This window comes from Cornus florida, unplaced genomic scaffold (genome assembly GCF_030987335.1).
Source record: "Cornus florida cultivar Cherokee Brave unplaced genomic scaffold, ASM3098733v1 CherokeeBrave_3.0.0_Hap2_Chr10, whole genome shotgun sequence".
NCBI classification, from domain to species: Eukaryota; Viridiplantae; Streptophyta; class Magnoliopsida; order Cornales; family Cornaceae; genus Cornus; species Cornus florida.
In genome coordinates this window covers 7,984,735-8,056,823 of record NW_026775580.1, presented here as the reverse complement: position 1 = coordinate 8,056,823, position 72,089 = coordinate 7,984,735, and the positions used below count along the sequence as shown (strand labels likewise).

The following is a 72,089-nucleotide window of genomic DNA, read 5'->3' as shown; positions in this document are numbered from 1 at the left end:
TCATGTCACCTAACGTCTATGTCAAAGATTAGACTCAAGAATCATCATAAGCTATCTTAGATCATTTCTAGCATAAATCACATCATTTATGCAATTCAAACAATATGGAAGCACGTTATACAAAGCAACAAGATAAAGGTTCTTAAAGGTATCAACTTGCAATCTAGAATACAGATATAACTAAAGTGATCATGCCACCTAACGTCTATGTTCTAAATAAGTCTAAGGAATCATCCTAGACCATGTTGAACAATCAAAACACAAATTACAATTTCAATGCAATCTAGCCACATAAAAGCATGTTATACAAGGCAACAAAATACAAATTCTTAAAGCTATTAGCTTAAAATCTAAAGCACGAAAACAACAGAAATGGGTCATGCCACCTAACGTCTATGTTCCAATTGAATCTATAGGATCATTCCTAAACTACATTAGAACATCAAAACACAAATCACAATATCGATGTCATCTAACCAACATTAGAACTTCTAATACAATGTGTAAAGCATGGTTTCTCAAAGTAAACATCCTGAAACTTAAAACGAGAAAACAAGTAAGAAACAACAAGTCATAACATCATCTAGTTATCAACTTGAAATGAAATGCGAAATCAAATAAAGTGGATACTTGGACGTCATGCTGGATCAGACCGACAACATAGTTACTTTAGGGTTACTAGCCCATGGGTAACCTCCCTATGTGCGCACTAGACAATATAGAGGGACAATCTCCCGTACTAGAACCACGTCTTAGCCGTAGCCAAACAACGACACGCCAAGTTTCCAAAATCAACAAGCTGTGCAACAACGTATATATCAGCACGTATATACAAGATAATCCACTATCTACTATGCACAACCAAATTTGGAAACCTATACAATACATGCTCTAAGTCCACAACTAATATGATATGATGAATGTCAAATCTTTAGTGTGCGATTCGTTACACGCTATGCATGAAAGATGTTAAATACGAAATGTACAAATCATTACACAAGGCAATAATATATTCGATAAGGAAAACATATTCTCATGAGCATGAACATAACAACTATGTTATCAAATGCTCAAAACATAACCAAATGAATATACAACAAGTCCATGTCCAGGATTTTGATATAGAAACGACTTTCAAACACAATTAAATCCATGGCTCAATTAGATAGAATTTAATTAAATAAAAATAATTAAATTCCCTAGATTCTAATTCAATTCCAAATAACCTCAAATTAATACATATTAAAGAACATGGCATGGTCATCACCTATATCCATTCTAAAACTCAATTAGGTTATTAGAACAACAAAGTAGAACTCTAATTAAATCATGCTAATTTAATTACCAAGGCTCTAAAGCAACTTCAAATGGTCCATAATTAATATATATTAGTAAACAAGTCATGGCCAATACAAATATCAAGTTAAAATCTTAATTAAGCTAATGGGACCACAAAATAGATTTTAATTAATTCTTTTAATTAAAATCTCCAGATTTTCAAACTTAACCAAATGCTCTCAATTTAACATATCTTAGAGAACATACCAAGGACTAATGTAATATCACACTACAAGTTAATTTCATTCAATTTATGACCATGTGAATTAAACTTTCACTAAAGTTAAATATAAAATAAAAGTTACAATTCTCATGCAATTAATCCCAATTTAATATATGTAAACAACCATACCAAAGCCTAATTTCTAGCATGCTACAATTTAATTCCAAGTTGTATATCACCATGAGTATTAAATCTTAAATAAAGAATTAATTAAGTGAAAGGTTTCAAAACCTCACCGAATATTCTAAATCAAATATATGTGAAGCTATATGGCATGTAGATCAAGAATATCAAGTCAGAATTCAAATGGAGTGAATAGTGCACTCGGGACAAATTAATTAATCAAGTTAATTAATAATTACTAATTTTCAAAACACCTCCAATTACTTTCAAATTCAACCATGTTGAAGAGTATGCTAAGGCCAAATATAATATGCTATCACATATTGATTTCAAGGTAGTTAAGGCCACATGAATTAATATTTTATTCAAGATAAATATTAAAAAAAATCTTCATTTGTACACCCGGTCATTTGCCTCCCTTTCCTTTTTCTTGAAATTTTACGAATGAATTTTTTTTCGTTTAATTTTCTTTTCTGAGCTCTGTTTCGTGTCGCTTAGTGTCATCTCGAGTGCTTGAAATTGGTTCCTGAGACTCTTTTCCATGGATTGACAACTTCCTTTGAGGACCGAGTCATTTTCACATTTTTCGTTTTTCGACACTATGCGCTATTTCATCCTTTTCCCTATTTCGTCTTATCTCCGTTTATCAGTTTTTGGCACAACCTCACTTTTCAAGCTCGGAGTTGGTTTTTGACTACACGTATCCTTATCATGAGTGGTTTCCATGAAATACGTATCTTTACTTTTGCAAGAAAGTACTCTGGTTGCTCCCGGTACCCATAGGGGCATGGATGCATAAATCTTTGGAATTAATATCATTTCTTGGGGTGTTTTTCAAAAATATCTTTTGAAGATATTTTATTTTAGGGGCATCTAAGAAAATATCTTTTGGAAGATATTTTTATTCTGGAGCAGTTTCGTAGTTAACCCTTTTTGTAGGGGCCATTGTGCAATTAACGAAAGTTATTGCAAAATGTCTTGTTTGGAGCCTGGATCCTCGTACAGGATTCATTTTCACTTTTTGTTGACTTGTAAATTCGTAGAATTTCCTCTTGGTCGATGTTTTCTAGTTTCGGGGTTTCTGACCCCGGTTTTTACCAAACTTGTTTTGGGCATAACTTTCTGCTCGGGACTCAGTTTTTGACGCCGTTTCTTTCGTTGTTCATATTTTATTATTTTAAATCTTTTTTAATCACAAAGTTTTTCCATTTGAGTACGTCTGCTCAAATTTTACTTTTTCAGACCCGGCGATGCCGTTCGGAGCACTTTTTGAGATTTCTATAAAAGGGGGGTGAGATATTTCATTTTTCATCTTCTCCCCTCTTCATGCACGACCTGGAGCTCCCATGGCAGCCCAAGTGGTGCTGCCATCTTCTCTCTCCTCTTTTGGTTCACTTTTCCTTGATGGAAAGTTTTCGGCCTTAACGTTTGTTGTTCCCCTCGCCGTGCTCTACCTTTCCCCCTTATTAGAATTCAGTTTTGACCATTTCTTAAGTTTGGTTTTGAGGTCAAGTTATGATTTTGATGGGGCTTTCATGGGGGTTATGTTCACGGCGTTGTCCCCGACAAAACCTAGTAGTTTCGTCGGATTCGGAGCCGTTCCATTTTGATGGCATTTTAGATTTTCATCTCAAATTGAGGTAGGAGATGTTTTAGGTTTAAATTCTTGTTATATAGCATGCTTGTGATGCTTATACTACTTATTCGCATGATTAAATATAAAATCTAGAGATTTTATTATTTATTTTTCTTGTACGGGATCTAATTTTCCCGGTTGCTCATGACTTGGTTTAAACATGTAGCATGATTTTTTATTGCCCCTTGATATGCTCATTGTCGTGTATTAAAATTGGAACATTTGAATAAGTATTAAAGATTTTATTTAATATTTATCTTAGGTGAAAGATTAATTCACATGGCCTTAACTAGCTTAAAATCAATATGTGTTAGCATATTAAATTAGGCCTTTGCATGCTCTCCAACATAGTTGAATTTGAAAGTAATTGGAGGTGCTTTGAAAATTAGTAATTATTAATTAATTTGATTAATTAATTTGCTCCGAGTGCACTATTCACTCCATTTAAATTCTGACTTGATATTCTTGACTTACATGCCATATAGCTTCACATATGTTTGATTTAGAATATTCGGTTAGGTTTTCAAACCTTTCATTTAATTAAATTCCTTGTTTAAGATTTAATCCTCATGGTGATATACAACTTGGAATTGAATTGTGGCATGCTAGAAAATTAAGCTTTGGTGTAGTTGTTCACATATATTAAATTGGGATTAATTGCATGAGAATTGCAACTTTTAATTTATATTTAACTTTAGTGAAAGGTTAAGTCACATGGTCTTAAATTGAATGAAATAAACTTGTAATGTGATATTACATTAGTCCTTGGCATATTCTCTAAGATATGTTAAATTAAGAGCATTTGGTTAAGTTTGAAAATCTAGAGATTTTAATTAAAAGAATTAATTAAAATCTATTTTGTGGTCCCATTAGCTTAATTAAGATTTTAACTTGATATTTGTATTGGCCATGACTTGTTTACTAGTATATATTAATTGTGGACCATTTGAAGTTGTTTTAGAACCTTGGTAATTAAATTAGCATGATTTAATTAGAGTTCTACTTTGTTGTTCCAATAACCTAATTGAGTTTTAGAATGGATATAAGTGATGACCATGCCATGTTCTTTAATATGTATTAATTTGAGGTTATTTGGAATTGAATTAGAATCTAGGGGATTTAATTATTTTTATTTAATTAAATTATATCGAATTAAGCCATGGATTTAATTGTGTTTGAAAGTCGTTTCTATATCAAAATCATGGACTTGGACTTGTTGTATATTCATTTGGTTATGTTTTAAACATTGGATAACGTAGTTGCTATGTTTGTATTCATGAGAATATGTTTTCCTTATTGAATATATTGTTGCCTTGTGTAATGATTTGCACACTTGGTGTTTAACATCTTTCATGCATAGCGTGTAACGAATCGCACACTAAAGATTTGACATTCATCATATCATATTAGTTGTGGATTTAGAGCATGTATTGTATAGGTTTCCAAATTTGGTTGTGCTTAGTAGATAGTTGATTAACTTGCATATTCTTGTTGATATATGCGTTGTTGCACAACTTGTTGATTTTGGAAACTTGGGGATGTCGTTGTTTGACTATGGCTAGGACGTGATTCTAGTACGGGGGATAGTCCCTCTATATATAGTCTAGTGCGCACATAGGGAGGTTACCCATGGGCTAGTAACCCTAAAGTAACTATGTTGTCGATCTGATCCGACGTGATGTCCGAGTATCCACTTTGTTTGATTTCGCATTTCATTTTTAAGTTGATAACTAGATGATGTTGTAACTTGTTGTTTCTTATTTATCATTCCATTTTAAGTTACAGGATGTTAATTTTGCGAAATTATGCTTTATACGTTGTATTGGAAGTTCCAATGTTGGTTAAATTGCATCGATATTGAAAATCGTGTTTTGACGTTCTAATAAAGCTTAGGATTAATCCTATTGATTCTTTTAAAACATAGACGTTTGGTGGCATGAACCACTACTGTTATTTTGTGCTTTAGATTCTAAGTTGATGGCTTTGAGAACTTAAACCTTGTTGCATTGTATAACATGCTCTTTTGTTGTTGAATTGAATGGATAATGTGATTCTTGTTAACTTGTATTCAACTATGCTTTGGTTATGTTGTATGGATTACTCTAGACCTAGTTCAATTGTATTGAAAATGCAATTCATGTTAATATATGCTCAAGCATTCTTCTTTTCGTGTTTTTTAGATTATCCCAACCATGATTCGTTTCATACACGTATGTATATCATGATTCTTGTTGCTTAGACTCTAAGGTAGCTTAGGATGCTCCCCGAGTCTCACTTGGACATAGACGTTAGGTGGCATGAGCCCCTTGAACATGTTTCACCTTAAGGTGATAAATTTGTAAAATGCTAGGTCGATGCATGCTCATCTCCTACGAGTAGCTTTATGTTACTTACCCCTACGATACTGGGGTATATTTCAGGTACGAAGACTTGGTTCGTGAAGCCTAGCATTCCTTGGATGTCGAGTAGCTTTCAAGTTTCCATTTCATGCAAATGTTAGAATGAAATGTCATTTTGTAGACTTATATGTCAAAATATGTATATTTGATTCCATGTATGTAATGTGTACTTAAGTGCACTCCTTTCAATGTATTTGATATATATGAGATGAGGACGGAGGCCAATGACATGTATATTGTATTTTATGCAACTTTTTAACTTCATGAAATATTGTGAAAATCTTGAAAAATCACAAGTCATTCCTTCACCACGGTTGCATCGGGTGTGGGAATTCCATTTTCATTCTTTTATAGGGTCTTATTAATCTTGTATGAAGTGTGGCCAAGGGCCAAACGGTCATTTGATCCCGTTTTACATTTTTAGATTCCATGTTTTCCATTCCAAGTCCATTTTTGCCTTTTTGCCCGTTGGGGGGTTGGATTTTGCATCAGCTATATTTTTAAGCCATGGACCATTGTAGCACGTCTAAATAGGTAAGTTACATTTGCGTGCATAGTCGATTCCGGGCAAAACCTCATCGTTTGTGTTTTGAGCCTCTTGTGAATTCATTTCGCATTTTTTTTTTGCATATTCTGATCTAGGGGAATTATGGACCTTTCGCCTCAGTTTTATTTTCTTCTTTCGACATGGTCACTTAGAAAACGTGATTTTAAGGGGGGGTTTCTTTTTCGTGTTTTTCCAAAAAAGGTCGTCTTGGTACCGGAAATCCCTCGTGAAGTTTCAGCTTCTAGTTTTCATTTAGCAGCTTTATGACCTTCTTGTTTAGTTCTGATCTAGGGGCATTTTGGGGATTTCACAGTGAGTTTTTTCCGATTCCGTTTGCGAAGTCGGGTAGAAAATTCGATTTTAGGGGGGGTTTCTTCTTCGTGTTTTTCCAGAAAAACTTGTCTTGACCTCCTTTTCAAGTCTCAGTTCTGGGCAGATCAAAAAAAATGTAGCAGCAGCCAAGGGCTGCCACAAGCCATGTCCTTAGGCGCCGGCATGCACGCCGGTGGGCCCCTCGTCGGGCCGCCGCGACGTCAATTCTTCTTTTGGGCTTTTCTCCTTCGTCCGGACTCCGATTCAAGTGAATTTTTTTTTGAACTTGACTAATTTTTTGCTGTCTTTCTAACAGTGTACTCGGTTGCACCAGGTTCTTCCTGGATAATTACCAGTTTACCCTTTTGCTTTAAGTGCTCATTTTTCTTCTTCATGCCGTTTCTCCTTCGTTCGGACTCCGAATCATGCGATTCTTGAGTCCATCTTGATTAGTTTTTCGTTGTCCTTCCGGCGGTGTTCTCGGAAGCACCCGAATCTATAGTTTTCAGAAATGACTACTTTGCCCCTGGGGGCTTATTTGTCATATTTTTGATCTTTTGCTTCCGCATCAGTTCTTGTTGAGTTCCACGACCTCATGGAAGGTCACTTTGACTTCTTAGAGTTTTGTTTTCTATTTTTGCTTCCGCATTCGAATCCGTTATCGGATCATCCTTATGGTTCATCACAAGACACGCTGGCCAAAAAACCAGGGTCGTCACATCATTTCTTATCCAAATGCTCCAATTTTAAAATGTATGTTAACCAACATATCAAGGTCTAATATAATGTCAAGCCACAGGTTTAAAACATGCTATAACTCACCGGGAAAATTAAATTTCATACTAGAAAATAAATAATCAAAAATTCTAGATTTAATATCCAAGCATGCAATTGAGTTGAATAAGCATCACAAGCGTGTAATAGAGTAAGAAAGTAAATTATAACACCCCTACCTCAATTTGAGATGAAAACCTCAAAGGCCCACCGAAAAAAAAGTGTTCCGAATCCGCCGAAACCGAAGGGTTTTGTCGGGGATAACACGAACTACATGAATCCGAAGGAAGCCCCATGAAAATCACAACTTGACCTCAAACCCAAACTCAAGAAATGGTCAAAAATGAATTCTAATAAGGGGGAATGGTATAACACGTCGAGGGAAACAAAAAACGTGAAAGCCGAAGACTTTTCACTTAGGAAAAGTAAATCAAAGGAGGAGAGAGAAGGTGGCAGCTCCATGGGCATCCATGGTTGCTTCAGGTCATGCAAGAGGAGTGGGGAAGATGAAAAATGAAATATCTCATCCCCCTTTTATAGAAATCTCAGAAAGTGCCCCGAACAGGCCCCGCCGGGTCTGGAAAATTGGATTTTGAGAAAACGCGCTCAAACGGCAAAACTCCATGAACAAAAAAGTTTCAAAATGAGAAAATATGAACAATGGAAGAAACGGTATAAAAAACTGAGTCCCGAGCAGAAATTTTTGCCCCGAACAAGTTCAGAGGCAACTAGGTCCAGAAACTTTGAAAATGGAGAAAAACGACCAAAACGGAATTCTAAGAGTCCACAACTCAATGAAATGTGAAAATGAATCTGGTATGAGGATCCAGGCTCCAGATGAGATATTTTGCAATAAATTTCGTTAATTGCACAATGGCCCCTACAAAATGGGTTAACTGCGAAACTGCCCCAGAATGAAAGTATCTTCCAAAAGATATTTTCTTAGATACCCCTGAAATAAAATATCTTCAAAGATATTTGTGAAAAGCACCCCATGAAATGAAAAAGATTCTGAAGAATTGTGCATCCATGCCCCTATGGGCACCGGGAGCAACCAGAGTACTTTCTTGCAAAAGTAAAGATAAGTATTTCGAGAAAACCACTCAAGATGAAGGCACGTGAAGTCAAAAACCAACTCTGAGCATGAGAAGTGAGGTTGTGCCAACAATGTGACAAATGGGGAAAAGACATAATAAGGAAAATGATGAAATAGGGAAAAGGACAAAAGACGCATAGTGTCCGAAAAGTGAAAATGCGAAAATGACTCGGTCCTCAAAGGAAGTTGTCAATTCAGATGAAAGAGTCTCAGAAACCAATTTCGAGCACTCGAGATGACATTAAACGAAAAAAATTTATTTGTAAAATTTCAAGAAAAAGGAAAGGAAGGCAAATGACCGGGTCGTTACAAGCAAGGCTGACACTTGGCTTAGGTTGGCTTCTTTCTTCTCTTCTACAGTGCTGAATACATCCATTGAATATTTGGGCCATCTTTTCTTGAAAATTACTTGATATTTAGGCCTGATATGACTTGTTCTTCAAATACTTTTAAAACCTTATTTTTATTTCTTTTCAGTAAATAAACCTGTAAAAAAAAAAAAAAAAAAAAACACACAAAAATGAAGATAATCAATATACAAAGATCAAATAATGGGCTTAACTAATGCACTTAAGGGCGCTTAAATATGCAATATTCGGCGCTTATCACAACCCAAACTTACATTTTGCTAGTCCCATAGAAAAAATAAAATGAAACACACAATTATTTATCCATATTTCTCCTCTTCCGTGGGAATGACGAATGCATTTAGCATATACAACAAGCCTTTTAAACCCCTAGGTATCCCTAAAGGACGAGTGAAGTCTCGTGAGGGTTTACCAAAAATGATACCCACAAACATTAAGCAGCAAGTCTTATTGGTGTCAGTCGTCGCGGTGTGAACCTAAGTTGCAATTGAGGTGTAGCTCGGCCAAATTTAAATTTAAAGATTGCCACTACCACTTTTAACTATAAATATAGTTAGGGAGAGTAGGGATTGACCCAAGAAAAATAGAGTGCATTTAGCTTGGAAATCAAGGCCGGTTTAGTAGGTCGAGTGATCAAAGTGGTTTGTTAGTTGGATTAAACTAGAATTTAAACTAAATAAAGGCAATGTAAAACAATTGAAGCAGAATGAAATGCAAAGAATATAAGAGAAGGAACTTGGGACTTAGAGGTCACCACTAAGCACCACCTTCCTAGACACTCAATGTTTAATGGATAAGGGGGATTATATGTTGCAATACAAGTGTGTGTCATTAATTGATTCAACAAGCATGGATAACTAAATAAGTATACATTGTCTAGCCAAACTAGTGAATAGTACAACATATCAAATTAAGCCATTATTCCTTCCTTTAAATCCACAATCAATGCACATCATCATATGAGAGAAATATACTACTTGCATTCATAAGTATGGACCATTAAACAATAAGAATGGATTGTCCACCTATCTAAGAAAGTAAGACAACTACACTACAACTAAGCTAGTGATATGAAAATTAAACTAATTAAACTAAGATTGTGGCACAATCCATCAAGAAATAAGTATGAATCATCAAAGTAACTACAAGAGTATTCCATTTAAGCACCATGTTTTGACCATCACTAGATTCATAATATCAACACACATAGACATGCATCAAAGTCACAAAATCTAGAGATAAACACATGAACATCCATTATAGCATACATAGACATATGAATAGAATTAAATGATCAATTGGAAGTATTAAACTAAACAAATCATTGTAGAAACAAGATTTATATAAATATCAAAGGTCAAGACAAACATTACAACACTAATCCCTATTAATTATAAAATATCAAAGTCTAGAAGGCATGCTTAGGGCTATCTCTAGCCCCAAGAGATGGTTTAGCCACTCATTGATATTGTCATCCAACCCTCAAGGGCTATCTTCATAGTAGAGCTCATCTTTCTCCTTGGTAAAAACCCTAGATAACATGAAGAACTTTCCCAATTTGTGTATTTCTCTCTCTAATCAAAAGCCAAATCTCTCTCTCTAACCAACCTCTCTTACTCAAAATAACCAAAATCCTTATATAGATAGCTCTAAGGTTACACCCAAGGGCCCTCATGCACTAGGACCTCCAAATGATTGCACCACAACCACGCATTTAATTTGGCTTGAAATCAACTTTTCACGGAACTTGAAGCAGTTCGATCGATCACGAGGTTGCTTCGATCGATCGAACTAAGGCGGTGCCTTTTTGGAACAAAGACAAGGCTGAGATATTTTTGGGATATCTTGAAAAAAGGACAAAAGTGGTAGGTGGGGATAAGATCAAAGGAGTTCGATCAATCGAAGGAAATGATGGATCGATCGAAGAAGATATTTTGTTGAGGACAAAGACAACAGGCTCGATCCATCATGGCATGGTTGGAATAATCACTGTGTGATCGATCAGAGCCTGGTTCGATCGATCGAAGAATGCTGTTTTCCACCACTTTGCCTCTATTTTGCTCATTTCTTCCTCTAAGCTTGAGATTGCATCTTTTATGCTATAATTCAACTGAATTAACTTATTTTGGGAATAAGTGCCTGAAAAGGGAAATAACATGAAATTAGACTGAAACGGTAAAACAAGATAAATTAAGGTCCTAAAATACTCAAGCTTAAGGGGTTTAAATGCGCACTTTTCAGCGCTTATCACACCCCCAAACTTAAATATCTCTAGTCCCAAGCAATGAACTACAAAGGAAACAAAGAAATGAACAACTATACAACTATGAAGTAAAATGCAATAAATGGATAACGCCACTTTCGTAGTGAACACGATTGCATTTAGCATATTCAACAAGCCTTTTATACCCCTAGGTTACCCCTAGTGGACGAGTGAAGTCTCGTGAGTGTTTCTAGAAATGATACCCACAAACATTAATCTCATTCTCACAAAAGTGGCACCAATATTCTAAACAAGTATTGGAAAAAAACTACCTTATGTATATAATTTTTCAACTATTTCCAAGCAATCTCCCAAAATTTCAACATCAAGCAAATAAATATGGTCCTCCACACATCAAGAAAATGATCATGCAAATCAAAACAACTTTAGAATCCTTTTTAAGTGGACCAGCATCAAATATATTACTATCTAAGCCAACTAAAGAAATAATCACATCCTTTCCCTGAAACTAGCACACAAATTTAGTACCAATCATCAAGACAAAGAGTGGACCTTTTATTAAAGTTTTATTGTTCTAGGTGCACTTATTCTTTTCACTCAAAATAATTTATTTATTTATTTATTTATTTTTCTATCCTTAAGGATCAAAGATGGAAGTATAGTGTAATGTGTTGATCTATTAAGTTTTTTAGCGATCCATGAGGTCGAGCGTTAGGTCAATGGCTCTCAAACCAGACGGCTTTAGGGCATTAGGTGTTTAAACACCCCTAAGGACTTATAAGCTCAAATCAACTAGGCTACAAATCAAAACAAACTCCATTTAATCATTTTCCACTTCTCACCTTTTGGGAGAACTCCTCACTTTTTTATTTGCTTTTGCAACAACATCTTTTCTTTTTATTTATTTATTTATTTTTTCATTTTTTCTAACCTAGAGTTTGGGCCCTCCACCTTTTAGTGCGAGAAATTCAGTACTTGATGAGGCTAGAATCCCGGTTACTTAGTGAAAAGGGTTTGTTATCCACCTTTATCAAGAATGAAAGCTTTCAATGCACTACTAGCTTAATTGGGATATAACCAAAGCAATAGTCAACAAAGCATATACGTCACAAATGATTGCTAATGTGCGCCTATGCTAGTGTAGAATCCTAAAGTGAATCTCAAAATAATCACAAAATAAGGATGATGTGGACCACAAGTACAAGCAAGATATCAATTTTTCAAAAAATTTACTCCTAAATGGCATCCACAAGGCATACAAGGAGTATTGGACTCTCAAGTCAAGCAAATTTTAAATTCAAAGCAATATAGTCCTCCAAAGATTAAAATCATAGCTAGTCATGGACCAATCATAGAAAATCCCTCAAATACACAAGTCATGCTCAAAATTTTGAATTGAATGCAAGTAAAGAACACACATTACCCCCAAACTTAAATGGCACAGTGTCCTCAACGTGCAAAGAAAACAAAAGAAAGAGGAAAGAGTATACCAGTGCAACTATGGCGATGAATGGTCGGGACACAAGTATCAGAAGTGAGTGGTATAACCCCCCCCCCCCCCCCCCCCCAAACTTGGGATTAACTGTGGGCCTGAAAAGATGGCACTGGGATGAAACCTCATCAGATAACAAATGGGATAATAATGGTGCACAGTGGACAAGCTAGTGCAACTGGTTTTGTACCGAGTTATGGCCTGCAAAAAAAAAAAAAAAAAAAAACAACACTTGTAAATATAGTCAATAACAGGAAATTGAAGTGAAAGCACACAGATAGAAACATGTTTGTCAAATAAAGATAGACAACTCAAAGTAAAATACATGAATCTATGCAAGTGATAATGCAACCAAGTATAAACAGTGAATGTTCAAATATGTGAAACATGCTAGACATGATAAGTATGGAATGCATCCAATGTGAAAAACATAGGCATTGGGCAATAACATAATAACATGAACACAAATGAGGGGGCAAGGGCTCTATATGCAAAAGTGGTGAAGTTCGATCGATCATGAAAAAGATGGGATCGATCCAAGCTGGATCGATCATGACATGAGTTGGATTGATCGTACCATGATCGATCATGGTACTGGTGTGATCGATCGAACCTGTGGAAAAATTTGAACAGTCACAAATCTGTGACGTGGAGAGCACGGGGGCATCCGAATATACTCATGACCCCATACACACCTTAACAAAGCAAAAATGGTCACTTAAATCGGCACGTGACCCTCGGATCTAAATTTAGAAATTAAAATATATATACAAAAATATATACATATATATATACATGCTTGGAAGCTTCAAAAATGGCAACAAATCAACATGGAAGCTTTAGATCTAAACATGGTAACATGTGAATTAACTTCGAAAATGGAAAGAGAAAACCAAAAACTTACCAAAGTTGATGAGAGAAGTGAACCGAGAGAGAGAGAATGAGATTGGGTTTGAGAAGGAATCTTTGAAGCTTCTGAGATGTCGCCAGAGTTTCGCCGGAGGTGGGGAGGATGAAGTGGTGACGCCGGGAGAGATGAAGGGCTTCGGATTGATGTGGAAATCGATCCAAATGACCCTTGGGTCACATTTTTAAAAATGGTTTCTGGAATGTCAGATCGATCACATGGGTGATCAGATCGATCGAACACATCGATCACGAAGGTACTCAGATCGATCAAACCCACAAAACGTCAAAGTACTTTTGAAATTTTTGATTTTTTGGAAATTTAAAATATTTTTGGATTTTTGTAAGGTTTTTTTTTTTTTTTTCTTGAAAAATATTTTTGAATATTTTGGAATTAAAATTTGAAATTCAAAAAGTCAAAGTCAAATGGAAGCACACAGATCGATCGAGTATTGATCGATCATACTTCGATCGATCCAACAGTAAAAACCTGTAGAAATCTTTTAACGATACACAGAGAGGTGATTTTTCAGAGGTTCAAAAATTTTTCTAAATATAGAATTGAGAGGTGATTTTTTAGAAGTTCAAAATTTTTTCTAAATATAGAATTGAGATCAATTCAAGGGAAAACTGGGTCGATCGAGGAAAACTTGGATCGATTGAGGAAAACTTGGATCGATCTAATGAAAAGTTTGAATGATACACAAAGAAGTGAAGTATGTAGAGATTTTTCGCACGATGGAACTGAGTGGTGGGAATATGCAAAGATGGTGTTCAATCGATCGAATTTGCTTTTGTGATCAATGAAACAAGCACTAGATGCCTAATTAAAAGATGAAAGTGCATGCTTTCCCTATCAAAATCCCAAACAATGTATATGATCCCAGAATATATCTAGACGACGCAAGAAATGAAAGTAAAATAGAAATGAGGGAGGAATAGGGTTGAAAACCCTATGAACCACTAGTGTTTAACGTCTCTAGCAAGACGTTGGACTCTTTTAGCCTGGGTTAAAAATCTTGTTGTGCATCCCCTCCTTAACGTGGTGAATTGATCCTTGAACCCCACCCAACAAATTATTCCCTAGGGAACTCATTGGATTTGATTCAAAAGGAATTGATAATCCTTGATCAAAGCAATTCTTGGGCTTCCATGCCCTTACAACACTCAATTTGAAAACATTTTTCCTTGAAGTCTTTTTAGATAGCAAACCATTGGAAGTTTCAACATCACACAAAGACTCATTTTTGGCAAACTCATTTTCAAGGCATTTCTCAACAACACAAACTTCTTCATACTTCTTAATTGAACTCAAGGTTGGATTAAAAATGTTCAACTTCACTTTCATGTGGCCAAATAAATTTTCATTATCCCCGTCCTACAATAAATGTTGGCATTAGCAGTTGCCAAGAAAGGACGGCCAAGGATAACAGGAATTTGGCTCTTGGGATTGGGAACCAATTCCGTGTCTATAACTACGAAATCAACCAGAAAGAAGAATTTATCAATTTTGATCAACACATCCTTAATGATACCCCGGGGCTTTTTGATGGATCAGTCGGCTAGTTGCAAAACTACAGATGTCGGTTTTAAGTCTTCTAAGCCCAATTGAACATACACCGAATATGGAAGAAGGTTCACACTTGCTCCGAAATCAAGAAGAGCCTAGTCAATGACATGGTCACCAATGATATAAGAAGTAGTAGGTGAACCGAGGTCCTTAAATTTTGGAAGAGTGTTGTCTTACAAAATGGAGCTTACTTACTCTGTTAAGATAACTTTCTTCGGTGCTTGGCTCTTGTTATTCCTCTTTTGGGTGCAAAGATCTTTCAAGAATTTGGCATACGCCAGAATTTGTCTAATTGCATCCAAGAGCAGAAGATTAATCTTCACTTTCCTAAATACTTCAATGATCTCATTCACTTTGCCTTATTATTTTTCAAGAGAATTGGATCCTTTTAAGGCATCCGGAAATGGAGCCTTTGGCTCAAAAACTTTTTCAAAATTTTTTTCAACACATTGTCAACACAAAAAATTTTCAAATCATTTCTTAAATCATTCTCAACAAAAGGTTCTTTCACATGTAATGAAGGAGGAATAGGATGCAAGACGGGACAGGTATCAACTTTTGGTTACACCAGTTCACTTTCTTCATTGGGAATACCTACTTGATTATCCACAATTTTTCCACTTCTCAAGGTTGTCACCGCATTGACATGCTCGATTGTGTGACCTTCCGGTGAGGAATTGGTCTCCACAACAAATTGTTGCTTGGGTGGTGGATTCAATGGCATCTTCCCCTTTTCCCTAGCATTCAAGGTACTAGCTATTTGTCCAACTTGCGTTTCTAGCTTCGCAATGGATTGGGAATGAGAATGAAGTAATTGGTTATTTACCTCCAAAGTACCTAAAGCAGTCAAAACTTTTTCCTCAAATGTGGGACTCCTTGAATTCCCTTGAGAATATGAAGATTGGTTTGGAAAATGAGAGTTAGAAAATTGGTTCCCATGTGATAATTTGTATGATAAATGGAAACCTTGGCCTTGCATTGGTGGCGGAACATATTTTCCTTGAAAACCACTTTGGGGAGGGTTTAAGCCTTCCCCTTAGCTTTTACAAGAGAAGTTTGGATGGTTCCTCGACCCGGGATTGTAATGTGTGCCATATGGATTATTCCTTTGGTTGATATATGTAGCATTCACTTGTTCATGGTTCTCACCTTGCACATGTCCATATGGACAATTGGAAGTAGAATGTAAGACACTAGAACAAGTCATGCATGATTCAATAGATGGATGATGAACATGATTAGGGGAGGAAGACACTTGATTCACCGAATTTTGGTTAATAAAAAATTGATCAAACCTTTGAGATAAAGACTTGACTTCAGCGGTTATATCATTAGAATTGTCAACTTGATACAAGCCGACGTTCTTCCGTCCACCTATGTTTCTAACATTTTTGGAAGATAAGGATTGATGCATTGAATTTTCACTCATGCTCTCATATAGTTGCCAAACATTATTTTCATGCTTATCAAAATAAGAACCACCCATGGATGCATCAACCATACCCTTGTGATTATCCGGCAAACTTTCAAAGAAGTATTGAAGTAATTGCCATTTAGGAATGTCATGGTGTGGACACTTCTAAGCAAGTCATTAAATCTTTCCCATGCCTCATGAAACATCTCCCCATCCCTTTGAAAAAATTCTCGAATTGAAGTTCTCATAGCATTGGTCTTTGAAACTAGATAGTACTTTTTCAAGAACTCTTGTTGCATTTCCGCCTAAGAAGTTATTGAAAAAGGTCTAGGATTGTTAAACCAATATTTTGCCGTATCTTTAAGGGTGAAAGAGAAGAATTTTAGTCGCAAAACCTCTTCCGGCGTATCTGTGTATTTCACGGTGGAACATACTTCAAGAAACTCATCCAAATGCTTGTAAGGTTCTTCATTTGGAAGTCCATGATAATTAGGAAGCATTTGGATTGTTTGCGGTTTAATCTCATAGTGATGTGCTCTAAAAGAGGGTAGTTGAATGCATGTTGGTGCATTATACTCATTAGGCACATAATGATCACGCAAAGCAAGAGGAGGATTCACAACTATTAGTGCTACACGAGCACCTTGATTGCCTTGAATGATGGGAGGTTGTGGTGGAACAAAATTTGGCCGAGGCATTCCCAATGGAACATGGCCTTGTTGTCATGGAAGGAAGGGTCTTGGCATACCTAATGGTACTTGAATATTGTCATGATGCACATTAGGGTGGAGGATACCTTGTTGGTCGATGTGACCAAGGTTTTCCACATGGTCCTTATTAATGTCCTCCATTGATGAAATAGAGTGATGAGAGCTACCCCTTCCCCTTGGATTGCGAACAATTGATTCAAGGTAAAAATTAAGTGGGAAAAGAGTAGGATTCAATGACCTGCGACCATGCATGCACAAACAAAACAGCAACTAACAACAAGCATAAAAAAAAAATAATAATAAAAATAAGAAAAAAATCTCCTTCGCAACAAATCAATCAATGAAACTCCATATACATTCTTCCCATACTCCCATGCTTTGAACAATATGCAAGAAAAGTAAATTGCCTCCACGCGGGCTCACAATCTATTTAGAAATTTAAAAACTTGCCTCTACGCGGGCCGACGATTTAACTAATGAGAGAATTAGAAAAGCTCACAAAGGGTCCTTAAGCAACTTCAAATGATTTTTCAATTTTTGTTTTGCCTTGCTTTGCTTTAGAATTTTTTTTATTATTATTTTTAGCTTTTTATGCTTAGCTTAGCTTGGCTTCTTCACTTTTGAATTTCCCTTTGCTTCACTTCCCATGGCTCAATTCACCTAGGCAATCAAGAACAAACACAATAAGTAACCAAAATAAAATGAAAATAAAGACAAGATCAAAAGAGTAGTAATTCCTAATTAATTTCCAAAATACGATGTTGCCAAAGTCCCCAGCAACGGCACCAAAACTTGGTGTTGGTCGTTGCGGTGTGCACCAAAGTTGCAATTGAGGTGTAGTGTGGTCAAGTTTAAATTTAGAGATTGCCACTACCACTTCTAACTATAAATATAGCTAGAGTAAATAGGGATCGTCCCAAGGGAAATAGAGTGTATTTAGCTTGGAAATCAAGATCGGATTAGTAGGTTGAGTGATCAAAGATGGTTTGTTGGTTGGATTAAACTACAATTTAAACTAAATAGAGGCAATGTAAAACAATTGAAGTAGAATGAAATGTAGAGAATATAAGAGAAGGATCTTGGGACTTAGAGGTCACCACTAAGCACCACCTTCCTAGACACTTAATGTTTAATGGATAAGGGGGAGTATATGTTGCAATACAAGTGTGTGTGATTAATTGATTCAACAAGCATGGATAACTAAATAAGTATACATTATCTAGCCAAACTAGTGAATAGCACAACATATCAAATTAAGCCATTATTCCTTTCTTTAAATCCACAATCAATGCACATCATTAAATTAGAGAAATATACTACTTGCATTCATAAGTATGGAACATCAACCAACAAGAATGGATTGTCCACATATCTAAGAAAGTAAGGCAACTACACTACAACTAAGCTAGTGACATGAAAATTAAACTAATTAAACTAAGATTGTGGCACAATCCAACAAGAAATAAGTATGAACCATCAAATTAACTACAAGAGTATTCCATTTAAGCACCATGCCTTGACCATCACTATACGGAGCTGGCTCCAAGGGCTAGGGAGCCGGCTCAAAGATGCTTGGAGCTTGTTCCATCTTCTTGAGAGTAGGCTGTATGGTTTTAATACGTATTGGGTAATTTTGATGTGTTCTAGAGTGATTTTGGGCACTGTTTGGACTCGTGGGTTTCTCGAACTATGTTGGAATGTTAGTGAGGGTTCTAAATATTAATTTAGAGTATATTAAAAGCCTTGGATGCATAGTCTTTAGTAGTATGCTAATAATTTGAACTGTATCGAAAATTAAACGATTTTGCATGTAGTTAATGGATAAGAAGGATTAGATTGTTAAATTTTGTTTTAATAATTTAATGGACTATAGCATAGACTCCAAACATTATATTATACTGTTTTAGAGCCAATTTGCATAATTAATGTCTTTGTGCTCATGGATTAAACAATAGGAAAGTTTAACCGATCTTGCATACTGTTAATGGATAGACAGGATTAAATTATTTAGTTTTGTTTTAACAATTTAATGGGTTGTAGAATGATTTATAAATCATGTTCTGGATGCATAATAGAGTCATTTAATTATCAGTCTTGTTTTATGCTTACTTTGGATTATAATTGCTGAGGTATTATACTTTGATCTGTAATTACATATATTATGGTTTTGGAATTTTAATTGTTGAGATATTAAAATTCTGTTCTGCAATGACGTGGATAAAATGCTTTGGATTCTCTTTGCTAAACTATTAAATAATGTTCTAGCAATTTACAAGGATGTTAGTTTGGATTTTGGTTGATGAACTGTTTAAATTCTGTTTTATCAGCTATATGGATTATGTGGATTGTATTTGGTGTACTGTATGAGGTGTTGCATCATTTACGGATCCTTTGCATGATATGCACCGGTTTGGGACGGTGGCATATGGAGGGACGGATTAGATCAAAACACTAATTCTTACCTCTTCATATATACGGGATGGATTAACTAAATCAGTTAAATCCTACATGGTTTCATGTCCTGTAAACTAAAATAATTGAATGACATATTGCTTGGTTGTTTATATTTCTGTATTAGGAATGATAGGGATTTAATTAAAACATTTAAATCCTAATTTTATTTAAGTCAGATCGACTAAGTAAGTTGAGTGACTATCTGGATTAAGTGTTGTTTGTGGTTAAGTCAGATCGACTGCGTAAGTTAAATGACTACCTGGATTTATTGTTATTATTGGTTAAGTCTGATCGATTGAGTGAGTTGAGTGGCTAACTAGATTAGGAGTCTTATGTCAGATCAACAATGAATTGAATGACATACTCTGGTTTTAGACAGACTTTATATATATATATAATTTATGATACCGCGATATGAGGTTGAGTCTTAGGGTTGTTGGCTAGGGAGCGTATATGCAGTAGGATGCATAGCTGGCTGTGTTGGTTGTGGTATACCCTGTTAGGCTTAGGTAGTCATGCCCACTTAGGTGCGTTTTGCATATTGCCTTTTAATCAGGTTGAGACCCTCATCATAGTTCAGCGAGAGTCCTGTAGCATGGATATATATATATATATATATATATATATATATATATATATATATATATATATGGACTAGATAGATATGGTTGAGACATCTAGGGTGTTTTTACGTATCGGGTCTTTATTTGGATTGTAGTTAGGATAGAACTTGCTCATGGGCCTGACCCACTATTATTTTTCAGGTAACGGACGGTTCCAAGTCTTAGAGCTTGTTCGGGCTGAGCAGAGACGGCTACTCATTTTTCTAACGACGTAGAAGTTTTCTTCATGATTTTGCATTGGAGTTCTTCAATTGTTGTTTTCAGTGTTGGAGTTTTACTAGGGGTCCACCAGATGGATTCCCGAGTTGTATTGGAAATGGAGAAATTTAATGTATCAGAACAGTTTCTTATTTATAAAAATTTATTCTGAGGTTTCAGTTTCTGGATTATCAATTTATTTTCTTTTCAATATTTTTATTTATTTTTATTTATCTTAATTTTATTTTGTGTTCATTTATTACTAATTGGTTTGATATCCTTAGGTTTTCGGGCGTGGGCCCGACCAACCCGCATCCGGAAATCTGGGGGTATCGCATTTGGTATCAGAGCACTCCAGGTTCTAGTATTCTTAGGTGAGTCTTTTGTTATAGGACTTCCACGTTGCGTCTCTTAAAAACTTAGAGTCATATTAGGATTCATTGTACTCTATTTACGGTTCATTAGGAAGAGCTGATGTCAATTATATTCTGTAGTTACAGAATGGTTGACACGGGGAGGAGTATTGCGTTTAAGGCGAAAGCAATAAGTCCCAAAGGAGTAAAGGAGTACGTTATCGACTTCTTTGCCAGAAGCAGAACTTGGGATCGAAGGTTTAGTTTCAGGGATTGCATAACTTAGAAAGTATACACCATGGAATGATTAAGGTATATGTGTTAGGTCACCCCATATCGGGGCCAACACAATTTTAGTTGTTCTCAAAAGGGAGACAAACGAAGAATAGGTGTCCGAAGAGGATCCTAAGGGAGGAGATTTTAGTGTATCCAAGAAAGAGGATACTAAAAAGATAAAGGATCACACAAGAGTGATCTTGTTAGCTAGTAGTGTAGTGAATGATACTAGTAGAGTTGGTGTGAACCAATCTACGTATTGTTAAATTTTCGTATCATCTCTACTAGAGATAGATAAAAAGGTACTCTTTAGGAGTTCGGGAATCGGATGGAGTTCATATCAGAATGAAGCAATGATTTTATATCATGTTTCAGAGATTATGGGGATTAGGTTATGACGTTCTAAGTTACTTTATAAAGCCATGATAGACGGTTTGCGTTCCGCGTATAAGGAGGATGAGGGTTAAGCCCTTTGGTATTTCCTTAAGCAAATGAATGTTGCTTTTAAGCTATGTTTAAGGATATGTTTCAAGGTTGGATGATTACCTACGAAACTATAAAAGGAGATTTATGTAAAACAATTTTACAAATTGTTTTCAAAGGAGGATTTCTTTTCTGGAAAAGACAATGTCTTAAGTAGAATTATATTTTATGTTTTTATGTTTTGTCATACGTGTTTCATTTTTGTTAGTTATTCAGGATTTGGAATATGGATTGGTTGGGGACACAAGTATATGCTCAGCCAACTATTGTTTTAATAACATGGTGTAATAGCACTATATTACACTAGGATTGTGAACATATGGTTATAGGATTTGGTAGAAATATATAATTCTAGCCAATCTGTTGGACCTGGACATGCATCAATATGGTATGCTATTTAGGATGGGATAGTTAAACTATCAGTACGAGTCAAATAATCTAAAATGATTAGTTTGATATACTCTATGCTAGGTAGGGATTCATTTTTACATCGCTATAATAATGGTGGTTGTTAATATTTTAGGGATTCGTGAGGTTGTGGCAGGTTAAGATCACTGTAATGTTAGTATGGTTCGTAAGAGGGATTTTGTGTTGGTAGGTACTTTTTAGAATGACACCGAGAGAGGATAGTGGACTAATTAAATCTTCATCAGTCTATTCGTAATCAAGACATTATTTTACGAGGGTGTCATTTGGAGGAGTTGCTGGTATGCACTTGGAGGAGGAATCAAAGTTTCTACACCATATAAAATGTGGAATTTATTTTTTATTCGGGTCATAATTCGCAACAATTAGCTATTGTTAGGGAATTGATGACTATATGGAAGATGAAAAAAAGTTCCATATTCATTTGAAGCGAGACAAGGAGTCAGATTGACACTTACTTATATTAAAAACAATAGGGTGTGTCAAGGACAGGAAGGAGAGATCGAACACCTCTATAAGGAAGAGGTGCATGGTGTGTGTGCAAAACTCACAGTTAGTTGACTTTTGATATATTGAATTACTGAGTGACTTTCCATATCGGTCGGTTTATCACGAATCAGTATGTAACAAGTTAGTTACAGAGTTAGCTTTTGTAGATGCTCCAATTTAAACAATGGGTGCAGGCGAAAGCTGATGGTACCAGACTAACGGTACTTTCTGTAGACAAATTAGGGAGATAATGTAAGGACTGAGGTTCACAAGTCTAAGTTCTTTAATTATTTTCTGATGAAAACATGATGCTTCACGGTATGAAGCAGACATTTGGAGGATAGGCCGGAGGAGGGACATAATGATTTGGTATCCCAAGTCTAATATATTATAGCTAAACGAGATAGACCATCAGAGATCACTCGATCCTTGCTGACATTTTCTATACTCAGGTGAAAATGATAGAGCCTTTCACGGATTTAGTTGAGGGGTTGCTGACTTTTCAAAAGGGTTAGGATTTTGGTTGGGATGTTTGTTATTTTCTTTATTAAATCAGCTCAATTCTAGTTTATTTCGAACTGGTGGGATATCCGTTCGTTTGAATAAAGTGGATTTCGAGATGACTTAGATGCATCGAAGTGGTGATTCACACTGGGAATGTGCAAGTGGACGCTCTCAACAACCGATAGGGGATTCATACCTTTTGATTAATTGTTCAGTTCGCAGTTGGAGTTTTAGCGTATCTAATAATGACATGGGCTATTATCACGGAAATTAAGGAAATCAACTACAAATATTGGGGTTGATCTTCGGGGAGGTGTTACTTTACTTAATTAGAGCTTAAGGTACTGACAGAGGATTGGTAGTTTTGTTAGTGTTGTCAGAATGAATGTGATTTAAAATCGGCACTTCTTCTTAATGCACTCGGACGATTACAAGGTACATCAGGACATCGAATGTCTGGTGAAGTGAACCGGATGATGTAAGACATGTTTAATTTGTCTATCTAGATTGATTGGTTTTAAATTAATGTTATGCGTATGATTGGTATGCAATGCCTATGTGTGAATTAGGCCATCGTTACGTTTAAAATCAGAATATGGTTGAACTATGGCATGGTTGATTTGCCAAACAAGTATAATTAAATATACTTGAGGAGGCATGGTTGAGTTGCCAAGATATGAATAACTATATTCATATTGACATGGTTGAATTGCTAAATATAGGAACCTTGTTTATTGTGGGATGTATTGGAATTCGGTGGAGCCTATACACAGAGGCTGAGTCCACACAAGAATGGAAATAAATTTTAAAAAATAAATAATTTAGAATTTCGTGAATTCTGAGGACGGAATTCCTTTTGTTAGGGGGGAAGAATGTAATACCCCAAATTTTAAAAAGGACTTAATTGGAATTTAGTTATTGTATTTGACGTGCATATGTGGATATGTGTTTATGTTGAATTGATTAATTGTTTTATTTACGTGGATTGGTTGTTTAATTGATTATTTTGTTTGCCTATTTATTTGCATTAATTGACTAATTGTTATTAACTTAATTGTGTGAATTGATTTGTTGGTTTTAACTTAATTATATGTTTAATTTTATTTAATTGTTTAATTGTATTTTTTTAGATAGATTAAATGTGTATTTTGTTTTATTTTTTTTATTTTTTAGTTTAGATGGATAGGCTTGGATAGTAGTGATGGACCAACTATTTGGGTCTCATGGACTACTCGAATAGGAGGGTAATTGGTACAGTTAAAACCCATGAATGGTTATATATATATTTTTGGGTATATGTGTATATACGGTAAATCTAATTAATATAATTTTTGGGTTTTATATAAATATGAAATCTGTAACTGACTTATATATTATATATTATATATATTTTATTTTATTTTATTTTCTTTTGTTTTTCTGTTTCCTCTTAGAATTAGAATTAGGTTTTTACACTAAGTTTATATAAGTATAATATTATGTCTGCTTAGGGTTTAGAATCAACAAAACATTTTCACGAACAGTGAAGTTTGAGAGAAAAACTGAGAGAGGAAACTAGGGTTTTGGCCAAGGGTTCAAAGATCAAACCAAGGAAGAATGTAGAGGGTCTATTTGTGGAAGAGAGCCGAAGCAGTGGAGTTCTTGACGGGAGTCACGATCGCTGGAAAAACTTAGGAAGACGGCGACGAGGTTTTTATTCAAAAACCACAGAGGCAAGTTCTATTCTGTCTCTTTCCCTTTACCCTGTGTTCTGTGCATACCTAGATGATCTCTAGGATTTTAATCGGTTATTAATTAAATCCATGTTTATACATATTGAATTGCTAGTCTCTGTATGTTTAAATTTACTCTAGAATTGTTTGCAAATTTTTCAGTTTTGAATTTAAAATATATTAAAACGGTAATTGATTTTAGAGTTCTTTTTAATACAAACTGATTTAAATAAAGAACTGGGATGCTTCTGGATATTCTTTAGACTCTTAAGAACAGTATTCATGAAGAGCAGAGTGGTTGAAAATGGCCGGAAACGCAGCAGACGAAACGACGAATTGCAGAAATCTGAGAGAGAGAGAGAGAGCTGGCTCTATAGGAGTGGGAGCCGGATCCCCTCTTTAAAGCGCCAGCTCTAAGAGCTAGGGAGCCGGCTCTGAGATGCTTGGAGCCTGCTCCATCTTCTTGAGAGCAGGCTCTATGGTTTTAATACGTACAGGGTAATTTTGATGTGTTCTGGAGTGGTTTTGGGCGCTGTTTGGACTCCTGGGTTTCTCGAACTATGTTGGAATGTTAATGGGGGTTCTAATTATTAATCCAGAGTATATTAAAAGCCTTGGATGCATAGTCTTTAGTAGTATGCTAATAATTTGAACTGTATCGAAAATTAAACGATTTTGCACGTAGTTAACGGATAGGAAGTATTAGATTGTTAAATTTTGTTTTAATAATTTAATGGACTATAGCATAGACTCCAAACATTATATTATGCTATTTTAGAGCCAATTTGCATAATTAATGGCTTTGTGCTCATGGATTTAGCAGCAGGAAAGTTTAACCGATCTTGCATACTCTTAATGGATAGACAGGATTAAATTGTTTAGTTTAGTTTTAATAATTTAATGGCTTGTAGAATGATTTATAAATCATGTTCTGGATATATAATAGAGTCATTTAATTATCAGTCTTGTTTTATGCTTACTTTGGATTATAATTGCTGAGGTATTATACTTTAATCTGTAATTACATAGATTACGGTTTTGGAATTTTAATTGCTGAGATATTAAAATTCTGTTATGCAATTACGTGGATAAAATGCTTTGGATTCTCTTTACTAAACTATTAAATAATGTTCTAGCAATTTACAAGGATGTTAGCTTGGATTTTGGTTGATGAACTGTTTAAATTCTGTTTTATCAGCTATATGGATTATGTGGATTGTATTTGGTGTACTGTATAAGGTGTTGCATCATTTATGGATCATTTGCATTATATGCACCGGAATGGGATGGTGGCATATGGTGGGACGGATTAGATCAAAACGCTAATTCCTACCCATTCATACATACGGGATGGATTAACTAAAACAGTTAAATCCTACATGGTTTCATGTTTTGTCAACTAAAACAATTGAACGACATATTGGATGGTTGTTTATATTTCTGTATTAGGAAGGATAGGGATTTAATTAAAACATGTAAATCCTAATTTTATTTAAGTCAGATCGACTGAGTAAGTTGAGTGACTATCTGGATTAAGTGTTGTTTGTGGTTAAGTCAGATCGAATGAGTAAGTTGAATGACTACCTGGATTTATTGTTATTCGCGGTTAAGTCAGATCAACTAAGTAAGTTGAGTGGCTAACCGGATTAGGAGTCTTATGTCAGATCGACAAAGAATTGAATGACATACTCTTGTTTTAGACAGACTTTATATATATATAATTTATGATACTGTGATATGAGCTTGAGTCTCAGGGTTGTTAGTTAGGGAGCGTATATGCAATAGGATGCGTAGTTGGCTGTGTTTGTTGAGGTGTACCCTGTTAGGCTTAGGTAGTCATACCCACTCAGGTGCGTTTTGCTTGTTGCCTTCTAATCAGGTTGAGACCCTTATCATTGTTCAGTGAGAGTTCTGTAGTGTGGATATATATATATATATATATATTTATGGACTATACAGATATTGTTGAGACATCTAGGGTGTATCTGCGTATCGGGTCTCTGTTTGGATTGTAGTTAGGATAGAACTTGTTCGTGGGCCTGACCCACTATTATTTTTCAGGTAACAGACGGTTCCAGGTCTTAAAGCTTGTTCGTGCTGAGCAGAGACGGCTTCTCATTCTTCTGATGATGTAGGAGTTCTCTTTATGATTTAGCATTGGAGTTCTTCAGTTGTTGTTTTCAGTGTTGGAGTTTTATTAGGGGTCCACCAGATGGATTCCCGAGTTGTATTGGAAATAGAGAAATTTAATGTATCAGAATAGTTTCTTATTTATAAAAATTTATTCTTAGGTTTCAGCTTCTAGATTATTATTTTAGTTTCTTTTCAGCAATTTTATTTATTCCTGTTTATTTTAATTGTATTCTGTGTTCGTTTATTGCTAATTGGTTTGAAATCCTCGGGTGTTGTGGCGTAGGCCTGGCCAACCCGCATCTGAAAATCTGGGGGTATCACAGTTGCACACTAAGTGTTTGATAGAATTCCTAAGAGAAGTTCAAAGCTTCAAAGTGACAAATTTTGTGAAGAATATCGCTCCAAAATTGTCTAAAGAAGCTAAAGGTAAAGGCGTTGCACAACCTAAGCCTCCCAAAAGGTCCCGAACTAGCATAACCATTCAAGAACCTCAAGGATGATGGTTGAGATTTGAGATCTCAAACTATAGATGAATCATATGAGAGGATAGCAGCCAGAGGTTCCCGATGAAGATTTGTATAGGCCTACACCTCCATATCCGTCTATGAGAGCTGAGGATGAAGATGATGATGGGGATGACTTTTTAGATGGGGATAAAGATGAAGATGCTGAGGAGGACAATGGTGGAGATTAGAGTTGATGGATTTTCTTACTGTTTATTAGATAATGATGCTGTCTTTTTGTTCTTTTATTCATGCATCATGACATCATACTCTTGTTAACATGGTCATTATTTTTGGATATTTTCGTATATGTTTTAATGATATGTTTGGATGTTTTAATTGTTTACCTTATTTGTCTCTATTTTTAAGTCTCTATGCTTTGTCAATTTGTTACAAAAAGAGGGAGAACAAATGTGATATTCAGGGGGAGATAATTTTTTTTTTTTTTGGATATTTACATAAGGGGGATTTTTTATAAATTTTTATTTATTAAACTTCACTGGTAGTTATTGCTTGATATTGTGCAGGAATTTAGGTCAAGCCGTATATCCAAGAATAGAAAAGAACAGTGATAATATTCCATGTTTCACCTTTAAACAAAAATGTAATTTACTTTTCTGCTTTGGGTAGATTGCGAAAATTGTTTAGGGTTTTGTCACGAAATTGCTAAAAGGGGAGATTGTGAGACATTATTTTGTAATTGGAAATTATCGGAAACAAAACAAATCCTTGTCGAGTTGTAATTCGAAGTTACTGTATCGGGATTGACAGCAACTGCGGAATGGGAAGGTTGTTCAAAGTTACCATAATGTAGATCATTTGAAATAAGGTAAGAATAACACATTAGGAAGGATTTTAAACAAGGTAGGACACATTCAACATTTTCCATATTTTTCAGAACTTACCATAGAATGTTTTTAGGCTGAACGAACCAATGATTTGAAGTTTGCTAAACTTGAACCGGTTTAGCCCCTCTGAATCAGTTCAAGATGCTTAAGATTGGCTTTGAAAAACTTCTGCCAATCTTGAACCGGTTCAACCCCTCTGAACCGGTTCAACCCCTCTGAACCGGTTCAAGTTATCCTAAATAGTTTCTAACTTTTAGTTTCCTGTTTCAGAATTATTTCCTAGTTGGTCTAGAATTGTACCAAGTCATATGCACAAATTTTTCCATATTTTCAGAGGGACTAGGACATTCTAAACTCTATATAAACCTTGTCATACACATAGGTTTATTCAATACTTTTGCATTATCAATTTATTATTCTTTAAAGCCTTAGAAAGTTTTTTTTTTCGGAAAATCTTAGAGATTTTTCTGTTAGTCTGGATAGAACACACACAAATTCACATAGTGATTTTAGAGTTGTGTTATTCAAATCCTGATCGTGATCATACAATTGCATCTACATTGATCAGGCAAAAGCAAATCTACTTCTACATCGAATTCAGACGATTGAAGAACAGAATTAAAAGCGATCACCATTTGAAAGGGTTGGAGCATTCGAGGAGTGTTGTCTGATTTACCTGCTACTCTTCTATAAAGATCAAGCATAAGCCTGGGGTCAAGTTACTATTGGATGGGGAGTTGCAAAGCCAGAGGATTGTCAGCAATTGGTGTTTGGTAGAATGATAGCATGTGAGCCAGAGTCAAAGTTCAGTATACTTTGTTTCAAAGATAGGTTTACTTTGGATTGCAGAGTCCGCGAGATTTTTCCCACACAAACAGTTGATGTTTTATTAACTGGGGTTTCCTCGCTAAAATCCTGGTGTCATCTCTAACTTTTACTTTGACTTATTCTATCTGCATGTGATTAATTGTTTAATTACTAAAATAAAGAAACTTAGAAAAACATAAGATTTGTTTTCAAAATAATCAAAACTTTCTAAAACATTCCATTGTGTACAACTCACAGCATTTTCCGATCATGCCGCTCTTAGGCATCTCTTGATGAAAAATGAAACCAAACCGCTCTTAATAAGGTGGATTCTTTTCCTCCAAGAATTTGACTTTGAAAATGAGGATAAGAATTAAAGGCTCCGACAATGTCGTAGTCGACCACCTCTTTAGGTTAATGGTTGAATCTTCCCCTAGTCTTCTAATTCGTGATTCCTTCTTAGATGAGCAACTTTTTCACATTTCCAATGAAAAGTTGCCTTAGTTTGCTGACATTGTGAATTACCTTTCAATTGGAAAACTTCCCACTACTTAGTCAAGACAAGAAAATGATATTGATTTATATATATACAATGTGCCCCCTCTAAAAAAATTTTTTTGGCTCTATCCGTGGCTACGCTTCCGGTAAAAACGTTGCACCGAAAGCTTTAAATGTTGGTGGGACTGAACGGTGGCCATAGAAAGTTCAATTCAGATCAGACCAGCATAGATAAGAACACTTTGCTTGTTGCCATTTTGACCCACTGCACTTTGTCCTCTCCAACTTCGTCGATGAAGTTAAGTAGTCGTTGGCCATTAATAGAATAGTCACTAGTCACTACAATCGAAGAACACTTTTCTGGCCGCCGTTCAGACCGCTGCCTGTCGGTAAGAATAGATCACCACCATCATTCGTTCTCACTGCAGTTTAGTCACGCCATTCTAATGTCGAAACTGCGTTTCTCTTTAAGTTGCTGGTACAGTTCCTCTTTGCCGCTGCTAGACTCCTTGCTCGAAGTTTAGTTCGTCGCCAGCCTTGTCATAGTTCAATAGTGCCATTTTAGTCCACTACGGCCACCAAAAAATATGTGAAGAAAGAGAGGGGAGGTTTTGCAGAGGAGTGAAAAGGAAGGGTTGTAAGCAGAGGAAGAGAGAGAGAGATTGTTGTACGCAAGTCGTTTCTTACCACATGGAAGTCAGTTTTTTGTCAGTATATACTTGTTATCAGAAATAACATTTTTCTATTTATAAATATATAGAAATGGAGCTGCAAGGTATTATTTTGTAGTGCAAATAAGGAGTACTCCCTAATTAAATGGAGTGCTAATTAAGGATGGTCACCCTTTTACCTTCCTTGTTGTAAATCAATCACAACAGCTGTAATTAATAGGTTATTCCTATTTGTATGGAACATTAAGAACCTAAATATTTTAAACTAAAATACTCTTTTAATAACATCATAACATCTCTCTAAATCGTTTGTATATTTGATATATATATGACTTACCAAACCAAATATTATTTTTCATACAATCCAATCTCTCTCTCCACCACCAAATAACCAAGATCTTCTTTTATAATTTAACAGTCTATAACTTCCCATTCCAATATTCAAGTTCTGTTTTTTGTAAAACTAATTGTACCTCATTGTTCCTTATCTTATTATTTAAACGCCTAGGAATATTGGAGTAGATTCTTTCTGGGTTCATCAACCCTACTGGTTACCATTTCTTCTTTTTTAAGCAATGTAACAAACAATTGACAAAAAAAAAAAAAAGTTAGGAAAGAATCTAATCACACAAGGTTAAAATAAAGGCAAAGAATCCATTCATATTAGTAATATATATATATATATATATATATATATATATATATATATATAGGACAATGCTCAGCTACTCACCAGTGAGTAACTTCACCTTACTCACTCATTATGTGTTTCAATAACAAAATAACCTTCATTTTTATTGGGTAATTACCCTTTCTCTTTTCTCTCCCTTTCATCGATTTCCAAACCCATGCCCTCCTCTCTCCACTGTTCTTCTTCCAAAATAACTTTTGTTTGATTACTGCTAGCTATCTTCTCATATAGGATTTAGAATGAGGCTTCAGCCTTTTGGTACATTGGTATTGTTGACTAACATGGATTGGGCATCATAGTTGTTAAGAAGCTGCACATACAACACAACCAAAATAGATTGACCCTCTAATGGACTAAGGCTGGCTATCTGGAGCAGCTTGTGTAATAAAAGAACCAACAAGGAAGACTGCTACAATTGATTCATTCTTCTCAAACTTGCTTCAACATTGACTTGATTAATGGCATGTCTTGATCAGCAGAACAAGCCCCTACCTAAGCCAGACATGTATGTGTTGGCATTCCTATCCGAGTCTACTTATCCCATTCATTGCTGAATCCTCTTTTGTGTTAGCAATTATTTTTATCGGGAGATGGACCAAAAGAAGGTCATCAAGCGGCGATTTACACGTCAAAAGAAAGTGCTACAAGAAGGCATGCATGGCAAAAAAGACCCTTTAATGCCTGCCCTCGAGTTCACCTTCTGTCATTTTTGCTAGGGTTTGTACCCCATTCAACTAAGAAATGGGTCTAATTTTCCCTATTTATTTGGGCTAGCAGCACCTTCGCCACTCAATTTTTTGTACTTTGTGCTCGGCTGCTGATTACTGGCTGCAGAGCTTGGTGAGATGGTATAATGATTTAATTTAATTAGCAGTGAGATTCTGCTCGTTCTACCGCATTTTAGGTTGTAGTTTTGGGCGACTTTTGGTGCTTTCGGTCCCTAATTTTAGGTTGTAATTTTATGGTAGTTTGCTGGTTTGAGGGTTTGATGGTTGCGGTTAATTGTTTTGTTTGGCAGTGGAAAGGTGTTGTGCTACAATGCTAGGTTCAGGTTCATGCTTCTGGTGTTCATTTTCTTGGTGCTTGATTGGTCTGTGTTGTTTGCTTGCCTTTCTCTGAGTCTTTTTTTTTTTTTTTTTTTTCTTTCAATATTGTGTTTTTCTTTATTTTGAGATGTTTCTTCCAAGGGCATGCCCTTTTGGCTTTCTGTACTATAATATTCATATCAATATATTTAATTTCTACTCTATCTAAGAAAAAAAAATGTGAATTTTCTCTATTCTATTCTGCTCTCAAATTCTGAACTCACTAGTGGTACACTTCACTTCATTTCAAGTCCTTATGAGTATTCAAGTTTAGTTTGGTGATTATTGTATTGAACCTATTACTTTTGCTGTTTGTTGCATTCATAAAATGTATTCATTACAATTGACCTAAAACTTTAAGATTATACCGATCATTAGAAACATTCAAACTGAGGATGGCCTGGGTCGGGTACGGCCCAGATCACTAGAAATGGGTTTGGAAAAACACAAGGTTCAACCAAATCATCACCGATCAGGCCTAGGGCCAGAAGATCAACCTGAAAGCCCAATCTTAGAGCAAAGGAAATGGACCCATATCTTAGATGAGCCAAAAGGATCGGCCCAGCATGAAGAGTTAGTTGGGAAGCTTCTAGTACAATTGTAAAGTTTATAAGTAGAGGGAAAAGAGAGGGAAAAACTATTTTGGAGAGGTGGAAGATATTTTAAAGTGTAATAACAAACTTTTCTTGAGAGAGAGCTTTTATTGCATCTTCAATGACGCCATCTGTAGGAAGCGAGATTGATTTGTAAGACTAAAGTTTGATTTTCTGGAAGTCCGATCCTGATCTAGAAGATTGAGTACTGTTTTGAAGAAATTGGATCTCAATTTGCAAAATTGTAGTTTGTTTTGAGCAAATTTGATCTTGATTGACAAGGACCAGAGCCGACGAGTTTTCGGTAGCAAAGATTTAGATCTAGCTGATGGAGATCGAGATTTGGCCATTCCGAGGCCAAATCTGGTGCGATCATATCGTTACGGTATGGATCTGGTTAAGATGTTCTTGGTTGATGACTCTGCTTCTCTCAGGAATGATGATACGAAATGAAAGTTCTTGTCCACAGGAGAATGAGCAACACTAGCTCGACAAATTGATGAGTATGATTAAAGTTCTAAGAAGAGAAAATGCGGAATTGAGAGCCGGAATGGAACGTCACGACGCTTCAGTAATTCCACGACTACCTCCGATTAGGGAAAGAGTTCCGCAACCAAACGTTGCTCACCAGTATGATCAAGAAGGAGGTGTTCGCCTAGATCTTCACCGCGATGAGATCAAGCCAAAGGATTTACTACCAAGTGTCCATCATATGGAAGATCGAGAAGGATCTATTCATTTGGATCTACATCGCGAGCGGATCAGGCGAGAAGAGGCTATAGAGATTGATCTGCACCACGAGAGGATCAGGCGAGAAGAAGCCATGGCGTTCAATCTGTATCAAGAACAGCTTAGGCGAGAGGAAACGATGGAGTTTGGTTACAACAAGGCTGCGACATTATGGCAAAGAGAATTGACAGAGGAAAGGTCGTTCAATCCGATCCACCGTCCATCAATGGAAACGTACGACTACAGAAGTTCAGATAAGAGATCTACAGAGCACAAGGTACTCCCATAGGAAAATGAAGCCCTCCATTCGTCAGCTCTGACTGTCGATTCACCATTTTCGGATGCGATCTTGAATGCTCCAAATCCAAGAAAGTTCTCCATGCTAGTTTTCACTTTGTTCGACAGAATGAGTGATCCGATCGAGCATGTCTATTATATTCAATTAAAAATGGCTCTAAATGTAGAGAATAATCCCCTGATGTGCAAGGTCTTTCCAACAAGCCTAACTGGACCGGCGCTCAACTGGTTCAAAAACTTGGCGAATGGCTCTATGGAAAGCTTCCGAAACTTATGCGATAGATTCGTTAGCCAGTACTATGGAAACGAGTGTCCAACCAAAGATATTTTGAGTTTGTTCACAATGAAGCAGTTAGAAGGTGAATGTTTCCTGGTTTTCCTCACCAGATTTAACTTAGTGAAGAGTATGGTGATAGAGTGTCATCCGTTCACGGCAGTTCAGGCATTCAAATTGGCCATGACCAGAGAGACTCTATTCCACACAAATTTGATGGTAAATACGCCGAAAACCATGGGCGAGCTGAATGAAAGAGCTGATGGTTTCGTGCATTTAGAAGAAGAAGAAGCCACCAACACAAGAAAAACATCCATGGTCGTAACAGAGGTGAAGACCAAAGAGAAAATCAGGCAAAAGCAAACCGTACCACAGCATCCGACCTCCTGGAAAGCAGAAAAGAGGGCTTGAGAGGACGAGTCAGTCACTCCACTCAAGGTCATCCTAGCGAGACTGTATCAAGAAAACGAAGATAAGTTCCATCCTCCCCTACCAATCAGACAGCCCCTTGAGCAAAGGGATCAATCTAAATATTGTGCTTTTCCTAGTGATTTTGGCCATCATACTAACAAATGTAGGAACTTGAGGAGGCAAGTGGAAATGCTAATAGCAAAGAGGGAGTTCGCTAGATACATCCAAGGGCTAGTAGTGGAGTAGAACTAACCGGTAGAGCAGGTGAAAAGAGCTCAGAAGCTGAACTACCAAAACGCTCACCCAGTTCGGATAATAAATGCAATTCATTGTCGACCTGAACTGACCGAAGGGACATAAGAGCTGCTCCGAATGTGTTTTTTTCAAGAACAAAACGATCCAGTTCAGATAAGGTTCAATAGAACAGACCTGTTGCGAGTCCAGATTCCTCATGGAGATCTCTTTGTCATTAGTTTGACAATGGTAGAATACTTGGTTCGAAGTGTTTTAATAGATCCAGGGAGCAGTGGGAACGTCATGGCAAGGGTAAAATTTGACTGGCTCGAGATTGAGCCAACGAAACTTAAACCTCCAGGAAACCCGCTGCTAGGATTTAATGGAAAGCGGGTGGAACCTATTGGCATGATCGAATTGCCAGTACGAGCTACTGAAAGAGATTTAATTGAAAGTTTGTGGTCATTGAGATCCACCCGTCCTATAATCTGTTGATGGGAATAGGATGGATCCATAGGGTTAAAGGTGTCCCATCGACTCTACATTAGGTGATGAGGTGTTTAAGCCCAGATGGGAGCAGGGTGATTAACATTCATGGGGACTAGGTCATAGCCAAGGAGTGTTATCCTATAACTTTAAAAGCGGCCGGGAAGGGAAAAGCTCCAGCTCGGTCTAGTAACCCAAAATAGCAATCACAGAAGCCTCCACCCAGGGAGATGGGGAGGAAAGTGAGCCTTTGGCTCTTACTGAAGAACCCTTTATTGATGTGCAGATTGACTCTTTGAGGCCAGACAGAACTACAAGAGTAGGGTTGGAAGAGAAATAGCAGCTGGTTGATTTCTTGTCTCAAAACGCAGATGTGTTTGCTTGGAGTCATTCGGATATACCAGGAATTGACCCTCCTGTATCTTACCATTCCATCAATGTGGATCCAAATGTTAAGCTAGTAAGACAAAAGCAGAGGAGGTTCATCCCATACACAATCAAATCATAGCTGATGAAGTTGACAGGCTACTAGAGGCAGGGTTCATCAGAGAGGTTCAGTACCCGTTGTGGAGGGAAAAAACCCCACCAGTCACAACGCACCACGTGGCGGCAAAAAGTAGCCCATAACCAAACTAAGATAACTAGAAGCCCACAATCAGTCAGGGGCCCACAGAAGAAGCCATATGCGTGAACCAGTTCTGCCCAATTAAGTGAAGAAAGTTTCATTTAACATAAAATTCGATTGGATAACCCAGTCTTAACAAAACCTAAATTTCCATAACGTTAGCCATAATAATGTATGCACGATCAGTAGGCATAATTACCCATGTTTGAGAATAAAAGCTAAGAAACTGCTCCATGTAAATCTCTAAGAAAAGCTTATAAATAGAGCCTAAATGAGAATGAAGAGGCATCGAATTCCCATCATTATTCTTCTTTTTAAAAATTATTTTGATTTCACTAATATTTTGTACATTTATTTTCTATTCATTTCTTTAAGTGCTCGGGTGTAAAAATTTGCACCTACACTTTGGCGTCGTCTGTGGGAATTCGATACAAAAATCCATTTTTCTACTACTTACGAGTGGCACTAATCCAGAATGCCAACAGGATCAGACATCGCATAGCCGCAACAACGGGAAGCCATGCAGAAAATACGTGAAGAGATGCAAGTGCAACTTGACGTCCTTCGACAAGCCAATGAAGCCAGTGCTGAATAGATCAATGCACTAAGACAAGCTCAGGAAGCTAACGTAGTGCAAATCAATACCTTGCGCGAGGAAAACAAAAGACTTTAGAGAAACGCTCGACGAAATGATCACTCGATTGACCTACCGCCCAAATGGTGCTCGATCAATCCACCGCCCGAATGGCGCCCGATTGACTTACCACCCGAACGGCGCCCAATCGACTTACCGCCTAAACAACCGAACGAAAATCCTCCTCTAGAGCCAGGCCCCGTAATCCCCAATAACCCTCTTCTCCAGCAGAGGGTCCCGTTGCAACAACCCAATGAAACATTGGAAGACGCCAACAATACAGCAAGCCAATCCTATATCATTGGAAACTCAAGCATGGGAGAACCCCAAACTACTAGGGTACACCCATCAGACGATACTGGTTCAGGCAGGAAGGAAGTGCGGATCCCAGTGGTTGATCAACCCTCCTCAGGAAGCGACTTTATCGCAAGGCTCCGAAAGGAAATGGATGAACAAATTAAGGGGCTGAAGGCCCAAACACCTAAGGACATGGCAAGGGAATTCACTGTGTCAATAGTGAAGACTCCTTTTACCAATGAGATAGAACGAGTTATGAGGCCCAGGAAATTCGTGATGCCAAAGTTCATCAAATTCAATGGAACTGGAGATCCTCTCCAGCATCAAAATCATTACACTCAGGAAATGACACTAGAGGCACACAATGATCTATTCATGTGCAAAATATTCCCACCCAGTCTGACAGCGGTGGTCCTGGATTGGTTCAAAAACCACCCATGGAAGTCAATTTCAAACTTCGAATCATTGTACGTGGCATTTCTAGCCTAGTATTGCGGAAACAAGAAATAGAAAAAAACCATCGCCTATCTTTTCACAATCCGACAGATAAAGGGGGAGAGCTTGCAAGCCTTCCTCACTCAATTTAATATAGAGTCCTCCGGCATCCTAGATTGCAACCAAGATACGGCCATAGAGGCATTTAGAATAGCCATGGTGCAAGGCTCACGTTTTCACTCCTCTCTGGTAAAGAAAACTCCAACTAACATGTCCGAGTTGAATTTATGAGCACAAAACTATATCAGACTCGAGGAAAATGAAGTAACCAGGCAGCAAAGGGCAACTCTGATCACTATAGAGAGCAAATCCAAAGAACGACCGAGCACATCAAGAGTCCATCGAGAACCTTCGAGCATCGAAGGAAGAGCCCCCGAGAAGAAATCTTGAACAGCCGAAAGGGTCACACCACTCAAAGTATTGTTGGCTAGACTGTACCAAGAGATTAAGGTGAGAAACATCTTCTAAATCCCACCTCCAATCTGAAAACCAATGGAGCAGAGGGACCAAAGTAAACACTGTGTGTTTCATAGTGATTTTAGCCATTTAACCAATGATTGCAGGAGGTTGAGAAGGCAAGTGGAGGAGTTAATTGCCAAAGGTGAATTGACAGACTATTTAATTAACCCAGGACAGCAGAGGCAGCATGATTGAACTTGGGTAACTCCAAAAGCTGCGACAGAAAATCATCCTATCTGAGTGATCAATACAATTCATGGTTGTCCAAAGGAGGATGAACAACCAGAGAATTCTTACAAGATATAGCTCAAACAAGACCATAAGTTACGAAAGATTGGTAAGATCAATGCTGTAGGCTGCAAACTTAACCCAACATAGGTTTCTTTTCAAGAGGAAGATCTCAAAAGGGTACAGCACCTACACGAAGACCCATTAGTGATCAGCCTGCTAGTAGCCAATTGCTTGGTCAGATGAGTACTGATCGACCCAGGCAGTAGTACAAACATTATAACAAGGTAGACTTTCGACTAGTTAAAGCTGGCCATAGATCAAATTTGCCCTAGACGGCAGAAGAGTGGAGCCCATAGGTGTAATCACACTATCAGTCACTGCGGCCAAAAGATCCCTGAAGGAGAATTTTGTGGTGGTGGATATTCATCCAACCTATAATTTGTTAATGGGCCGAGGGTGGATCCACTGCATAGAAGGAGTCCCATCAACTTTACATAAAGTTATGAGGTACGTTGGTCCGAATGGTAAACAAGTTATCGATATTTGGGGGGATCAAGTAACAGCAAAGGAATGCTGTCGTACAATAGTTTGCCCAAATGATAAGGGCAAACAAACACTAAAATAGCAATTATAGGGCTCTTCCTCTCCTAAGGAAAGGGAGGAACCAGAAGAGGAGTGCCTGACTGAAGAACCCCTAGAAGCCATGCAGATAGTCGCGGGGGATGACTATAAGCTAACCTTCATAGGGACACTCTAATCAGCCCAGGAGAAGGAGGAGCTGATAGAGATTTTAAGGTAAAATGCCAACATCTTTGCTTGGAATCACTGGGATAAGCCAGGAATTGACCCTCGGATAACCTGTCATAGCCTAAACGTGGACCCGAGTCATCACCTAGTGAAGCAGAAGCAGAGAAGATTTGCCCCCGAAAGAAGGAAAATCATTGCTGAAGAGGCCAACCGACTTTTAAAAGCAGGGTTTATCAGAGAAGTCCAGTATCCCCAATGGCTGTCAAATGTAGTGGCCGTCCAAAAGAAGAATGACAAATGTAGGGTATGCATCGACTTCACCAATCTAAACAAAGCTTGCCTGAAGGATAATTTCCCGCTTCCCAAAATCATTCAGATGGTAGATGCTACGACCGGGTATAAAAAATTAACTTTTCTTGATGCTTATTCAGGTTACAATCAGATCCTAATGAACCCTTCGGATGAAGAGAAGACTTCTTTCATTATCGAATGAGGGATGTACTGTTATAGGGTCATGACTTTCGGGTTGAAAAACAAGGGGGCTACTTATCAGCGGATAATCAGCAAGATGTTCAAAAAGCAGATCGGCCGAATAGTTGAAGCTTACATAGACGATATGGTTATCAAAAGCAAGAGCAAGAGGGATCATCGGTAACACTTGCAAGATGTGTTTGATACTCTTAGAAACAGTAAAATGATGTTAAATCAAGTAAAGTGTTTATTTGGAGTATCCTTAGGCCAGTTCCTCGGTCACCTAGTAAACAAGAGGGGAATAGAGGCAAGTCCTACCCAGTTGGCAAAACTCTTACAGAGCAAGGCGCCCCGAACCGTGAAAGAAGTTCAAGTCCTCACCGGAAGGGTAGTGGCCCTCAGCCATTTTACATCCAGATTATATGACAAATGTAAGCCGTTCTTTGATGCAATTAAGACAAGAAAAAGGAGAAATTTAAGGGGCAGAACAAAAAGAAGCTCTCACAAAGAACCATTGTATCTCTATTTGGCAATATCTCAGTCAGTAACCAATTCGGCTCTAATAAGAGAAGTGGGAAAAAAGTAGCACTCGGACTTTTACTCCAGCTGTGTCATGACTGACGCAGAAAGAAGGTACTCGACGGTAGAAAAAAATTATCCTTGCCTTAGTCTAAGCTAAAAGAAAGCTTCGGCATTACTTCGAGGCTCATCGGATAATAGTCCCCATGACGCTTCCGATCAGAGCAATTTTCAGTAAGCCAGATCTATCGAGTTGGATCACCAAATGGGCAATCGAGCTAAGTTCCTTCAACATTCGGTACGAACTACGCACCGCGAAGAAGGGGTAAGTGGTTATAGATTTTTTCTTGGATGCTGATCCAGAATAAGAACAACAAGTCATCGAAAACCCGTGCTGTGAGTTATATGTTGATGGTTCTTACAACGAGAACGGAGCTGGGGTAGGGTTGGAAGTAAGAACTCCCAAGGGGACCAAGTTCCAGCAGTTAATCCGGCTAGAATTCTCAGCTACGAACAATGATGTAGAGTATGAGGCACTGCTGGCAGGGCTTAGACTGGATAAGGAACTCCAAGTAAGACACCTTAGGGTTTATAGTGACTCACAGCTCATCATCAAGCAGGTGATAGGAGAGTATGTACCCAAAGAAAATAAAATGTGTGCGTACCGGGAAGAAGTTAAAAAGTTAGCAAAATTCTTGGACTCGGTCAAGTTTCAACAAATCTCGAGGTAAGAAAACCCAATAGCCAATCGATTGGTCGGCGCAACGTCCATGGCGGACGAGTCATTGACTTGAGTCATCCCCATTGATGTCCTAAGTACACCAAGCATTGTAAGATGAGAGCAGGTATTCATTATACCATAGTAAGCAAGCTAGATAGATCCCGTACAGGCATACCTTGCAAGAGGGGAACTCCCTGAGTCCAAGGAAGCAGCCCAACAGCTAAGACTAAAAATTGCCAAATATTCATTAATAGGAGGACAACTCTTCAGAAGATCGCATTCTAGACCTTATCTCAAATGCCTAACCCCTACGGAGTCTAAGGAAGTGTTAAAGCGACTACACGAAGGCGAATGTGGGAACAATTCAGGAGGAAGGTCGTTAGCTCATAAAGCCCTAACTTAAGGTTACTTCTGGCCCTACATGGCAAGGGAAGCAGAGGAATATTCCCGAAGATGTGAAAAATGCCAAAGGTATGCCCCCCATTATCCATGAGCCCCTAGAAGAGATACACATCATGAGCAGCCCGTGGCCATTCACCCAATGGGGGATGGACGTAGTAAGAACTCTGCCAGTGGCTGCATCATAAAAGAAGTATATCCTATTAGCCACTGACTATTTCACTAAATAGGTGGAAGCAGAAGCATACGCAAGCATAACCAACGTCTAAGTGAAAAAGTTCATTTGGAACAATCTGATATGTAGATTTGGAGTCCCAAGATCCATCATCATGGATAATGAACCGAACCTGGATAATCGAAGCACTCAGCAATTCTTTAATAAATGCAGGATTAATCAAAAGGTATCAGTCGTGTATCATCCATAAGGCAATGGGCTGGCAAAAATAACTAACAGAATGATCTTTGCCTGCATAAAAAAGAAGCTCAAAGATAAGAAAGGAAAATGGTTGGACGAATTGCCAAATGTCCTGTGGGCATAGAGAACCAGTCCGAGATGCCCCACTGGCGAGACTCCATACTCTCTAGCTTACGGAACCGAAGCCGTGATACCCACCGAAGTAATGGCACCCACCATCTAGAGTTTGAATTGGGAATGAAGATCAAATAATCAACTTCTGGAGCACAATCTGGATCTCTTGGAAGAGAAAAGAGAAGTGGCTGCCATTTGACTAGTAGCCTATCAACAAAGGATAGCAATCAGCTACAACAAAAGAGTCAGAAGAAGAAGTTTTAATCTGGGAGACTTGCTACTCTTGAAATCGGAAAGTATGTCGGCAAATTGAAACCCAACTGGGAAGGCCCATACCGAATCTCAGACGTGGTTGGAAAAGGAGCTTACAGACTCCAACACCTGGATGGCACAGAAATAGCCAAATCAAGGAATGCAATGAATTTGAAAAAGGTACTTTCAATAAAGCAATTGTACAATGCTTTCTAGTACTTTACTTCAGAATAAATAAAGCTGCTGCTTGTCTTTTTCGAAAGTCCCACATCGGATATAAACAAGACTTTAAGTTGTTATTTAAAATAAAATAAGCACCAAATTAAAATAGTGGAGTCCATAAAGGAACCCACCATCAGGGGTCTCCACTTCACACTTTTTTTAAAAAAATCTTTCACGAAAAAGTAAAACATCTTCACCCGCAAGAAACGATGTCCCACATTGCTTAACAAGTAGAGCCTTATCCTTTTCTTATAAGGATATTCACTTATCTACTTATCAGTGTGTGGGACCCATTGACAATGGGATCCCATTTATGACATTGAAGTGCCCCATTGTCAGAGGTCTTCATACACTCCCCACACTTTTCAAATGAAAAGATATTTTCTTGTTTCTAGAAATCGAGGTCCCACATTGACAAAAAAGGAAAAAAATCCTTTATTATTAAAGAATGACCTAGTGGGTATACAATCAGCGGGCGGAAGCCTTGAATTATGAGACCCATGGATAGTCACAGCCCATTATCGAAGGGTCCGTAATTCAGAGCCTTCCTCGCTTTCTTTTGGGATAGATTGCTTCTTTTCAAGTCGATACCTCACTTTAAACAGAAATTGTGTTTTCTATAAAACAAAATCGTTCGATCTTAGCACCATTGGGAGAACGCCCTTATAAAAAAAATCCGACACCCATTTTGACCACAAAGGCCCAATTAAAAGGGGCCGACCCGTGTCAAAACACTTTAGTCGGACCTACAAATAGGCAAAGGCCCCAAGAGCTTAATGCCCGAACGGCTCCAAGAGTCGATCGCAAAATAGGCGAAGGCCCCAAGAGCCTAACGCCCGAACGGGCTTGACCAGTGAAACTACTCAAGTCCTAAAAAAGCCGAACGGCCTTAAGAGCCAATCGTAAAATAGGTGAAGGCCCCAAGAGCCTAATGCTCGAACGGGCTTGACCAGTGAAACTGCTCAAGTCTTAAAAAGCCGAACGGCCCCAGGAACCGATGGCAAAATAGGCGAAGGCCCCAAGAGCCTAACGCCCTAACATGCTTGACCAGTGAAACTGCTCAAGTCCTAAAAAAGCTGAACGGCCCCAAGAGCCGATCGCAAAATAGGCAAAGGCACCAAGAGCCTAACATTCGAACGGGCTTGACTAGTGAAACTATTTAAGTCCTAAAAAGCCGAACGGCCCCAAGAGCCGATCACAAAATAGGCAAAGGCCCCAAGAGCCCAAAGCTCAAACGGGCTTGACCAGTGAAATTGCTCAAGTACTAAAAAGCCGAACGGCCCCAAGAGTTGATCGCAAAATAGGTGAAAGCCCCAAGAGCGTAATGCCTAAACGGGCTTAAAGCCGAACGGCCCCAAGAGCCGATCGCAGAATAGGCAAAGGACCCAAGAGCCTAATGCCTAACCAGTCTTAAAGCTGAACGGCCCAAGAACCGATCGTAAAATAGGCAAAGGCCCTAAGAGCCTAACGCCTAATCAGAATTAATCAGAAAAATAATCAAATGCAAAAAGCCACGCGGCCACAAGAACTGATCGCGAAATAGATAAAAGCATCGAGATCAAATCACAAGTAAGAACATAAGCAAAAGTGATCCCAGAAATTGCTAAAAGAAAGTTCTATGTTCTCCAAAGTTGGGGGGGTTTCTACAAAAGAGGCAGAGCATACCCAACACCTCAAAAAAAAAAAAAAAAAAAAAAAAAAAAAAAAAAAAAAATGAAAATGAGGAGTTTCACAGGGTCACTCTCAGGCTCAGCTCCACCTTCCGCATTAAACCTTTATGTAAAAGCATCAACCAACTCTACCCTTGCCGGAGTAGAGGAAAGGGCATCAAGTGACAAAGCAAGTAACCCCTAAGAGCCCAAAGGATATTGGAGAGGAGGCAGAACCTCAACGACCACCTCACCCTTTAGTAGAGCAGCAAATTCAATCTCTCTAGGGCCAGTCGAGGGCTCGGCATATTCACCAACAATCGAGAGCCCTTGTTCGGTATCATGCTCATCGGCATCACCATAATTTCTCTCCTCAGAAGGAAGCTGCCCCTGAGCAAAACCAAGCCTCAAGCCTTTGGCGTAGTGAAGATTCACAATTTGGGAAAAACAGTTAAACATCTCTAAATCCCCATCCTTGCAGTTTTGGATAAGAAAGTTCACCTTCCCAAGCTGTAAGTCGAGCTCAGCCACTTTGTGCTCAAGTTCCTTAGCTCTCTTCTCAAAGTACTCAATAGACTTAAGCTACTGGACCTTCTTTCTCTTCTCCTCGGCAAGGGAAGCCTCCAAAACACTTACCCTTTTTTGAAGGATAGCAGACTGGTTCGTCTGAAGGGAATGAGCTGACAGCTTCTTCATGAGAGCGAATATCAAGAAAGAGCTCTGTACAAAAACAAAAGAGAATTGTCAAAAAACAAACCTAAGTAAAAAAGAAGAAGAACAATTAGGAAGAATTACCTCCATTATGGACTTGGGAGAAATAGACAATAGATCGTCAACACTCTTTTGCTATTGTAAAATTTCATCTCTAGGAGGCCACATCTGTAATAACCCTAATTTTAAAAAGGATAGTCTCGGCATTTTCATTTTTGTTTTCTTGGTATTTTTTTTTTTTTTTTCTTTTTTTTTTTTTTTAGCATTTTTAGTTGATTATTTGTTTATTTACTTAATTGTTAATTGGTTCTGTTAATTGTTTAATTGTTTATTTGTTTTAATTAATTGTTAATTGTTTATTTGTTTTAATTAATTGTTAATTGTTTATTTGTTTTAATTAATTGTTTAATTGTTTATTTCTTTTAATTAATTAGTAATTGTTTTATTTAATTGCTCTTTGATTTATTTGTTTTAGTTACATATATGCTTAAGTAGATTTACTTTGTTTATAATTATATGTCATATAGTTTAGGGTTTTTCTTTTATGAATTTAGAGTTAGCCGACTTAGTTCTCCGTTTCTTAATATAATTGGACCTAGGTTTAGTTTTGCTTATAAGTATATCTATTAAGTCTACAAGTTCTATTCTTAACTTTCTCCCTTTGACTCGTGTTCTTTACATGCCTAACACAATTCCAGGAGTAATTAAACTAAAATTAATTTGGGTTGCATGATAGACTTGATTAAAACAGTATATGCTCATGAATTGATATTTGTTCTATTTTAAACTTTTATTGTATAGTACATGTTTTAATTGATGTGGTTTAACATATAATGAATTTAAACAATTTTTGGGACACTCTGGAACCTAGTTCAGACATCTAGGAACCTCGACAATGGAGGACAGTAGGATTGGAAGTTGCCGAAGGAGAAACAGATGAGTGAAACGGGAGGAGAGCCGGCTCCCTTTTGAAGGAAGCAGGCTCCCCTAAGCAAAGAGCAAGCTCCCTCAAGGAGGGAGCCATATCTAGGGGCCTTGGAGGCGGCTCCCCCTTGTGGGGAGCCGGCTCCATGAACTAGGGAGGCGGTTCCCTTGAATTTTTAATTTTTTTTAGCTTTTTAGTGACTTGTTTGGCTATGGTGCTTGGATTTTGAAGTTTTCAGATTCAGGTAGGAGTTATAATGGAGGTTTTTAGTAATGTCTAAAGGCCATATTAAAACTTCCAAAGGTTGGTTAATGTGTAATAAATCACCTAGTGCTTATAGCGGAAACAGCATATAAATTTTTAAAACAAATTGGTATACTATTGTTGGATATGGAGAATTTTTATTGCTTATGTTTAATTTAGCAGTTTTTTGTGGATGGTTATACGACGCTAGTCATGTATCAGTGGTAGGAATGAGCATGTTTAAATCTGTATAATGCTTGCTAAGGATTAATTGATGTTTATAATTTAACCATTTATTTCATTAATTACTCGATTGGTATAAAATAAGCATGTGAATTTATATATTCTAGTATGCTTACTTGGAATTAATTGATGTTTACATGTATGATATGTATTATCAATTATTGGACCTTGCGGAGTGGTATCGAATAAGCCTGTTAATTTGCAAAATTTTATCATGATTAGTACGGAACAATTGATGTTTATATTTAATATTTTTACTATCAATTGTTAGATTTATGGTTTGGTTGACTGTTATACTCACTGTCTATATTATCAACTACTGGATGTTTGAATTGTATGCATCGGTATGGGATGATAGCATACTAAGGATGGATTAGCTCAAAACACTAAGTCCTACCTAATCTGGAATAAGGGAACGGATTGTAAAATAAAATCCTACTTATATATAAGTCAGTGCAACTGAACGGCTAACTGGAAAACTTATGGATGGATAGGATAGTCTTTTTAAATATATATTTATGGTACCGCGAGATGAGCTTGAGTCTCAGAGTCGACGGTTAGGGAGTGTATATGTAGTAGGATGCGTAGCTGGCTATGTTGGTTGAGGTATACCCTGTTAGGCTTAGGTACCCATGTCCACTCAGGTGCATTTTGCATGATACCTTCTATTCATGTTGAGACCCTCTTCATAGTCTAGTGAGAGTCCCGTAGTGTGGATATATACATATCTACAGATTATATAGCTATTGTTGAGTTGTTTAGGATGTACATGCGTATCGAGTCTCTGTTTGGATTGTAGTAGGATAGAACTTGTTCGTTGGCCTAACCCACTTCTATTTTGTTCAGGTGTTTGTCAGTTTCGGGCTTAGAGCTTGTCTGTGCTGAGCAGAGACGGTCACTCATTCTTCCGACGATGTATGATCTCTTTTCATGAGTTAGTATTGGATTTCTTTTAGTTATTTTCGCTTCAGTTTGGAATTTTATTGGGGGTCCACTGGATGGATTCCTGAGTTGTTATCTTGGAGGTTTTAGATTGGCAGATTATTATTTATATTTATTTTTGATGGTTTTGGGATTATTAGATTTTGAGTATTTAATTTCAAAGGATTATATTTTAGAATTCTTTCAGCTATTAATTATTTATTTCTTATTTCATTTTGAAATCTGTGTTCATTTAAATATTAATTGTTTGGTATTCCCTCGGGTTTGGGTTTAGGCCTGATCAACCCATGTCTCGGAGTCGGGAGGTATCACAACATCCCCCTGGCTAAACCCATCAATGTCTTTGGGTCTTCAGCTCCAGAGTCACTGATGGTGATAGGGGACCTATCAGCCTTCATCATTTTAGGGAACCATTTTTCAGTGGACCCCATAAAATCATGCCCAGCAACATCAGCAGCGCTAGGAATTAGGGCACTTTTACCTCCAAAAGCCCCTGCCATAAGCCTTGGGCGCTTTGAAAGAGAATCATCCTTCGCTAAGGGACGCTTAGTCCTTGACTGGACCCCTTTTTGCTTTTGAGAAAAGGAAAGCTTACTCGCCTCAACAAGGAGGTTCTTTCTTTCTTGCAACGACTTAACAACTACCTCCCTCTCTTTCTTAGTCGTACGAGGTTTTGAAGGAGGAAGTTCCATTGCTGATTAAGACAGCAACCTCTAACCTTAACAATTTTGTCTTTCCACTCCTTGTTAAAAGTATTATGGTACGAGAAAAGAGTCCTACCTGGTCTAGAATGAAGGTGGAATCTACCCTCTCCGCCTTTCAATCTATTAAGTGAGTAAGAAAATAGAAGATCGGCAAGATTCAAGGTCAAACCTCAAATCCTGTTCAAAGCAAGAAGACAGGAGAGAATACGAAAGAAATTAGGGTTAACTTGAAGAGGGACTAGATTTAACACCGACAAAACCTGAAGGTAAAAAGGATTAAGGGGGAATTGAAAGGCAGGAAAATGTAAAGCTGTGACGGCCTTGGTTTTTCAAGCCAGTGCGTCTTATGATGAACCGAAGATTGACCCGATAACGGATCCGAATGCGAAAGGAAAATCAGAAAATAAGACTCTAAGAAGTCAAAGTGACCTTCCATGAGGTCGTGGAACTCCATAAGAACTGATATGGAAACGAATGATCAGAAAAAGACCGAATAGGCCCCCAAGGGCAAAATAGTCATTTCTGAAAATATAAAATTGGGTGCTACCGAGCACACCACTAGAAAGACAGCAAAAAATTAATCAAATTAGACCCAAGAATCACTTGATTCGGAGTCTGGATGAAGAAGATATGAAACTCCAAAGTTTCATAAAAATCAAACTTTCCGGGTTAAAAATTAGTGTGGCAAGGGTACTTTACAAGGAGTAAAATGGTCTTTTTAGACAAAACTAGATGCAACTAATCATACCATTAGATATACAAGAAAAAATTAATTAATCTAGACTCAAGAATCACTTGATTCGGAGTCCGGATGAAGAAGATATGAAACGTCAAAGTTTTAAAAAAAAACAACTTTTGGGTTTAAAATCAATGCGGCAAGGGTATTTGACAAGGGGTAAAATGGTCTTTTCAGATTGAATTGGATGCAACTGTTTATATCGTTGTATAGACCAGCAAAAACTAATAAACTTAGACTCAAAAATCACTTGATTTGGAGTCGGGACGAAGAAGATATGAAGCCTCAAAGTTTCAAAAAAATATCAACTTTCCGGGTTCAAAAATCTGGGCAAGAATACTATTTTGATAGCAAGCACCATTTGAATTTTTTTTTCAGAACTAAGGCTAAAAACATATCCCTAAACGAGTTTTTCTGGAAAAACACAAAGAAGAAACCCCCCTTAAAATCACGTTCTCTACCCAGGTATGTGGAAGGAAACAAAAAAAAAAAATGTTGTAAAGTCCCTAAAATGCCCCTTGAACAGCATAGGTCAAGAGGGTCCAAAAAAGCTGCTGAAGCTAAAAGGAAGTTCTACTGTCCAGAACTGAGAGCAGAAATGGGCATGAAGATGACATTTTCTGCAAAAACACAAAAAAGAAACCCTTCCCGAAATCGAGTTTTCTACCCGGTATATGGAAAAAAATGAAAAAAACACACTATAAGATGCCCAAAATGCCCCTAGTTTAGTAAAGGGTCAAAAACTCAAAAAATACAACTTTGCATCAAGTATGCATTTGGCCCTAAATGCATTTCTAGGTTGAAACGAATGTGCACGCAAGTGTATTTAGTGTTTTTAAGCGCGTGGGAATGGTTAGTGGCTCTCAAAAATGGCCGATGCAAAATCCGACCCCCCGACGGCCAAAAGAGGAGAAAATGCACATGAAAAGGAAATCTTGAAACTTAGAATTATAAAATTGTTTCAAATTAACCATTTAGCCCTTGGCCACACTTCAAACATGATTTATGAGACCCTATGAAAGAATGAAAATGGAATTCCCACACCCGATGCAACCATGGTGAGACAATGACTTGGCATTTTTCAATGTTTTCATAATATTTCATAAAGTTAAAACATACATAGAATTCAATATACATGTCAATGGCCTCCGGCCTCATCTCATACATATCAAATACATTGTAAAGAATGTACTTAGGTACAAATTACATATATAGAATCAAAAGATACAAGCTTTGTCAAAATAAATAAAATCAAACATGATATGCTAACATTTGCATATTCAATGTCATCAAAAATACTTCAAAACTTCTAGCATGTCTAAGAGAGTTGTGTATCCCATAACAAAGCTTCTTTACCTGTAAAACACCCAGTAACTTCGGGGTGAATAAACAACACTAACAAGTTTATTCGTAGGGTATGAGCATGCATCAACTCGATTTCTTTAGAGATTTTTAGGACTAACATGATATAGTTCAAAAGAGATCATGCAATCTAACGTCTATGTTAAAGATTAGACTCAGGGATCATCCTAAGCTACCATAGAGTACAAGCAACAAGAATTATGATATATATACATATATGAAACAAGTCAGAGTTAGGATAATCCAAGAACATAATAAGAAGGATGCTAGAATACAAGGATCACATTATCAAATGCAATTAACATGATTGGGAGTGATATATGAAATCAAGAACAAAGCATAATATCTATGCAATTAACAAAATTAGAGCATTCTAATGTACACGATGGAAGTAACACAAGAAATCAATGACATGGCACAATATATATGCAACTAAACAAGGATGGAATATTCCATGAAACACAAAAAAAGTTATACATGAAATCAAGAACAAGACATAGTGTCTATGCATTTAAACAAGGATAGAATACTCCACATAACACGAAAAGAGTCTTAAATCATCAAGGAATACAACACTTGAAATTTAAGGAGTTAAATCACGAATGAAGCATAAAATCTATGCAATGAGACAAGATTGGACCATTTCACATACACGACAAGTTTAAATCTTCAAGGAATAGCAACTTGAAATTTAAAAAGTGAAATCAACCAATGTGGAAACTTGGATATCGCCCGGATTAAAACCGTACTCTTGAGATCACTTTAGGGCTACTAACCCATGGGTACCTTTCCCCTAGTGCGCACTATAGTTGTAAAGGGACATTCCCCCGTACTAGAACCAAGTCCTAGCCATGTCAATTCTTAATTGATATCCCAAGTTCCAAAATCAGTAAGTTGTGCAAGTCAAGATTGTATCAAAATACTAGAAATGCATTAACCACATATCATACACAACTAAGATTTTGGAACACACAAGTCATGCCCTAAGTTCTTAACTATGATAGCATGTGAAATGTCAAGAAATCAATGTGTGCATTTATATAGACCACAGCCAAGATAAATAGCACATAGAATCCATCGAAGCAAATATACCATAAGTATAAGATACATGATTCAATTGTATATTAAACAACACATGTGTGAATAAACCATTCCGAAACAAATGAGCATGTTCATTAAGCACATTAATGAAACCAAGATACAAGAAGTCTAGATACATGATATCAAGGCATGATTAACTCGAGGGAGACATAAAATGAAATTTAATCTACTTAAGGGATTAAATTATCAAGGTTATGTGACAAGTCCAAATGTTCTACGAATAGGTTATGTCAAGAATCATGTCAAGGCCAAATTCAATGTCAAGTTTCAAGTTCATTTCATACATGACACAACCATATGAGTTAAGTTCCATACAAAGGAAATGAATAAATATAATTTTCAAACTTATCCGATTATGCTCAATGTAATACACGTAAAGGAACTTATAAAGGAAATCATGAATACAAGGTTAGAAACTTAATCAAATGCATAGAACCATTAAATGGATTTTAATTATTTCATTTAATTAAAATCTCTAGATTTTGAAAGTCCTCCAAATGACCTCAATTTAACATATGTTATACAACATGTCATAACTTAATTTAAGAACACAATACAAGTACATTTCATGCAAGTTACGGCCTTGAGTATTAAACTTTAATACAAGAAAAATAATAAATGAAAGGTTTCAAAACCTAATCAAATATTCTAGATTTAATATATATGAAACTATATGCCATGCACATCAAGAATTTCAAGTCAGAATTCCAATGGAGTGAATAGTATACTCGGAGCAATTTAATTAATTTAATTAATTAAATATTACTAGTTTTCAAAACTTCTCCGATTACTCTCAAATTAATCTATGTTGAAGAGCATGCTATGGCCTATTATAATGTACTATCACATGTTGATTTAAAGCTAGATAAGGCCACAGGATTTAATATTTTATTCAAGATAAATATTAAATAAAATCTTCAGTACTTGTCCAAATAATCTAGATTTAATATATGTCAATATACATATCAAGGGGTAATATTCTATCATGCCACGTGATTAAACAAAGCTATGGACAACCGGGAAAATTAAATCCTTCACAAGAAAAATAAATAATAAAATCTCTAGATTTTACATCCAAGCATGTAATCAAGTTGTATAAGCATCACAAGCATGCAATATAGTAAGAATTTAAATTATAACACCCCCTACCTCAATTTGAGATGAAAACCCCAAATCCCCACCAGAAGAAAAGTGTTCTGAATCTGCCGAAATCGAAGGATTTTGAAGGGGACAACACGATCTACGTGAATCCGAAGGAAGCCCCATGAAAATCACAACTTCACTTCAAACCCAAACTCAAGAAGTGGTAGGAAATGAATTCTAATAAGGGGGAATGGTAGAACATGTCGAGGAGAACAAAAACCGTGAAGGCCGAAGACTTTTCACTTAGGAAAAGTAAATCAAAGGAGGAGAGAGAAGGTGGCAGCTCCATGGGCATCCATGGCTGCTTCAGGTCATGTAAGGAGAGTGGGGAAGATGAAAAATAAAATATTTCAGCCCCCTTTTAAAGAAATCTCAAAAAGTGCCCCGAACGGGCCCCGCCGGGTCCGTAAAAGTGGAATTTGAGTAAACGCACTCAAATAGCAAAACTTCATGAACAAAAAATATTCAAAATGATAAAATATGAACAACGGAAGAAACGGCGTCAAAAAATGAGTCCCGAGCAGAAAGTTATGCCCCGAACAAGTTCGGCGGCAAGCGGGTCCAAAAACTCTGAAACTGGAGAAAAATGACCAGAAAGAAATTCCAAGAATCCATGACTCGAAGAAATGTGAAAATGAATCCCACATGGCTCCAGATGAGACATTTTGTAATAACTTTCGTTAATTGCACAATGGCCCCTACAAGAAGGGTTAACTGCGAAACTGCCCCAGAATGAAAATATCTTCCTTAGATACCCCAGAAATAAAATATCTTCAAAAGATATTCATGAAAAACACCCCAAGAAATGAAAAAGATTCTGAAGAATTGTGCATCCACGCCCCTATGGACACTAGGAGCAACCATAGTACTTTCTTGCAAAAGTAAAGATACGTATTTCAAGGAAACCACTCAAGATGAAGGCACATGAAGTCAAAAACCAACTTCGAGCATGAGAAGTGAGGTTGTGCCAACAATGTGACAAACAGGGAAACGACAGAATAGGGAAAAAGACAAAATAGGGAAAAGGACGAAAGACGCATAGTGTCCGAAAAGTGAAAATGCGAAAATGACTCGGTTCTCAAAGGAAGTTGTCAATTCACATGAAAGAGTCTCAGAAACCAATTCCGAGCACTCGAGATGACACTAAGCGACACGAAACAGAGGTCAGAAAAGAAAATTAAACGAAAAAAATTTATTCATAAAATTTCAGGAAAAAGGAAAGGGAGGCAAATGACCGGGTCGTTACAAAAGCTGAGAAGAATATCTCGGCTTCTTCCAAACCCTCACCTGTACTAAAATTCAAATCATGATCGTAATCCTTAAGGGTAACGTCAGAAGGAACACGATTCTTCTTTCTCAACTGAGAAATTGAAAAAGACTTCCTTTCTACAATGTCTACAGGGAGGATTATAGGACCCTCAGCATAGTCACTCAGACTCGCCACCACAGTTCTCGACTCGGTATCAGACATATGAACACTACAAGTTCGTTCATTACTTTCTTGACTCATAATGTAAGAAAGATGGAATGAGAAGAAAGACTAACCTCAGCAGATGGAAGGAGATATCGAAGCAGCAATCGGACTCTCGCCAAAACTCGGGAACAAAACCACAGATGCAGATGCCCAAATGATAAAAACCCATTATATAAGTAAAAGGAGGCAGGTAGTGGAAGGATAAGCACGAGGCCCCAAAATCAGCAACACAAATGGTAATGATAAGCAGTAATAGCTGTGTAAACTTCTCCACTTCCCGAAAGCAGTTATAATTCCTTATATGAATCAAATTCATAAAAGGAATCGGGGGCAAAGTGTGAAGGGAAAAAACCCCACCAGTCACAACACAACACGTGGCGGCAAAAAGCAGCCCACAACAAACTAAGATAACTAAAAGCCTATAATCAGTTGGAAGCCCAACAGAAAAAGCCATATGCACGAACCAGTTCAGCCTAATTAAGTGGAGAAAGTTTCACTTAACATAAAAGCCGAATAGACGGCATAGTCTTAACAAAGCCCAAAATTCCATAACATTGGCCATAATAATGTACCCACGATCAGTAGGCGTAATTACCCACATTTGGGAATAAAAGCCAAGAAACGGCTCCATGTAAATCTCTGAGAAAAGCTTATAAATAGAACCTGAATGAGAATGAAGAGGCATCGAATGCCCATCATTATTCTTCTTTTCAAAAATTATTTTGACTTCACTAATATTTTGTACATTTCCTTTCTATTCATTTCTTTAAGTGCTCGGGTGTAAAAATTTGCACCTACACCCGTCTTAGCTGTCAAATGTGGTCGTGGTTCAGAAGAAGAATGGAAAATGGAGGGTTTGTATAGACTTCACAAACTTGAACAAAGCTTGTCCAAAGGACAGTTTTCTGTTGCCAAAGATTGATCAGATGGTAGATGCTATTATAGGGTTTGAACGGTTAACCTTCCTAGACGCTTACTCAGGCTATAATCAAATCCCTATGATTATGAGCGATGAGAAAAAAACTTCTTTTGTGACCGAGCGAGGAAGCTATTGCTATAAGGTCATGCCGTTCGGACTGAAAAATGTTAGAGCCACTAACCAAAGGTTAGTAAGCAAGATTTTCAAAGACCAAATGGGCAAAACTGTGGAGGCCTACATCGATGATATGGTAGTGAAAAGTAAATGGATGGACCATCATTTGCAACACCTGCGAGATGTGTTCGGAGTGTTGAAGAAGTATGGTATGAAGCTTAACCCAACCAAGTGCTCATTTGGTGTGGGTTCTGGGTATTTCCTGGGGTACGTGGTCAATAACAGAGGGATCGAAGTTAGCCCCGCCCAAGCAGAAGCTCTGATTAAAAATGTAGAACCCAAAACAATTAAGGAGGTGCAAGCTCTCACCAGGCGAATAGTGGCACTGAGTCAATTCAATTCAAATTTGTTAGATCCCTACAAACCATTCTTCGATACGATAAAAGGCCACAGAAGACAAGGCTGGGGGGACGAACAACGAGAGGCGCTGACCGAACTGAAGAAGTATATGCAGAACCCTCCGGTATTATTTGCCCTAAAGCCAGGTGAAAATCTTTTCATGTGTCTGGGTGTGTCTAGTATTTCAACGAGTGCCGTTCTGGTGCGGTGCGAAGAAGGCAAGTAGTTCTAAGTGTTCTATGTTAGATAAACCATGGCAGAACCAGAAAGTAATTACTTAAAAGCCGAACGAGTGATCCTGTCATTGGTGAATGTGAAGAGAAAACTCAGGCACTATTTCGAATCACATCCTATCGTCGTTCTTACCACCTTTCCCATAAGGGTGATCCTACACAAACCAGATCTGTCTGGATGAATGGCAAAGTGGGCCATAGAGCTGAGCTCGTTCGATATAACGTAGGAACCCCGAACGGCCATAAAGGGGCAATCGGTTGGTGATTTCCTATTGGAATGTGTCGTAGAAGACATGGAGGAGGAGGACCTTGGAGGCTCGTTATGGTAACTTTTCATTTATGCCTCTTCAAATCAAATGGGGGCAGGCATTGGGATGAAATTGCAGAAACATTGTGCCAAACAGAATATGAAGCGTTGCTAGCAGGACTGAGGTTGGCCAAACAACTGAAGGTCAAAAGTTTGGTTGCTTTCAATGATTCATAGTTGATTATTCGGCAGGTGACTGATGAGTATGGTACCAAAGATGAAACAATTGAGGTGTATTGTTCTGCCATTATACGCGAAGCAAAGAGCTTTAATCAGATCAAGTTCATCCAACTGCTAAGAGAATTTAATGAGGATGTCGATCGGTTGGCCTGTAGTGCATCGAGTTCTGGAAAAGCATTGGCAAGGGTGATTCAAGTTGACGTGCTGTTTCAACCCTCCATCTTTGAAGAACCACTCGGCATGGATCCTCGACAAGTAAATGTTGTATCGTACGAGCTGAGTTGGATCGATCCAATCATAAGTTATATACGAGATGGTGTGACGGCCCTAGTTTTTAGGCCAGTACATCCTGTAATGAACCAAACGTAAACCCGTTGATGAAAATAGAATGCAGAAGCAAAAGATAAAACAATGGTCTCTAGAGATTCAACACATCTCTAGGACACCAATGTGATCCTTAATGAGGTCACGAAACCCAAGGAATACAAATGCGGAAGCGACGTTTCAAAAGCAGACAAGAATGAACCTAGGCGCAAAATGGTCATTTCATAGAGAAATGGATGCTACACAACATACCATTGGAAATACGACAAAAAATTAATGAAGTTAGACTCAAGAATCACCTGATTCAGAGTCCGGACGGAAAAGATATCAAGTCTTGAAGTTAAGGAAAGAAAACTCCTTTCCGGTTCAAACCAAATCCTAACATTACCTCACTAAAACTTGAATAACTTGAGTTATAAATGGAATATGAAGCTCTAATTGGTACCATTGGAAAGCTTATTTTGACACGGTCAGTTTAGACTCAAGAATGGACCAATTTGGAGTTGAACGAGTGAGATATAACCCTTTTAATGAAGATGTTTGGAGCAGGACCTGCCATGGCGGGCGCCCACCCAAACCATGCACAAATCCTGTGGGCACCCGCCAAATCCTATAGTGGGCTGGAGATTTTCCCAAGGCCCCACCAAACCCACAGGGGCCCGCCAGTAGCTACCCTGGCGCGGATTTTTGAACCCCAAAACACAGAAACAGAAATTAGAAGACAAGTCTCAAGAACCTAGATACCTTAACTAATCATTTGCAAGTGTGTGTGCAACATACTTAAGAGTGATTTCTAATCAATCAAGGAAAATAAACAAAAGATGGCCTTAAGGCCACATGGCATGTCATTTACAAATTGTGTTCAAAAACAAACTATGAAGTTAAACCAACATACATGTCATATAAGGGTCTTTGGCCCTTGGCCTCATTACATACACATCCAAAGAATGTCAAAAGGTGCACTTAAGTGCACATTAGATAGTTTAGACAACAAATACAAGTTTTGACATATAAGGCTACAAAATGACGTTTCATGCTAACAATTACATGGAATGGAAACTTAAAAGCTACAAGTTGTCTAAGGAATGATGAGCATCATGAGCCAAGTCTTTGTACCTAAACAAAAGCTCAGTAACTTCAGGGTGAGTAAATAAGTTTACTCGTAGAGAATGAGCATGCAAAGACTCGATTTCTTTAGAGATTTTTACATTGACTTGGAACAATTCAAAAGGGTCATACCACCTAATGGCTATGTTAAGGTGAGACTCAGAGAACATCCCAAGCTAACTTAGATCATTTCTAGCATAAATCACCTCATTCATGCAATTTAAACAATATAGAAACATGTTGTACAAAGCAATAAGATGTAGGTTCGTAAAAGTATCAACTTGAAATCTAAAACACGAAAGCAACTAGAGTGGGTCATACCACCTAACGTCTATGTTCCAAATGAATATATAGGATCATTCCTAAGCTACATTTGAACATCAAAATACAAATCACAATGCCGATGCAATTTAACCAACATTGAAACTTCCAATACAACGCATAAGCATGATTTCTCAAAGTTAACATCTTGAACTTAAAATGGGAAATCAACTAAGAAACAACAAGTTACGATATCATCTAGTTATCAACTTGCAATGAAATGCTAAATCAAACAAGGTGGATAATTGGACGTCACGCCAAATCAGACCGATACCATAGTTACTTTAGGGTTACTAGCCCATCAATAACATCTCTATGTGCACACTAGACTATAGAGGGACATTTCCCCGTACTAGAACCATATCCTAGCCGTAGTCAAATAACGACATCCCCAAGTTTTCAAAACCAACAAGTTGTGCAACAACATATATAGCAACATGTATGTACTAGATAACCAACAATCTACCACGCACAACCAAATTTGGAAACACATACAATACATGCTTTAAGTCCATAACTACTATGGCATTAAAAGATGTCAAATACAAAATGTGCAACTCATTACACAAGACAACAATATAATCCATAAAGAAAACATGCTCTCTTGAATATATATATAACAACAATGTTATCTGATGCTCTAAATATAACCAAGTGAACATACAACAACTCTATGTCCATGATTTGAATATGGAAACAATTTCTAAAACACTACTAGGTCCATGGAGCCATTAGATAGAATTTAATTAAACAAGAATAATTAAATTCTCTAGATTTCAAATCAATATAAAATAATCTCAATTTTTATATGTTAAACAACATAATATGCTCATTATATATATTAAATCAAAAGAGCAAAATGAGCAAGACATCATCATGTAGACTTTAATAAATTTAAATTAATTAAACCTCTAATTTTCAAAAGTTGTTCAAATGATCCCAAATTAATATATAACAAAAATTAAATCATGATAATCACTAATATCAAGTCAAAACTTAATTACATCAATGGAGTAATTAAATACAATTTAATTACATAAAATTTAAATAAATCTCTAGATTTCATTTCTCATCCAAACATGCCCAATTTAATATATGTTGAAGAACTTATCATGATCATTACATATATTCCTTCAAAATCTAATTTAAATCATGGAAACACATGAATAAAAATTAATCAAATTAATTTATAAAATTCCTCTAGATTTCAAAACGACCCAAAATGATTTCAAGTTAATATATGTTATGAATCAAGTCATGGCCTTTCCAAAAATCATGTCCTAGCTTGATTTCATACAAGACACTATTGACTACTCACTTAAAATTTAGATTAGCGACACGCATTTCATTGTTATCAAGATATAAAGCATAAAAAACATTAAAAACATAACTTAGAACATCCCCTACCTCACTAGAGAAGAGTCTCTCTAGAATCTAAGGCAAATCAACACAAAATGGCAAACCCTTTAAGGGTTACGTAGAGGAGGATGAGGGGAACAAAAAGTGTTACAAGCTTCATGGTCTAAGGTGAGTAGAAGGCTCTCAAAAATCAAGGTCAAGGCCTACGGCTTCAAGCTCCATCCATGGAGGCTAGGGTTCTAATGAGGAAGAAAATGACATAATGTGAAAATCTGTGAGTGGAGGAAATAGAAATCCTCCACTCATTATGTGATCCTACACCATGGTCAACACATACATCTATGGTCAATTGCACAAAAACCCCCTCTTTAAAACCATAATCCCAAAGTGCCCCAAAAATAATTGTAAGAATTAATGAGACGACCCAAGTTTTTCAACCCGGTGCGTCAGTGATGAACCGAAAGAATGACCCGATAACGGATCCAAAATGCGGAAGCAAAAGAAGTAAAATGGCCTAAAGAGATGTACGTCATCCCTAAGGCACCAAAATGACTCCCCATGAAGCAACGGAATTCGAATGAGCTAAGCCAATGAAGCAAGAATACCTAACTCGAAAAGAAATGAACCAAGGGTAAAATGGTCATTTCACACTGAAATGGTTGCCACCGTGCACACCATTGGAAAGATAATGAAAAATGAATGAAGTTGGACTCAAGAATCACCTGATTCGGAGTCTGAACAAAAAAATATGAAGATAGAACAAAGCGGCGTCCTGCGACTAAGCGACACTGGGAACCTATCTCATTAAAACTACTATAACTCTCATTATGGTAGGGATTTGAGGGTATAGTTAGTACCATTGGAAAAAGGATTTCAAGGTCTTGAGTTTAGACTCAAGAATGACCTAATTTGGACCTCGAATGAGCAAGTTATGACCATTTAAAGACAGGTCATCGCTGCAACCAAACTTAGTCGGCTCAGTTGGCAACTGAGTCGGCTCAGTTAGGCCGAGAGCAACTGAGTCAGCTCGGTTGAGAACTTAGTCGGCTAAGTTGGACCGAGAGCATAAAAATGATGCCCAAATGAATCCAGTTTGCTCTATTATGAACTGAGTCGACTAGGTTGATGAAAGAGTCGACTCTTTTAGACTGGGGCATGCTGCAACAGCTTTTTCTTAAAAAAAATTGCAGAAAATGGAAACTAAGGTGGATTTGGGATTTTCGAGACCGAGACGACATTTTCTGGAAAAATACTGTGAAGAAACTACCTCTAAAATCACATTTTCTATGTGACAGAGTCAAGACCGGAATTTATTTCCCAAAGGAAGACCCCAAAATGCCCTTAAACCCTAATATGCAAGAAAAATGTGAAATGGATCCAAAAGAGACTCATTTCACCAAGGAAAGGGTTTTTCCTAGAAATGATCATGCACACAGATATAACTTACCTATTAGGACGTGCTACAGTGATCCACGGCTTAAAAATACCGCTGATGCAAAATTTGAACTATCAAACCTCAAATGCTTGAAAAATGCCCTTTAAGGACAAACCATGCAACAACCGGACTTAAATGCTTTCAAAAGACCATTTGGCCTTTGACCGCACTTTATGGATGATAAATGAATGCTAATGGATGAATGTCATACACAATGCAAGTTCCGGTGCAAAATAGCATACTAAAACGCTTAGTTTTTCATATATTTTCATTAAAGGCAAGATTAACATCCATGACATATATGTAATTCCAAAAGAAGTTTGGCCCTTAGCCTTATGTCATATACATAAAATGGGAATCAAAAAGCGTGCTTAGGCACACATTACAAGTTTAGAAGCAAATATACACATTTGACATGTAAGGCTACAAGTGGCATTTTAAGCCAACCTACACAAGAATTGAACCCTTCAAGTCCTCAAATCATCCAAGCATAATAAGAATCCCAACCTTGATCCCTGTACCTAAAAAATGTCCCCACTATGTGGGTGAGTAACATAAAGCTACTCGTAGGAAATGAGTATGCATCGACCTAACATTTTATAATTTTATCACCTTAAGGCCAAACATGTTAAAGGGGCTCATGCCACCTAACGTTTAGGTCAAGATGAGACTCAAGGAGCATCTTAAGCTACCCTAGATCATTTCTAGCACAAATCACATCATCCATGCAATTCAAACAATATAAAAGCATACAAGCAATATGATACAGATTCTCAAAGTCATCAACTTGAAATCTAAAATACGAAAACAACCAAAATGGGTCATGCCACCTAACGTCTATATTCCAAATGAATCTATAGGATCATTCCTAAGTTACATTTGAACAACAAAACATAAATCGCGATATCTATGCAATTTAACCAACATAGAAGCATGCTATACAAAGCAACTAGATATAGATTCTCAAAGTTATCAACTTGAAATCTAAAATGGGAAAACAACCAAAGTGGGTCATGCCACCTAACGTCTATGTTCTAAATGAATTTATAGGATTATTCCTAAGCTACATTTAAACAACGAAACATAAATCGCGATATCTATGCAATTTAACCAACATAGAAGCATGCTATACAAAGCAATTAGATATAGATTCTCAAAGTTATCAACTTGAAATCTAAAAGTGAGAAATCAAATAGTGGAATAGTTGGACATCTAAGCTTAAAATTTTGCCAAGACCTCAACGGCTATTACGGGCACTGACCAGCTGGTCATACCACCCCTAGTGTGCACTATCTTGACAGGGAGAACTCATACCTCCTGCACTAGAGCCAAACTCTAGCCATATCATAGTGACAATGTCCCAAGTGACTCCAAAATAATAAGTTAACAACTTATATATGTATCAAATAGTACAAGAAACTACCTTCATGCAGAAGTAGGTTGAAACCACATAATACATGCTCTAAATCCACAACTACTATAGGATGGCAATGTCGAATCTTCAGAGTGCGATTCGTTACACGCTATAATAACATCACATGTCGAATCTTCATTGTGTGATTCGTTACACGCTATAACAATATAATTCAATATTAAAAACATGAACTGAAGACTCTAATACAAGTCTAAAATCATGCTTTAAACACAATACCAACGTCAAACACATGATTTAAATCAATAATGCAATAGAAACGGAAATTAATCAAGTAAACTAATTAATTCCTCTAAGATTCAAATCTCAACCATACGGCCTCTAATTAACACTTGTTAAACAACATAGCATAGTCATTGCATATACCAATTTAAAAACTTGATTATGCCATTTGAACAATAAAAATGGAATTTCACTAAATCATGATAATCAAATCCCTAAATTCTAAAACAGTATCAAATGGTCCCAAATTAACATATGCTAGTATGCAAGTCCAAGTAATCATAAATATCAAGTTAAAAACTTAATTAGGCCAATGGAACCATTAAATAGATTTTAATTAATCCTATTGATTAAAATCTCTAGATTTTCATACTTATCCAAATGCTCTCAAATTAAAGTACGTTAAAGAACATACTAAGACTTAATTTAAAAGCATAACACAAGTTAATTTCATGTAAGGTACATCCATGAGAATTAAACTTTCACAAAAGATAATTATTAAATAAAAAGTGCAATTCTTATTCAAATAATTCCAATTTAATATATGTTAACAAACATATCAAAAACATAATTTATCATCATGCCACAATTCAATTCTAAGCTATATACATCCTTGTAAATTAAATCTCATGCAAAGAAATAAATATTACTAATATTCTAGATTTGATACAAGGCATGTAAACAAGTTGTATAATAATGGAAAACACTCAATACAACACATACAAAATCCTAAAACATCCCCTACCTCCATTTAAGATGAAATCTTAAATCCCCACGGAAATGAAACGGCTCCGAATTCGACGAAACTTCTAAGTTTTGTAGGGGACAACACAGTGAACAAGAACCCCAAGGAAGCCCCATAAAATTCACAACTTGACTTCAAACCTGAACTAAAGAATGGCCAAAATGAGATTCCAATCGGTGGAATCGAAGGCCTCACCAAGACGAACATAAAACACTAAGGCACTATGATTTTTCATTGAAGGGAAGAAGCTCTAAAGAAGAGAAAGAAGATGGCAGCCATGGCTGCCATGGGATCTGGCCAAGAGAGGGGAGAGAGAGAGTGAAATATGATTTTTCACTTAAAGACCCCTCATTTTTAGAAAAACTTAAAAAGTGTCCCGAACGGTCCCCGCCGGGTCTGGAAAAGTGGAATTCGTGCAGACGCGCTCAAACGGGAAAACTTCATGAATGAAAAAGAACTAAAATGAGAAAATATGAACAACGGAAGAAATGGCTTTGAAAATCGAGTCTCGAGCAGAGAGATATGCCCCGAATAAGTTCGGCAGCAATTGGGCTAGAAACCCTGAAACTGGAAAAAAACAACCAAAAGGAAATTATAAGAGTACATGACTCGATGAAAAGTGAAAATGAATCCCGTACGAGGATCCAGGCTCAAAACGAGGCATTTAGCAATAACTTTTATTAATTGCACAATGGCCCCTCCAAAAAATGAAAACTGCACAACTGGCCCAAAATGAAAATATCTTCCAAAAAATATTTTCTTAGGCCCTTAAAATAAAATATCTTCAAAAGATATTTATGAAAAACACCCCAAGAAAAGAAAAAGTTTTCAAAGAACTTTGCATCCATGCCCCTATGGACATCGGAAGCAACCAAAGTACTTTTCTACAAAAGTAAAGATACGTATTTTGTGGAAACCACTTTGAATGAAGATACATGAAGTCAAAAACCAACTCCGAACACAAAAAGTGTGCTTATGCCAACAAAGTGACAAACGGGGAAAAGACAGAATAGGGAAAAGGACGAAAAGTGAATACTGTCTGAAAAATAAAAATGTAGAAATGACGCGGTTCTCAAAAGAAGTTCTCAATCTAAGGAAAAGAGTCTCGGAAATCATTCCAGAGCACTCGAGATGACACTAAGTGACAAGAAACTGAACTCAGAAAAAAGAAAGATCAACTGAAAAAAAATATCCGTGAAAATCTGAGAAAAAAAAAAGGAAGGAAAATGACCGGGTCATAATACTTAATTTGGAGCATACACTTTTCACTCATCCAAGCACCCATTGTAGGCTTAATCCTAAGCCTACACTTGTCAACCATCCAAGCCAACAAGTGCACCTACCTAGGTCAACAACCTGTTCAATCTCCACCCTTCACATGTCATCATCCAAGGCAACAAAGTATCCTCACACTAATGGCAACAAGTGGACCAATGAGAGTGTGACACTTGTCACACTTTTCAAAAATTACAAAAAGTTCATTTTTGAAAATATCTTTCAAATAAAATTGCAAAATGGTCCGTAAGACGAAAAATAATTACTTTACAGTAATTACACAAATGACCCCAAAAGAAAGAAGAATTCCAAAGAAGTGTGCATCCACACCCCTAAGGAAGAAAGTACACAACTAGCTTGCTTTTCTATAAAAGTAAAAATATAAATAGCATGGAATTTAAATATCGTGCATGCATGCAAAGCCGGAATCAAATCCGAACACGAAAAGTGAGGTTGTGCTAACAAAGTGACAAACAGGAAAAAGACGAAAAGTGAATAGTGTCACAAAAGTGAAAATATGAAAATGACTCGGTCCTCAAAGAAAGTCGACAATCTAAGGAAAAGAGTCTTGGAAACCATTCTCGAGTACTCGAGATGACACGAAGAGACGAAAAACCGAACTCAGAAAGGAAAAGACAACGGAAAAAATTTATCCGTAAAATTTGAGGAAAAAGGAAAGGAAGGAAAATGACCGGGTCATTACAACCTTCCCACCTTAAAGGGATTTTGTACCTGAAATCCAGCTTCAACAAACAAAAGGTGAAACCAAGACAATTACGGAGTACATCTCTGAGTATCCCACACAACATGCTACTAAAGTAATCCCAAAACTGAACGACAACGCACAAACCAATGTCATTCGCACCCACATGCTTAGGATAGGACAATCTCTCAAAAGAAACGTGACCACACGGCCACATGACAAGTCAAAGGTCTCATATAGAACCCAAGGTCAGATAAAGGAACGGAAGGCAACAACCGTAAGCATTCCTCCTGATGAACCATCATACCGATCCAAAAAAACTACCAAAAGAACTCCAAGATAACCACGTATCAAATCAGGGTATAGAACAAAGACAATGTGGTAGTACGAATAGCGACCAGAACCCACCCACGACGTACTCAAATGTGTGGCAACAATGACAGTACCTAGTGGTGGTTGGTTTGTGTCGTCGCATCCCAAACCCAAAGTTTATGCACCGAAAGATAATGGTGTAGAGCTATGATGAATGTGGCCAAGTTTTACATTTAGAAATTGCCACTACTACCTTTCACTAAAAATAAAGTTAGGGCAAGTAGGGATTGTCCCAAGAGATTGGTGGGTCGTATTAAGCTGTGGAATTGAGATTAGGGTTAGTAGGTCGAGTGATCAAAAGATTAGTTGGTGGTTGAATTATACTAAGATGCAATTTAAACTAAAGTAGGCAATTAAAAGTAATTGAGAGAAAATAAGAGAGAGATCTTAGGGTTTAGAGATCACCACTAAGCATAGTTTTTCTACACCCTTAATGAAATGAGGGGGAAAACATGTATTGCAACATAATGTGTGTGTGTGTGGTTGTTTCAACAAGCATGGATGACAAATTAAGCATATATTGTCTAAGCAACATGGTAGATAACAATATATCAAATGAAGCCATTAATCCTTTCTTCAAGCTTACAATCCAAATACATCACAAGGTTAGAGATATATGCTACTTACTTTCATAAGTATGGAATATCAAACAACAAGCATGGATTGTCCTCCCATTTAACATCTAAACTACAACTACACTATAATTAAGCTAATGACATGAAATTAAACTAATTAAACTAAGGGAGAGGCACAATCCATTAAGAAATGAGTATGAACCATCAAATAAACCACAAGAGCATTCCATTACGTACTATGTCTTGACAATCTCTAGATCTATAGCATTAATATAAAGACATGCATCAACAACACAAGAAATGGAGACAAACACATGAATATCTATTTTAGCATACATAGACATATAGATAGAATGAAATGATCAATTGGAAGCATTAAACCATACAAATCATTGAATAAACAAGATCTATGTATATAGAAGTGTCAAAACATGTATCACAATACAAATCCCCTCAAAAATACATAAATCAAGATGTAGAAAACATGCTTAAGGCTAACTCTAGCCCCAAGAGGATGTCTAGCCACTCATAGATGGTGTCCTCCAACCTTCAAGGGCTAACTCCATGGTAGAGATTGTTCCTCTTCTTGGTTGATGGAAGAACTCCAAGCTTGTGTCTCTAGCCTCCTTCATTCTTTTCTTCCTCACTAAGAATATGGAAATTGTGTCTTTATCTATTCTCAAGTATCTCTCAAAAAGTGGCTCATATTCCATATATAGGTAGGTTAAATATCACCCCAAATGAGCTGGGCTCGTACACCAATATTCCTCCTAATGATTGGATATGAGACAACTTTTAGTGAGTTGGAAATTGGAATTTCTCGGGATTTGGGAAGTTTGATCAATCGAACTTGTGGTGAGATCGATCGAACATGGTTGAGATCTATCGAATTTAAGCTGGATCGATTGTGACGGCCCTGGTTTTTAAGCCAACGCGTCCTGTGATGAATCAAAGATTGACCCGATAACGGATCCAGATGCGGAAGCAAGAAACAAGACAATTGTCTCCTGAGGCATAACACACCTCTAAGACACTTTAATGACCTTCCATAAGGTCGTCGAACTCAATGAGAACTGGCACAAAAGCAAAAGATAAAAAATATGACGAATAAGCCCCCAGGGACAAAATAGTCATTTTATATGAAAATGACGTCCTTAGAATGTATATCATTCCCAAAACACATCCTTAACTTCCGATGAAGTCACAAAACTCAAAAGAAAGTAGCGGAAGTGAATTACAAGAAAACCGGATAAAAATAGCCCCAAAGGCAAAATGGTCATTTCTGAAAATATAAAATCGGGTGCTACCGAGCACACCACTGGGAAGATAGCGAAAAAATAATCAAGTTAGACTCAAGAATCACTTGATTCGGAGTCTGGCTGGAAGAGAAAAGTCAAAACAAAGTTTTGACGTCACCACGATCGTGAATAGTAACCTGGGCAAAATGCTGAAGTTTGTATGTTGTTTTGAGGTACTAAACGATATTTTCTGGAAAAATACGAAGAAGAAACCCCCCTTAATATAATTTTTCCATGTTGACCACGTTAAAATAAAATTTTTTTTTTGGTGTGAAATCCCCGAAATGCCCTTACAATAGACTTTTTCAAATAGTGCAAACGCGCACAGGAAATCAGATATGACGCGGGGTTTTTCGGGTCCGAGATGACATTTTCTGGAAAAATGTTGTGAAGAAACCCTCCCTAAAATCACGTTTTCTATGTGAGCTTGAAAAGACCGAAATTTTTTTTCAAAAGAATTTCCCGAAATGCCCCTAGATTAGTCTAGACCAAGAGGGTAAAAAGCTGCTACTGGATCTGAGATCAGAAACGGGCTACCAAACGAATTTTTCTGGAAAAACACAAAGAAGAAACCCCCCTCAAAATTGAGTTTTCTACTTGATTCATAGAGAATTCAAAACAAAAATCACTATAAAATACCCAAAATGCCCCTCCATGAAATCTGGTCATGAAGGTCAAAAAACTGCTACAATTGAAAACAAAAAGCTGAACTTCCCGAGGGATATCCGATACCAAGATAACATTTTCTGGAGAAACATGGAAAAGAAACTTTCCCTAAAATCACATTTTCTAAGCGACTATATTGAAAGAAGAAAATAAAATTGATGTGAAAAGTCTAGAAAACCCCTAGATCAGATTATACAACAAAGTTTTAAAATGAGTCCATAGGAGGCTCATTTTACCAAAGAAGAAGGTTTGCCTGGAAACAACCATACACGTAAATGTAACCTACCTCTTAGGATGTGCTACAATGGTCCATGGCTTAAAAATACCACTGATGCAAAATTTGACCCCCCAACGACCAAAATGGTGAAAATACACATGAAATGGAAAATTTGAAATTTAAGATTTACAAATGATTTCAAATTACCGTTTGGCCCTTAGCCACATTTTATGCATGATTAATGAGACCTAGTGGAGGTGCCGAGACACACTTTACACCACCTGATTTGAAAATGAACCCTTAAAGGCTCGGTTTCTACTATTTTAGCCCAAAAATGCAATATGTGAACTAAAATGCAAAAATGAAAACTAAATGGTGTTTGACCCTTGGTCACATCTCATACATATTAAATGAATGCTAAATAATGAATTTCATACATAAAGCACACTCCGGTGCAAAATAACATACTAAAACGCATGCTTTTTCACATATTCTCATTAAAGGCAAAATACAACTTTTATAAATAAACATGGATTTCAAATGAAATTTGGCCCTTGGCCTTATATCATATACATAAAATGAGAATCAAAAAGTGTGCTTAGGCACACATTACAAGTTTAGAATCAAATATACACATTTGACAAATAAGGCTACAAATGGCATTTCAAGCCAACCTTCACAAAATGGAACCTTCAAGTCCACTAATCGCCCAAGAATAATGAAAATCTCAACCTTGATTCCTGTACCTAAAATATGCCCCCGTAACTTTGGGGTGAGCAACATAAAGCTACTCGTAGGAAATGAGCATGCATCGACCTAGCATTTTACAATTTCATCACCTTAAGGTGAAACATGTTAAAGGGGCTCATGTCACCTAACGTCTATATCAAGATGAGACTCAGGGAGCAACCTAAGCTACCCTAGATCATTTATAGCATCAATCACATCATCCATGCAATTCAAACCACATAGTAGCATGCTATTCAAAGCAACATGATATAGATTCTCAAAGTTACCAACTTGAAATCTAAAGTGCGAAAACAACCAAAGTGGGTTACGCCATCTAACATCTATGTTCTAAATGAATCTATAAGATCACTCTTAAGCTACATTTGAACAACAAAACACAATCACAATATCTATGCAATTTAACCAACATAGAAGCATGCTATACCAAGCAATAAGATATAGATTCTTAAAGTCATCAACTTGAAATCTAAAAGTGCGAAATCAACTAAATATAGCAATTTAGTATAATTAGAATATATAATACCACACATCAAGACATAGATTCTCTAGGTTATCAACTAGAAATCTAAAAGTGCGAAATCAATTAGTGGAACACTTGGACATCTAAGCTCAGAATTCTGCTGAGACCTCAACGGCTATTATGAGGGCTAACCCGCTGGTAATACCACCCCTAGTGCGCACTATTTTGATGGGGAGAACTCATACCTCCCGCACTAGAGCCAAACTCTAGCCATATCATAGTAATAATGTCCTAAGTGACTACAAAATAAATAAGTTTACAACTTATATACGAAATATATATATAAAGCATGAAACTACAATCCATGCACAAGTAGGTTCTAACCACACAACTCATGCTCTAAATCCACAACTACTATAGGATGACAAATGTCGAATCTTCAGAGCGCGATTCGTTAAGCGCTATAATAACATCACATGTCGAATCTTCAGTATGCGAATCGTTACACGCTATAACAATATAATTCAATATTGAAAGCATAACTTATAAATCCATTACAAGTCTAAAATCATGTTTCAAATATACTACCAATGTTATATACATGATTAAATCTTCAACGCAATAGAGACGAAAATTAATTACATAACCTAATTAATTTCTGTAAGTTTCAAGTCTCAATTTAATGATCTCTAATTAACACATGCTATACAACATAGCATGATCATTACATATACCATATGGAAAACTTAATTAGGTTATTAAAACAATATGATGGAATTTAATTAAAAGAAGATAATTAAATTCCTAGATTCTAAAACAATATCGAATGGTTCAAATTTAACATATGCTAGTGTACAAGTCCTAGTCATCACAAATATTAAGTTAAAAACTTAATGAAGCCAACGGAACCTTTAAATAGATTTTAATTAATCATTTTAATTAAAATCTCTAGATTTTTATACTTAACCAAATGCTCTCAAATTAAAGTATGTTAAACAACATGCCAAGACTTAATTTAAAAGCATGCTACAAGTTAATTTCATGCAAGGTACGTCCATGATAATTAAACTTTCACAAAAGATAATTATTAAATAAAAAGTGCAATTCTTATTCAAATAATTCTAATTTAATATATGTTAACAAACATATCAAAACTTAATTTTCTAGCAAGCCACAATTTAATTCTAAGTCATATAACATCATGAGAATTAAATCTTACCCATAGAAATTAATTAAATTAAATTCTAGATTTTAAACAAAAGCATGCATACAAGTTGTATAATCATGAAAAACACTCCATACAACACATATAAAATCCTAAAACATCACCAGCCTCAATTTGAGATGAAAATCTCAAAAGCCCACAAAAAAAAAGTGCTCAAAATCCGACGATACCGAAGCCCCATCAAAATCACAACTTGACTTGAAACCAAAACTCGAAATTTGGTCAGAAATGAGTTCTAATAAGGGTAAAAGGTGCGTATCGCCAAAACGAGCAATAAACACAAAGGCCCTACTATGTTTTGACAAAGGAATGAAGCTCAAAAGAGGAAAGAGAAGGTGACAGCCTCCCTTGGGCTGCCATGGAAGCTATTGGTCATGCAAGGAGAGTGGGGAAGATGAAAAATGAAATATCTCATCCCCCTTTTATAGAAATCTCAAAAAGTGCCCTAAACGAGCCCCGCCGGGTCTAAAAAAGTGAAATTTGAGCAGACGCACTCAAATGGCAAAACTCTATGAATGAAAAAGATTCAAAATGAGAAAATATGAAGACCCGAATAAACGACATCAAAAAATGAGTCCCGAGTAGAAAGTTCTGCCCTAAATAAGTTTGGCGGCAACCGAGGCCAGAAACCTTGAAACTGGAAAACAACGACCAGGAGGAATTTCTATGAGCACATGACTCAACAAAAAGTGAAAATGAATCCCGTACGAGGATCCAGGCTCAAAACAAGACATTTAGCAATAACTTTCATTAATTGCATAATGGCCCCTCCAAAAAGTGAAAACTGCACTAATGGCCCAGAATGAAAATATCTTCCAAGAATATTTTCTTAAAAACCCCTGAAATAAAATATCTTCAAAAGATATTTACAAAAAATACCCCACGAAAAGAAAAAGATTCTGAAGAACTATGCATCCATACCCCTATAGACACCTGGAGCAACCAGAGTACTTTCTTACAAAAGTAAAGATACGCATTTCGTGGAAACCACTTAGAATAAAGATACCTGAAGTCAAAAACCAACTCCGAATGCAAGAAGTGTGGTTTTGCAAACAAAGTGACAAACGGGGAAAAGACAAAATAGGTTAAAGACGAAATAGGGAAAAAGACGAAAAGTGAATAGTGTTAAAAAATGAAAAATGTGGAAATGACTCGGCCCTCAAAGGAACTTGTCAATCCAAAGAAAAGAGTCTCGGAAATAACTCCAGAGCACTCGAGACGGCACTAAGTGACGAGGAACTGAATTCAGAAAGGAAAAGATCAACGGAAAAAAAATATCCATGAAAATCTGAGAAAGGAAATGAAGGAAAATGACCGGGTCATTACAACCTACCTCCTTAAAAGGATTTCATCCCCAAAATCAGGAATAGACAAAAGAGAACCGAACAAGATAAAACCAAAGGACAAACCATAAAGTGCGAAAAGACAACCTCAAAAACCTAAAGGTCTTCCGAAATAACACAAACCTAAGAACTGAGTGACAATCCCCAAATGAGTCGGCGTATTAACTCAATGTCAATCATCAAGAGAATCCTAAGACAACGACAAGTCGAATCAAAACAGATGGCTAAGAATGGCATGGCAGTACGAACAATAACCAGAACCCACCCACACTTACTCGTCAGTAAGGTAGCATGATAGTATAAGGCACTAGTTTATAACATGCCCTCATCAGATCAACCCAAAAAGAAACTTTTCAATACAAATGACATCAATGTAGAAAGTGATCATTACCAAAAACATTACGGGAACCAGGCATCCGCGAGAGTTAGGGTAGCTAATCCCAAAACTCTAACAACAATGTCATTGGCTCCGTTACACTTAAGGCCTTAAATCCCTAACGCTGGCGTAATTAATGACCCCCACATTTGAAAATGCAACAACAACAACACCAGTCCCGAATCCACAGCCTGACGAGTCTGTGCCCTCAAGCCAATGGATTGGACCCACAAAACCAAAACTCTAAGCACATATCTGAAGTAGACCTACCGTAAGGCTACATACAGAAGACAAAACATTGGATCAAAATCCCTGTATTGGAGAACCAAAACCTCAAAACATGAGTCTACTACGTAGCTCACTCATGACAATCCCGACAACCAAGGTCACAAAACCCCAACATAAGTGCAGGAAAGATGAAACAGTATAACCTAAATACTCATATAGTATATGCTCGCAAAATTTAAATGACATAATCAAATAATATCATAGTACTAAACACAGTACACATAAGGTAAACCAAATAAACCACCTATCATATAGAGATTAAACAAATAGCAATACGCTATACACCACCAACGACACTAGCATGGTAAATAGATACGGTATAAGCGAACATATCATATACATCCTCACACAAACTACCACATAGTCACATATCCGAAACATGTTTCTAATACATGCCCGAAAACAATGAGGCTCATAAACATGTAAAAGTGATCATACAAATGGCAAGTTTGTAAAATCAAAAGAACGAATGGAATTCCTCTCAAAAGACACCATGCAGAGAACGCAACAAAAAACCTAAATGAGTCCAATCTCTCACTATGAGGAAATGAACCATCCCCCAACCAAGATGCCAACAAGTTTGGTGAGAACTCTACAGGATTCTACCAGAACCCTAACACAATGCCCCAAAAAGGAAACAAGATCAATAATAACACAAGTTATTATGATCGAATGCGACTCACGCCATGAATGTACGAAA

At 37.0% G+C, this 72,089-nt stretch overlaps 1 protein-coding gene across 1 annotated transcript; it reads left to right on the top strand.

The window, feature by feature from the left end:
* Positions 1–33,656: 33,656 nt before the first annotated feature.
* LOC132277373 (uncharacterized) lies at positions 33,657–34,190 on the top strand. Its single transcript, XM_059779235.1, has one exon. The coding sequence runs from the start codon at positions 33,657–33,659 to the stop codon at positions 34,188–34,190; it is 534 nt and encodes a 177-aa protein (XP_059635218.1).
* Positions 34,191–72,089: the final 37,899 nt, after the last annotated feature.

Bases quoted from the DNA above. Each gene is read 5' to 3' on its own strand.
- LOC132277373 (XM_059779235.1), top strand. From the start codon at position 33,657: ATGGCTCTAAATGTAGAGAATAATCCCCTGATGTGCAAGGTCTTTCCA.